General features: G+C 35.6%; 1 long non-coding RNA gene across 1 annotated transcript; it reads right to left on the bottom strand.

The window, feature by feature from the left end:
* Nucleotides 1-32,389: 32,389 nt before the first annotated feature.
* LOC113702798 (uncharacterized) lies at nt 32,390-35,433 on the bottom strand. The gene is made up of 2 exons (XR_011820078.1): nt 35,225-35,433; nt 32,390-32,848 (listed from the first exon to the last, which is right to left on the bottom strand). It is a non-coding gene; the product is annotated as an uncharacterized lncRNA (long non-coding RNA).
* Nucleotides 35,434-72,089: the final 36,656 nt, after the last annotated feature.

The raw sequence follows: 72,089 nt of genomic DNA, 5'->3' as shown, positions 1-72,089 counted from the left end.
CCTAAGGCACCCTTTTAACCTAGTCTAAGCTAGTTGCGTGGTTTAGTCAAAATTTTTTTAATCTAACCCTTAAATTTATCACATTTGGATGTTTCCTAAATGGATGCAAATCTAAATTTATAAAATATCCAAAGGGACAAAATATCCATTCAAGGGTTTAATTGATACCAATCGTATTAATTGCGAAAGTCAAAATAATTCCTTGAAGGGGTCACGAATTTGCGAATGATGAAATCAAAAGAAAAGAAAAGAAAATTAAATTATATACATAAGGTATAAGTGATCAAAGAAAAAGGAATGCAACATAATGGGTACGGAAGGCGAAAACTCGTGACATAATTTTTTTATACAAGAATTAATGGGGTATTTTGTAAGGATCGAAGACAACCAATCGAAAAGCCAATCGATAAGCAATTAAAAGATCGCAATATAACAATAAGTAAATAAAAGGGAAAGAATTGCAAACCAATTAACTACACAGCTCCTCTTGAGCTTGTAGATTAATTCAAATAAGCTTCTTCAAATTGATGAATTACAATCACTCTTGCGTACAAAGGAAGGTTCACCTCCTCCTTGCCCCGAACACCACTCGGTCAAGCCAGGACGTTTTACTATCCCTCAGGATAACCCTCACAGAGCTACACTCATGAAAGATTCACTCACAAATGAAAAGCTTACAATGAACCTCATACCACTAAGACTACAAATCTTCTTTGATGAGTATTTTTTCACTAAAATCACTCTAGATCTTTTGTATCTTCAGTGTGCAAAAGTTGTTTGAAGTATCTGACCAACCACTATTTATATAGGATCAAGAAAGTGCCTCATTAGTGCTTCCAACGGATAGAAAGTAGCTGAAGAGTCAACTAGCCGTTGGAGTGTCGGACGTCCGATAGCCCTGTTTTATGCGTCCGACAGCAGGCAGTGAGTTTAAGAGATTTTCTTCAATTCTTTCGGACGTCCGGTGCAAGCTTTTTGTGCGTCCGACAGCAAACAAAGAGATTTGAGAAATTATCTTGTTTCTATCGGACGTCCGGTAGAGACATATTCAGCGTCCGATAGTTTTGTCGACTTCGAAGGATCCTATCGGACGTCCGAAGCATACGTCCGAAGTTGTGCAATGATTATCGGACGTCCGGTACTGTCTTCTTGAGCGTCCGACAGGTTCATCATACTCTGTCTTTTTCAAATGTGCTTAATCTTTGAACCTAATTTGTTTCATTACTGAAAAAGCCTTTGAGGAGATGTTAGCAACATCCATTTGTTTTGTAATCATCAAAAGTTAGGAACCGAGGTCAACATTCTCCCCCTTTTTGATGATAACAAAACAATGGATGGAAGAAAGAAAAAAATTAAGCATATAAGCATAAGCTCCCCCTCACATAATGCATCGAAACTTATGAATTCAGAATAACTCCCCCTTACACATAGCATCCATATCTCCCCCTTTTTGTCATCATAAGATGAGAGTAAGAATCAGCAATAAAGATCCAACAACAATAATAGAGAGTCCAGTATTCCAGAGAAATGATATTAGAGTTCAACAATCACCAATATACCAACATTTCACAGAGAGTTGCTATCAAAATAAGCATCAAACAGAAAAAATAAAAGAAGTATCAAACAGAGAAATAACTATCAAAATAATTATCAAAGCAAATCATCATTAGATCAGCATCATTCATTTCTCCTTTTGGTCATTGTAAAAATTCAGTAATATCCAAAAACATCAAGAAAAACTCAGTTCAAAGCATCAGAAACTTCAAAAGAAAATTACAAACGAACATTATGAACAAGAATCTCATCAATCTTACCAATATCTCCTACTTGTTAGAGTTAGCATCATGTCTAACTATCCACATGCATCTCATACCATTTCTCATATTTTTCTTAACATAACAGTTGCTATTCATGTGACCGAATTGACAACAAAAGTTACACATAGTTGATGGATCATTCAAATGAACAGATTTAACAAAACTGACTTGACATCTCCTATGGATGGTAAAATCATTTGCATGATAATTTAACTTGTTCTGATGAGTGCTAAAGTGAGACTTTTTATCATTCCTTTGAAGGTAATTCTGTTTCTGATGTTGAAGCCACTGGCCAAGATCATTCATTCTTCTTTTCAAACAATTTTGTTCATTTTTTAGTATGTCACAAAACCTTGTTTTTCTATCAAGTTTATTTTGTAAATCAATCTCATTCTTTTTCAAGAAATCATTTTCAATTTTCAGCTTCTTGTTTTCTTGAAAAATGTGTGTATTGTCCTGAAGAAGAAAACTAATTTTGTGTTTCAATTCCTTATTTTTAACACAAAATTCTTTCAAACTATCATGCAATTTTATAATAAAAGATTCAAGATCATCATCAGTTCATCATCACTTTCAAATTGAGAGTTAGAAGATGTTACCTCATCATCTCCAATGGCCATGAAAATCAATTGAGCAGATTCTTCTTCCTCTTCAATTTCACCATCGGAGTTGCATTCATTCCATGTGAATTGGAAGTTATTGAATCTGGGTTTTCTTTCATCTTTCCTCTTCTTCATTGGGCACTCATTTGCGTAGTGTCCAGGTTGGCCGCATTCAAAGCACTTATCAGTTTGCTTTTTGTTGAACTCTAGCTTTCCTTTGTTTCTCAAGTTGTTGGACTGATTCGGGAAGGAGTTGCTAGGTCCACCTTTTCTGAATCTCCTCTTGTTGAGTATTCTTTTGAAGCCTCGTGTGATGAGTGCAATATCACTATCATCACCTTCCATGTCATCTTCACTCACGGAGGCTGTATCATCTTTATCTTGTGAAACTTTTAGAGCAATACTCTTTCTCACCTTTGTACCTTCTTCCTCCTGCACCTTGAACTTGAGTTTCAGCTCATAAGAAGTTAGAGAGTTAATAAGAGATTCAATTGGCAAGGTATTTAGATTTTTAGCTTCCTTAATAGCAGTCGCTTTACTCTCCCAATCCTTCGATAAGGCATTCAGAATTTTTCTGTTTTTCTCACCTAGACAGTATTCCTTTTCCAGCACCTCCAAATCCTTAATGAGGTCATTAAATCTACAATACATCTCATCAATGTTTTCATGAGGTTGCATCTTGAAGGATTCATACTTTGTAACCAGAATAGACTTCTTTTGTTCTCTAACATTCTCACTACCTTCATGAAATTCTCTCAATTTATCCCAAATTTCCTTGGCTGACTTGCAGCCTTTGACTCTAGCAGATTCATTTGAATCTAAGGCACAATATAACACATTCATGACTTTTCCATTTAAGGTGAGATGAGCTCTATCCACAGCAGTCGGTTCACTTCTTATTTTTGGTCTAGATGTATGAGTATTTTCATCTATAAAAGAGGCATCATATGGACCTTCACTAATAATAAGCCACAATTCAATATCAATTGATTGCAAAAAGATAATCATTCATTCTTTCCAACTCACATAATTTGACCCATTAAACATAGGTGGTCTAATGACAGAATGTCCTTCAAAAAATATGGCATAATTGGTTGTCATTTTTACTCCAAAGCCGATTGAGCTTAATCTCTAGGAGACCAAACTCTGATACCAATTGTAAGGATCGAAGACAACCAATCGAAAAGCCAATCGATAAGCAATTAGAAGATCGCAATATAACAATAAGTAAATAAAAGGGAAAGAATTGCAAACCAATTAACTACACAGCTCCTCTTGAGCTTGTAGATTAATTCAAATAAATTTCTTCAAATTGATGAATTACAATCACTCTTGCGTACAAAGGAAGGTTCACCTCCTCCTTGCCCCGAACACCACTCGGTCAAACCAGGACGTTTTACTATCCCTCAGGATAACCCTCACAGAGTTACACTCATGAAAGATTCACTCACAAATGAAAAGCTTACAATGAACCTCATACCACTAAAACTACAATCTTCTTTGATGAGTATTTTCTCACTAAAATCACTCTAGATCTTTTGTATCTTCAGTGTGCAAAAGTTGTTTGAAGTATCTGACCAACCACTATTTATATAGGATCAAGAAAGTGCCTCATTAGTGCTTCCAACGGATAGAAAGTAGCTGAAGAGTCAACTAGCCGTTGGAGTGTCGGACGTCCGATAGCCCTGTTTTATGCGTCCGACAGCAGGCAGTGAGTTTAAGAGATTTTCTTCAATTCTTTCGGACGTCCGGTGCAAGCTTTTTGTGCGTCCGACAGCAAACAAAGAGATTTGAGAAATTATCTTGTTTCTATCGGACGTCCGGTGAGACATATTCAGCGTCCGATAGTTTTGTTGACTTCGAAGGATCCTATCGGACGTCCGAAGCATACGTCCGAAGTTGTACAATGATTATCGGACGTCCGGTACTGTCTTCTTGAGTGTCCGACAGGTTCTGCATACTCTGTCTTTTTCAAATGTGCTTAATCTTTGAACCTAATTTGTTTCATTACTGAAAAAGCCTTTGAGGAGATGTTAGCAACATCCATTTGTTTTGTAATCATCAAAAGTTAGGAACCAAGGTCAACATATTTAAACTAAAGAGTTAGAATCACCCATATCCATGTTCAAAAAATAATTCTCCTAATATGAACAAGCAAATGAACTAACTTATTCCATAATTTCTTAAATGAAATACAATTCTAAATGATATGATTAATACATATAGATGATAGGGTAAAATAATATAATAGAAAATATCATGCAAATGAGAAAAATCCTAAAAAATAAAATATGCATGGATATGTAATGAATATCACACAAAAGATGAATCTAATGCATGAACAATCTACGGGTCTAACGTTGGACTAGCCCATTTCTAAAAATCCTTACTAGTATTGGACTAGCAAGTAAACGGAAGGAGAAGCCACAACTAGCGTTGGACTAGTGTGGTGACGTCATGTATTAACAATACATAGTAAAATAAATAATACATAAATTAAAACAAATAAACATATAAGAGCACGTAGCACATAACACGTGAGCATAATATCTAGATGCAAATATCCTAAAGAAGCGAGTAAACACGTAATCACACAAGCATGCAAGTACACAAACAAATAGAGACTTAACTATTACATTCGGGAGCCCTAATTACAATCTAAAGGGGTAAACAATAAAAAATAATAATCTAACTATTACAATTTGGCATTTAAATGCCTCTCAAATAATCAAAAATTAAATAAAATAAAATAAATGAAATTAAAAATGAATAATAATAATAAAAGAAAAGAATAATAATAAATAAAAAAAACCCTCAAAACATGTAATTGCATATAAAACACGTTGGAGCACATAAAAGAAATTTAAAATAACAAAAGATGCTACCTCTCTTGAAGTGGTGACTAAGTAGGGGTGAAATTGGCTCTTAATGAAGATTGTAGTCTCTTGACTAAAATTTGATGAGATTACGAGCCTTCAACCGTTTTTATTGGCCTTGCCCTATCCAAAAGAAAACCTGAGAGTGAGTGTTTTATTTGCTAAAAAATGAGAGGGAGAATCTGAGAGAGAGAGCTGAGAGATTTTTTTTCTTTTTCCCTTCTGCTTCCTTCAGAATCAGTGAGGGAGAGAGAGAGAGAGGAGTCGAGAGGAGTCCTCTGCCATTTTTTTTGCTTTGTTGCTCCTTCGAGGACCTCTGAGGCAATTATTTTTTCTTTGCCCATTGAACCTAGCCGAGAAAATTGAGAGAGTTGAGAGAGTCGAGATCGAGAGGAGCCAGGGACTTCTGGTGCAAGTTTTCCTTCTGCCCCCTTAATCTGTCCGTTGCATCTTCCTTGGTCAAAAGTGTCATCATGATGGCTAGAGACATCATGATGGCCTCTTTTTTTTATATTTTATATTATATATTTTTTTGATTTTTTGATTTTTTTAATCTAAAAAAAAAAGTAAAAACATATATTAAAATGTAAGAAAATAAATGACTCATCAAATAGAAAATAATCAAGAAAACATTAAAATTTGACAAAATTTTGGTGTCTACATCTTCAATACTTTTAAATTGTGCAAAGGGTTTCTATGTGCTTGTTAGCCTGGGATTTAAGTTGGTCTTTTAACTTATAAAGAAATAATTGCTTTTACCAGTTTTTATCTTTCCAAATACAAATTGATAATCTTTTTATTTATTTCATTGACTACCTTAATTTTTTTTTCAAATGCCTATGATGTTCGGTTCCTACACTTGTAGATCCTTTCAAAATTTGCAGATCCAAAGCTACATAAAAAGAAAGCACCTGTGATGACTATCACACTATTATAACTATTTGCTTCCACTTTAAATTATAGTAGCAGCTAGAGTATTACTTGTTTCATTTGTTTGCCTCCACTTGGAAAGATAGTCCTTTTGTCATTTGGATTCTGAAGGTCTAAAGCATCCAAGTATATTTGGCTCATATTGATGAAGAAATTCTGTACAAAAACCTAAAAATTAGAGCTTGGAGTTTAGGAACATGCAACTTGATCACAAAGATGAGAGTATTTTAATCATGATCTATTTGTACTTGGTTGCTAAATTTTAGTGTCTTGTTCTATTGCTAGATTCTAGCAATCAAACACGTTGGTAAAAATCATTAAGTTGATAGAAATCAAACAATTTTGGACATTGTTTACAAATCTCTTTCTTTTTTATGTTCCAGATTTTGGCTCTTCTTCCAATTGGATTTGCAGTTTTCTTGGTTCAATTGGCCAGCATCCCTGTTACAGGCACTGTCATCGACCCTACAAGAAGTCTTGGTGTAGCCATCATCTTTAATAGAGACCTTGGATTGAATGATCATGTATCTGAGCCTATAATGGTTGTGTCTTCTATTCATATTTTTAGCTAAATAACTATTTTCTCTCTGGTTTTCAGTGGGTCTTCTAGGTTAGACCCTTCATTGGAGCTGCTCTTGCTGCAGTGTATCATTAGATTGTGATCAAGGCCATTCCTTATAAGAGCCAGGCTTAAAAGGGATCAAATTTTTTAGCCTTTTAGTGATCCTCATCTTGTTATCTATACATTTATTAAATGGACAAAGATATCATCTATCAATTTTTCTTCTTTTGTTGTTCCCTTCTTTCTCTGTCCGGTCAAATGTTTGTATAAATAATCAATGTATGCTGTACTGAAGCATGTTCCAATTTCTAACTTTTGAATGAAGGATTCTTCTTTTGTCAATTCAATTTATATTTTCATATTGTGTATAATCATTCTGGCCAACAGGGTATTTTGTTATTTGGGCTCAGGTATATTTGCTTCGAGCTTTATTGCTTGGGCTTGGCAAAAAAAACTGTAATAATGCAAAAGACATTGAAGGGGCGTATGCTTGTGTGTCATTGTCCCTACTAATAAAGTGAGGGGATAAAAATAGTTGATAAGGTGGATAGAATTCTGTGAGTGACAAATGCCACTTTGCTACAAATCATGATTTCTGCAATGGTGAAATACTATTCTCTATCCACCAGGCCATGACTTCCTTCATTGTACTTCATTATATTCAACTTTGTGTATACATGGCATTTCACATTTTCCATTTAAATTTAAATTTAATATCTACCACCATCTTCTACTTTGAAGAATTAATCTCCTTATGCACCTTATTTCTACGATATTTGTGATGACTTGAAAATTTACCTATATTTTTCTTATACTACCCTTTTATTTTGAATAAATTACTTTATAATATCTTTACTCCTAAATTACTCCCTCCCTAGTTGTAATAAATAATAAAATCGAGAGTTTTATCTTTACTTTTTTAGTTAGAGTAAACTAGGATTTTTGCGTATTTTGGCCGTGTGATCACTTGGTGAGGTGTGTGTACTAAATTTGGTGGTTAAGAGTGAGTTTTAGATAAGAGGAAGTGTGTGATTAGAAGTGCTATTAATAAGTTAGTTAATCATAAGTTAAAACACAAGTACGAGCGAGTTAAGGAAAATAGGTTTGAACCGACGTGTACCGTTTGTTACCGATTGAGTACACCACTTGACCACTACTTTCTTACCCTAATCTTCTTGTTTTTATTTCACCTAATCCTCTCTAAATTATCTCTTAATCCAGCCATCTTTGTTGACTAAGGAAAAGGAAAGAAAAGAAAAAAAAAAAGAAAGAAAACTTGGCTTTGACAAGTGTCAAAGATCCAAGGGTTGGTTGACCAAATGAGTTTTTTTTCTTCTTATCTTTCTTCTTGGTTCATTTTTCTTCATTCCCTTCTTGTGTTAGCCAAAAATTGGGAGAGAAAAATAAGAGAGAAAACCTCTAACTCCAACCTTGAATCTTGTCTTGTTTGAGTTGAAACCACAAAACTAAACTGATTAAACTAGCACCAAGGAACTAAGGAAGCTTGTTGTGGAGTTGTTTGGAGAGAAATAGCTTGGTTCTTCACTTTCTTCATGTGTTTTGGAATGTATAAGTCTAAAACTTCCTTTTCTTTCTTATTTTAGCAAAGTATGGGATAGATGTCTTGAATTTTGAATTATGTTGGATGATACTCTAGTTTTGGTGAAAGATTAGTGAATTTCAGCTAGGGTTTGTGATTTTTCAGCTTTAAGTTATGATGTTTATCTCTAATATGTTGGTATTGAGATTTGATATGGATTTATGAAGTGATTAGTAGCATGATTGTGATTTTTAAGCTTCAAAAGATGAATTTCCAGCTTTGATGAGTAGTTTTAGGGTTGATATGCAAAATTCTAGCATTTGGTGGTGAATTTCAGTTCTACCCTGTTTTTGGACTCAACTTGGGCTACGAATTTCTCCATGTTTTAGACTGAATTAGCTTTTGGAAAAGACATGAAAGTTATAGGGATTTGAGTTAAATTTCTATTTGCAAAATTTCATATCAATCGGATCATTTTAGCTTATGATTTGGCCAGAGCACTCCTGACTGCGCAAAGACTCTAACTTTCCTGACCTATTTTTCATGTGCTTCTAACCATCCATTTTTGACCCTGAAAATGCAAGAACTGGGTGTCAATGTCTTCATGGCAAATGTAGTTCTATGTCTTAGCTTCGAAACACCATAAAATTTACCTCGATCCGATATACCTAGCTATAGTTATGACCAAAACACCGAAGAATGACAAATCTGTCGCTTATAATTTCTTCTCTAAATTGGTTTCCAACTTTGATATCCATGGTGATAAGTTATTATTTGGTTTGTTTGGTTGGTTTTGAGGCCTTGAATAGATGTATGTTGTTGGTTATCACTTGTGATTGGATTGGAGGTTTGTTGGCTTGTGAATCCAAGTTGTACATGGATGGGAAAATGGATAAATACAAAGGGCATGCTGCCCAACTTTTTGCTCGAAGGGTAAGCGAGTAAACTTGAAACTTGAGCGACGATTTGAGGTCGAAGTGAATTTGGATTGTCTATGGTAGTCAAGTTACCGTTAGTAGAGATACATAAGTTGAAATTTTTGCCGAAACTTGTACCCTTTAAAAAGTAAAAGTAATGACCCTTAAGAATATGATTTTCTCGATCTTTCATACCAAGAGAGAATTCAAAAGTTTTAATCACTTCTTCATCGAAAATAAAAGAGCGAGTATGATTTTTCTAGAATTGATAAGCCATATGACTACTACTTAAACAAGTTTCATTTACTTAATTTTCTTGAAGCGAAACTCTTATGTTTCGAACTCTAGTGGATTTTAAACTCTTAAATAATATTTTATCGCAGATTTGAACTCCAACTAAGGAGTTGTACCCGAGCATGATTTTGACAAGCACTAAGTCTTTGGTGAGTGTTCCAATTGCATGTTACCTGCTCATTGTTGCTAGAAATTTACTAAACACCTGATTTGATATTTCATAGGCGAGTGTGTACTTTATCGCACTTGACCTAACTCCACTAAACACTTGATATCTCATTCATGCTTGTACAAGCAACTTGATTGCATTGACCTGTACTTGTATTTGTACTTGTGCTTGACTTGTAAGTGCTGAGCGACAGCATGTACCACACTCAATCCGAGTGGGAGGTGCCTCTCCTTCCCGTCTCCGTACTTTTTCTCTTGATTAAGTCGATTGGTCATCGACTATGCTGACTACTTGGGAATCCAAACCCCATTGGCTAGTTAATCGAGTCGAGCCAGCAAGGGCTTGGTCGATTAGATAACGAACCATGGATCTTTTGTTTTGTCGAGTGGAGTGTTATCTCCTCGACTAATCGGTATGCTCGAGTATTACCACACGTGTTTATCTTGATGTTCGGGCCCGATAAGGGGGTTGAAGAGTGAACGGAGATTGGTGTAAAGTGGAGATCTACGGTCATGATTTGCTTCTTCAAACGTTGACGGAGTGTCAACGGATTCGGATCAAGTAATGCAGCGGGAATTTGGCTCTTGAGAGCCATCTGTATCCTTATACTTTGAAATGATTGTTACTTGTAGTGTTATTGTTTCTTTTAAAAAATTTTACAATCGCTCATTTTGAGATTTGCTACTTGAAATATTATTGCTCACTTTTATGAACTTTTATGCTCGCTACTTTGATATTGCAAGTCTGTTTGGGTCTGTATGATGTTTTGGAACCTCACTAAGGTTTAGCTCACTCTATTCCGTTAAATTTATTTTCCTTACAGGGGGTACGAGCGAGGGCGTGAGGCTGGGACAAGCTAGCATAGTCTAGTTTTTGAATTTCTGCTATTATACTCGCGCTAGTGCTCGATTAGGGGTGAATGTATCTGAAATGTTAAATATTTTGAGATATTTGGGAATGTATGAGCCTTGGAGCTTAACTTAAGCATCAATGTACATTTGAAGTTTGGAACTATAGTTGCCTTTACTTTTGAAGTTGCAAAGTGAGCGAGTCCTGGCGAGAACTGGACAGGCGGTCCGCTAAATCTTGGGGTACGCCTTAGGGGGAGTTGGGGTCGTCATAATATTCATCAAATTTGCAACCATTCTATAATTACAATTATTCCAGTCTCTAATATAATGTATGCCTTGCACACTCCATTTTCATCTTCCAACAATCAATTTAATTAAACTTATAATTTCAACTTTTTTTTACATTCAACTGGGCATGCTAAGCACTATTACCAACGCGCATCGCGCGATTTATGCCTCCTAGTTGGTAAGCAATCAAGTAGAATGCAATCAAGAAGAACTGTATCAGTCACTAAAATGCAACAATGTACAACGCTGACCTTGGAATCAAATAACCTTCCATTCATCTTAAATAGTTTCATAAGACAAAAACAAAAATATCATGACAAATTTTTGTAGCTTAAATCTTCTGTACTTTTCTTACTTTTCATTTGCAAGATCTAATTTTTAATACATTATTAATTTAAATTTTGTTGGAAAAGTTGGTAAAACTAGTTTCTTAATATGAAGTTTTGATTACTTAAAAAAGAAATCATGTTGATCAAGGATGACGCATAATTAAGATGGACAAAATAGCATTTAGTACCTTATACCACTATTTTTGACAAATTGCTTGAGTCAAATGGATATTATTAAACACTTTCGTGTTGAAAAGTTTCCTTGCCCCTAAAAGAATGGAAAATTATAGTAGACAAAATTAGTTGAAGGATACTGAAGTCATTCTAAGATAGGTAGCAAAATTTGTTTTTTCAGCTTATATTGAGTAATGGAATTTGGTTTCCTTTCAGTGAATTCTCTCTCCATTTTTCACAGTGCATATTTTGATGCATGACATGTGTTATCATTTATTAGGAAGGGAAATAATCATTTTAAATTTAACTAATTCTAACCCTTATTAATAAATGAAAATATGTATCATGCATTCGGATGTGCACTGCGGAAAATAATGAAGAGAGAATTCATTAGAGAGGAACCAAGTTCTTGAGTAATTTCCCATAAATAATAAATTGTTAAGATAAAAAATTGAGGTAACATAATTGTTATTTAGGATTACAGACGGAAAATAATTGACTTTTAAGGGAGGTGTAGTGCAATTAACTATAATAAGTAGCAGTAACTAATAAATAAAGTAGGAGAGAGAACAAGCAACCAAAATCATATCCTATTATCCTTAACTAAAAGGGGAAATTGCAGAAACCTTCCCTGAGATTTTTGACACTTGCACTCACCTCCTCTGTGGTTTGAGAAATAACACTAACTTCCCTTGAACTTATTAATTCTTTGCATGTTCAGTCTAGGCGATTAAAAATATTGTTTTAGGGAGTGAAATGAGAAATTTGTGCCAAATTTGCCATTTGTGCTACATGCCAAGTAGTATTAACAAAGGAATGACAAAGTACTACAAATCAATTAACAATTAATAAACTTTACGGGGTGTAGTTTATGGACAAATAGGCATTACCTATTCAAAGTACCAGTTCTTTATGGGCATTTTATTCTGGATTATTTATTTTATGTTAAATACATAAATCTTTGTAACTAAAATTGAAAAAATGTTACAGTAATATTTTTACGAAAGGGAAACTAGTAGGTTTTGTATTTAACAAAATTAAATATGTGAAAGTAAATACAAATTTAAATAGAGGTTTCAGATTTTGAGCCCATATGACGTTACTACAGGTAAAATACAACTATGTTTTTAAATTTAAATTGCCTGATAGAGATTTTGAGGCCATATCATGTGAATAGAGGTAAAATACAAATCTTTTTTTAAACTTAAATTGCCTGATAGAGGTATCAAATTTAAATTTGTATTTACTTTCACATATTTAATTTTTGTTAAATACAAAACCTACTAGTTTCCCTTTCGTAAAAATATTAGTGTAACACTTTTTCAATTTTAATTATAAACATTTATGTATTTAACATAAATTAAATGATTCAGAATAAAATACCCGTAAAGAACCGATACTTTGCTCATGTAATGAAGGAAAGCCATAAAGAATTAATACTTTATGGGCCATTTTTTTTAAATATTTAATTTATCTTAAATAAATAACCTATCGGTTTCCTTTTTGTAAGAATATTACTGCAACATTTTTTGAATTTTACTTACAAACATTGATGTATGTATCATATATGAAATGTTTGAGAGTAAAATGTCCATAAAGAGTTGGTATTTTGAATAGGTAATACCTATTTGCCCATAAACTGCACCCCTTAAAGTTTATTAATTGTTAATTGATTTGTAGTATTTTGTCATTTCTTTGTTAATACTACTTGGCATGTAGCACAAAGGTCAAATCTAGCACAAATTTCTCATTTCACTCCCTAAAATAATATTTTAATCGTCTGGACTGAATATGCAAAGAATCAGTAAGTTTAAGGGAGGTAAGTGCTATTTCTTAAACCATAGGGGAGGTGATTGCAAGTGTTAGAAACTTCAGAGGAGGTTTTTGCAATTTTCCCTAACTGAAACAATAACTAAATAGCCGTCCCGCCAGTTGAGTCTTCCTGGAATAGATACTGGCCATTAGATTAGTTTGGGTTGGGATGGTCAAAGATTTACGGCTACTGGAGGACTAAAAGATTAATGTCAGGACTCATTTTTAGGGGCCCACGAATATATGATATCAGCCCAATACTACCCCCAGAGGGCTACTACCAAGTGGATGTATGTCGACCCCATGGCCCACCACTAAACTGAAAGGAAACACTTGGCTGCCTTTTAAGCTCTACTAACTCTTACAATTGTCAACCTCTCTTGTTTTCTTGGATTTAATAATGTTAAGCAATATCCACACTTTTTGTATTTTTTTTATGTTCCACAATAATTCTTAAATTGGAAATAAAATATGATAAGTTTTGCAATACAGCTAAAGGCATTTAAATGGCTGCTATTTCTCAATTTTGAACTAGAAGATTCCTAATAAAAAAATTCGACAAATATGTTACCCACCAATACTGTTTTATTAGCATTTTATGTTAATAAGTATGTTTGTAGGGGTTAAAAAAAGTGGCCGTAGGGAATTTGAAAGAAATATCCATGAGCTTTTCGAGTTTTGAATCTTTTCTTGTATTTCTTGGAGCCTTGGAGCTATGTAGACTTTATGTTGTTCCCATTGGAAAAATTTCAAGTAACCACAGAAGAGTTTTCTTCTTTAGATTAGTCTTTGTTGTACTATGTATAATATATGCACTAGCATCACAAAACACATGCTATATGTGCAAAGTTTGAAGTTGAAACTAAAATTAAAAGAATAAATTTTATATACACTGACAGTATATACATTATCATAGTTGGATTTATGACATGTGCGCAAAAGTTGAATTTCAAATTCAAGTTTTGTATAATTGTTATTTATCCAATGCTGACAATATATAAACTGTCAGTGTAGAAAAGATTAATCCAAATTAAAATTAGTTGTCATGTCCATGCTTGCATTGACAGTGTAGTTGGAAAGGCAAAGCAATAACGTAGAACTCAAATTTAGAGTTCCAATAATAATCAATACATGCAGGGTGACAGATTGAAGGATGAAACAATCACTAAAATATTTATGGAATAGAAGAAAATAAATAATTCAAATATTATTGTATCTCAAAACAATAGGAAAAGGTCACACGACAATAAAATCTTACATACTCTCTTGGACTCTCTTAAGAAAACATTATCCTATTTATAACCTACCAGATCTGGTGGGGAAGAAACCACTTGCACAAGAAACTATCAAATAAAGCACAAATTCCTAAATCACACAATTACTGACACCAACAAAACTAGTAAATAAATAAATAGAAATTTCTTCGCTTGGTTTATTTTGCCAATATTGTATTTCTTAAACTAAATCTCCATTGAAACAGATCCAACTCCATGTCGGCAACAATCTCTATAGAAAATTCATTTGCCAAATAGAAGATGTGCAACTCTATCTTGTTTTCAATTATCAACTTTATCTTTACTCGTGACAGTGGGCGCACTTTGTATTTTACAAACAATTTCTCAGCAATGTTTTCTTGATCAAAGTACTCAATCATACAAATCTATTCGTAATCACCAAAGTAACAAATATAAATGTCCAAGAGTACAAAATCATAGATTGCTTTCTTGTCAAAATTATCATCACCAAATAATTCAAAATAACCACTACTACAATCATCCAAAATTTTCATATTGGCAATCAATTCTTTCGGAGCGAAATATTTTTCAACTCTAATGACATCCATATCTATCAAATCAAACCTCTTCCATCACCTTGAAGAGAGTCCGAACCAACGAATTTTTCAACAACAATTTCACCTTCTTCTTCTCTTACCAAAATCAAAATTTTCTTCTCCCTTTGTCAAATTACCGCATTGTTTTTCTTCAACAAATTCATCACTCCTAATTTCTCCAAACAAGATATGCAAATTAAAACTGCCAATTGATTCAAAATTTTCAATATCACCCATACCATCAACAAATCTATTATTTTCAAAATCCATAAACCAATGTCAACAACCAAACTTCGGTTTGAAAGCATAATTCTTCTGAATTATTTGCAAAACATAGTAAATATCATTCCAAAATTTCCAGGGTATTTTAGTACGATAAGCAAAAGTTTTGTAAATATTTTCTGCCACTGTTTTACACATCACTTAAAAGAATAATTGTGCATTCTTCTAGAAAACATGTTTTAGCAACTCATTCGCAACAACCCAACAAAGAAGATTATCTAAATTACATTATTTGAGATATTTTTTCACTTTTAAAACCCTACCAAAATATGTATGTCTATTTGTGCATATAAGAGTCAATATAGCAAATTTTCACCATCAATCAGATCTCTATAAAATTTTGTCATTATTTGACAATTCATATACCTGAATGAATTTTCCTCTCTCTTCTGTCAAGTTTTCCTGGCCTTCCTGATTGATTAACCAATCAAATCCTTTAATCTGACAACTCACAGCAATCAATAAATCTGACAGGATTCTTCTCCGATCTCTATCTTCACACTTGCAACAATCTGATGATTCAGAACCAATCTTATGGTCGAATTCTTCACCAGCCACACACTTTAGGACTAATCTTGTGGGCTAACTCAATCAACAGAATACTTTCAAACAACTTTGTGCCCTAACTTTGACAGCAGAAAGGCCCAGGACTAACCTCATAGTCTGGTTCGTGATACCAATTGTAGAATCCAAATTTAGGGTTCTAATAATAATCAATGCATGCAAGGTGACAGATTGAAGCATGAAACAATCACTAAAATATTTATGGGAGAGAAGAAAATAAAAAAACTAATATTATTATATCTCTAAATAATAGAAGAAAATCACACCACAATAAAATCTTATAGACTCTCTTGGACTCTCTTAAGAAAATATTCTAAACTAATGTCCTATTTATAACGTACCAGACTTGTTGGGAAGAAGCCACTTGCACCAAAAATTGCCAAATAAAACACAAATTTCTAAATCACACAACTACTAAAACTTTGACACTAATATTACCAGTAAATAAATAAATAGAAGCTTCTAGAATTGGCTTATTTTATCAACAAATATTATCAAGAACCTCTCCTGAGGTTTCTCATAATTTCATTTGTGATCCTCAAAATTTTGAAAATATCATTTATCTCTCTCAAGACTAATATACATATCAAATAAATAGATCTCCAAAGATTAAAAAAAGAAATAAAAGTCATTTTCTTTTCGTCCCCCTTTTCCAACTCTTTCTTGGTCTATTTATTTGGATGATTATGTGATATTTTTGTGATTATGGTAAATTTAATTTTTTGTTTTTCTTTTTTTTAATGTGATCATGGTAGATTTGGGTATGATTTTTTTGGTGATTCTGATTTGATTTTTTAAAATTTTGTTCAACTTGAAGACTTGAGGTCATGGCACAACGGACCTTCTGTTCCACTTTTCGTGCCACTCTCTATATCACTTCTTATTATATTGCTATTTCTCCTTCAGAAATATTATATTTTAATTCTTTTTATTTTCTTAAGATCCAATAACTATTAATTGACTAAAATAAATAAATACAACAGTTTCAAAAATTAATATATAATAGAAAATTAAAAAGTATTGCAGAAAATTCATAAAAAAATCTCATTTTTATGCATTTTAATTTTTTTGAGTTTGTTCAATTTTGTGTATTACTCAGTTAATAGTTATTGGATCTTAAGGAAATAAAAAGATCTAAAATATGAAGTTTATGAAGGAAAATGACAATATAATAAAAAATGTGACAGTGAGTGCCCTAGGGAATGGTTCAGAACATCTATTGCGGGGTCTTGGTTGGAAAGAGGCCGGAATAAAATAGGATTCACAAGGAGGTCATTTTGAACATATAAATTTAGATTGGTGCTAGTATATTTATTTACAAGTACGATTTCTTTTCATTTGTATTTTTAGGGGGCTCCAGCTTTATAGTTGTGATAGTAATACTAGAGATAGTTTTGTAGGTGGTAGCAATTCTTGGAATAAATAAAGTGGTGGAGAAGTATTTAATATATATTTTTTGAACAAACTAAGAAAAATGGTAGTTTTGGATTTTCATTTAAAATTCGTAATGTGTTTAAGGTTTTGTTATACAAATAGTAAAAGTAAGAGAGGTAAGTGATATTTTAAAACCTTAAGATAGATGAGTGATATTGAGAGAAACCTCAGGGCAAGTTTCTAATGTTATCCCAAAGATAAGTCCTTATCTTTTTTCTTTCTTGAAAGGTATAATTTTGTAAACCTACCCTAAGCTTACTCATAATATCACCTAGTAGGTCTGAAGTTTTCAAGATCTTACCTACTTTTCTTGCTAGTTAGAGAAGACAATATACCCCCATCAAAGTCACAAATTCATAATATTAACCCTGTAATCTTAACAATTGTTTAACCATAAAACCCCAGAAGAAAAAGGAACTTTAAAACAAAAAAAAATCTAGATAAAGAATAATCAAATTTGCTTGTCAAGAAAGTCAAATTAAATACTCTTATCATGCTAATAAAGCTATAGATTAACTTTTTCTATGTTGACTAATTCCAAAATATTTTTTGGACAATGTTTTTTAATATATGAAGTTTTCCGAGTTGTATTTAAAATTAAAATAACCTTTTCATATATGCCTTTTACATGAATCCCCGATTTGTTCAAAAGAAAATGCATACATCAGTTACTATAAAATACATTAACTAAATATGATCTCTTGACAAAATATCCAACGATTGCATATGCATTTCCCCCCTTGTTTGGGTCAAAATGACATCTGTCATGCTAGGAATTGTTACCATGTTGCTGTAACTTCACTCCTCATTGCACTTGCCCTCATATTTCTCTTTCACCTTTTAGCCCTATTTTGATTTTTATTGTTGTTATAAACTTCATAAATAGCACAACATAAGGGTAGTAATGGAAACAAAATATTTTCTCTCTTCGGATATGTATTTTTTATTGTTGGTTTTTGACAAAGGGACAGACATGCTATATAAAATATCAATTTAAGAGAGATATGCAAGATTTTAAAATTTTCAATTGTGCTAAATTATATTTTGATAAATTTCAGGGTTTGTTTCTAAAAGTATCCCTTCTTGAAACTATTGGAATTGAGCATCGACATCAACTTCTTTAATGAAAAGAAAATATGGGTGTTCATGTTGTGGTGGGCTGCAATTCAATTGTCATGTCCATGCTAGCACTATTGGATGGTAGGAAAGATAAAGGAATAATATCAAAAACCTTCCCTGAAGTGTCTCATAGTATCGCTTATAACTCTCAAAGTTTTAAAAATATCATTTACCTGCCCTGGTACTAGAAAATGACTAGATTAATCTCACTTATGACATAATATACATATCAAATGAATAGAGCTCAAAAGATTAAAAAAGAAATAAAAGTCACTTTCTTCTCTTCCCTCTTTCTCTAACTCTTTCTTAGTCTATTTTTTTGCATGATATCTTGATTATGTGATTATGGTAGATAAAGTTGTTTTTTTTTAAATGTGATTGTGGTATAACTAAGTATGATTCTATTTGTGATTTTTTTAACTTGAAGGCTTGCTTATGGTTGAGAAGATGTTGGCAAAAATAAGGTTTATAAGGAGTTGGTTTTGAGTTATGATTTTCTTCAATTCATATTTTTAGGGGCTCTAGCTTTGTAGTTGCGGTAGTTGGGTAAAAAATGATTTTGAAAGTGATAAGAATTCTTGGAGCAAACAAGTGGTGTAGGGATATTTTATATTTATTTTTTAATGAAAAAAAACAAAAAGATTAGTTTTGTATTTTAATTTTAATTTTGTGATGTGTCTATAGTTTTTTTTTTTTTTACAAAATAATAAAGTAAGAAAGATAGGTGATATTTTAAAACAACTGAGTGAAACCTCAAAGGAAGATTTTGATATTATCCTAATGAAAAGTCCTTGTCTTTTTTTCTCTTGAAATAGTTGTGATTGAGAACGGACAATAATTTCTTGAATGAAAAGAAAAAACTAGGGATGTTAATGTTGTGGTAAGCTGCAATTTAGACTCTTTAGGACCAAATCAAAATTCTCTTTTGAAAAATTTGAAATTGATATCAAATTATTGATCTCAATTTTTGACTGATGTAGTCCACCAATGATTTTGTCTTAGAGGTCTATTTGTATTTTGTAGGGCCATAGACAAGCTCACCCATCTAACAGTTCTATGTGTTTAGAAACTAAAACAAGTAGTACTCGTATAAATTTCCAAATCACGTTGAGCTAATAGTCTTATTAACTGTTAGTATGTATATCTTAAAGTCTAAGATTTTGTCAATTTACTTTAGCTGTTTATGTACAATGAATGACTCTTAATTTTATTAGTTATTGTTGGTTCAATTAAATATAGAAAGTCCCTAGAATAAGTATATACCTAGATAAATGTAATCATAAGTATTACGATCTTGAGATACATTTAACTAAAGTTTATTCTTAAAACTAAGGAGGGAGTGCCCACGCATCACGCGGGTGTTTGGTGCTCGTGGGTAAAGAGGATTTTTCGTTGAACAAATAATAGTACATTGCTTCTTGGTGGTTCCTTCATTTTGTTGTGTAGGTTTTGTACCACTGGACTTTGTAAAAGATGAGGTTTCCAAATTGGTTGGGTCAACTCTTTTCCTTGTCTTCATTTCTTTCATTGTGCCATCTATTGGTGTTCCTTGAGAGATGAGGTTTGATTTTTCTGCTACTTCAGTTGCGCTTATTGCACTTCTAGAATTCTAGGATGTTGACGTTGTTCCATAGTTGGTAGTGTACTTTGATATGACTGTATGCACAAATTTTGTTGCCTAAAATAAAAGACAAGAAAACTTGCACAAATATCAAATTTATTAAATTAAATAATAAGTAGGTTACAATCTCTGAAAATTCTTGAATTAAAGAAATTAATCCCCTGATTCTTCTCTTCGAATAGCTTCAATTGAAGGGCCGAAAAGCTTGTTCTCCAATCGAAGGGTGTTTCCTACAATTTCGGCGTAGAAAACGATTGACTTGATGATGACGTCGAACACTTGGAACTCTTAAGTCTTCAACACCAATGGCAAGAGGATTTGTTTGACTTGATTTGGACTTGGATAGAAGGAAAAGCTCTTGAGAGAATTTGACAGAGTTTCTCCGAATGTTAGGGATTTTCTTTTCGTATCTTTGCCTTGAGGAAAGACCTTTATTTATAACCAAAATATGTAGGCTAACAAAACCCTCAGAACCTTCCTGCATTTTGGATCATTTGTGCCTTAAGAAATCCATTTAACTTGGGCTTAAATAGTGAGTCAACCCAAAGGGTTCATGGTGAACTAATAAATCAATTAATTCACCCCAACTTAAATGGGCATTACAAATTTAATTTAATTTAATAGCCCATATAATATTGGCTCAATTTGACGGTCCAAAACATAATGGACTTCTGCAATTTAATTTAATTTAATCAAGATTAATTCAATTTATTTAATCTTGACTAAATAAATTAAATAAATTTTCTTTGTCTACAAATGCCCCCACTTCAAGATTCAATTGAAAACTTGCTTTTCAAGGATTGAAATTGAGACTTGAAGTATTTGATGATTTTTTTTTAATATAAAAGAAAGGCCAGGACCATTCCCTTTACATGAGGGCTTACTAAGTGATTAATTTAATGTGAGGTCTATGGTTAAGTGAAGTGCACAAGATCATTTCCTTTAGCATCACAATGAAATCTTTGCTTCTATTGCAACTTAGTTTCCAATTTGTACTTGGGAAATCTCATATGACCGTAGTGCTGACCAAATGTCTTTAATAGTCAAAACATAGCTGCCAAGTGACTCGGTGGGAACTTTCCATTTGGTGTTCATCATGGAGTTTCTACTTTAGACAACCGAAACATGGTGCCAAGATTAGGAAACATATCAAACCTTGCCGCTTAACACTGGATACAGGAAGCTTCCTAAACGGAATTGGGAACTACTCAAATCACTACCCAAAAGTCGCCTGAAGTTAGCAGCTTCCAAATTCAACCTCAAGACGTTGCCATAAACTACCGCAATCCCACAATGGACATCGATTTCCTCTTTGCAACCTGGTATCATCTCTACTTACAGGAGCAAGACCTAGCAAAGGTTGACCAGCGGAAGGCTAATCATTACAACATTCTCTTGAAGAAAACGCAACAAGCAAGCTTCACTCTAACCAGATCAACGAGATCCCTTGCTGCTTGAATTTTAAATCTTGTCAACTCATCTTTGAAATCAAAATTCACTTGAACTTCATCACAAATTTAGTGAATTTAGAGAAGTAAGCTGAAAATTTGCTTGTCGAGACCGCTGCTCACTTAATATTCTTTTGATTGTGGCTGCTGAAAATCGGATGCTACCAAACTTCAATTGTCGCCGAAATCATTCGTCTAACCTTGCACTCTAGTCATTTGTCGAATTGTCTTCGTGGTCATGTAGCTCCTGTAATTGTGTTAAAGTTCTCGCCAAACACATATTAAGTCCCCACCTATTGAATGCGTTAATTCAATGGGTTCCTTCCTATACAATGGTTATGTGATGCTTCGTGGCGACTGGAAATTCATAAAGACTAGAAAGGCTTCAGTATTCCCTTTGCATGATAAAATCAGTAAATATTGCTAGACTTGAACTCAGTGAATCCATCTTGCTAACTATTCACGTTACTCCCACCAAAGGCAAACCATAGCATTAGGGAAGATGTGTCTCAGCATGAAATTTGTTCCACAGCTTATTCCCCTTTTTCTTTTTTTTTTTTCACCAAAATTGCGTCTTATATTGGTACTTTGAAACTTGCAGCTGGAATCAATATCCCCTACATAACAGAACTTATTGGTTAAGTTTGGGGACACTGGAATTATTCGAGTAAGCCATATTGCCCTCACCCCTTTTTTTATTTTTTATTTTTATTTTTGAAATAATGACCATCACTAATTTGTTATTGATGGGAATTTTTTTTTTAAGATTTCCCCTTGTGTTGGCACCCTTTATCTGAGGCAAAATTGATGCTCCAATTGTGTCGGCGATTGTAGAATTATAACTCTTGGAATTCACGACACCAAGGTAATTTGCATACTCCATGACTTTTACTTCTTGTCAATGCCCTTTTTTTTTGCCACAAAGGGAGGATCCATCGTTACAATATACACGACGGACACTTAATTTGAAGAAGGCGCAACCGCAAACTCCCACGAGAGTCTATTATGGCTTGAGGAGTACAAAGGAGACGGCGCAACCAAAACTTGAAGAAGGCGCAACCGCAAACTCCCACGAGAGCCATATTATGGCTTGAGGAGTACACAAAGGAGGTGCGACCAATATTTGAAGAAGGTACAACCGCAAATTCCCACGAGAGCCTATTATGGCTTGAGGAGTACAAAGGAGGAGGTGCGATTACCTACTTCAATGAGAACTCACCCAAAACTCAAAAAGCCCTTTTACTACTTTCACTCTTGTTATTTTAACCAAATATTCCTTTTCTTGTTTTCGTTGCAGGTTGATCTTGATACGATGGTGATCTTCAAGTAAGTCATATCTTCAGATGAAAAGTGTCTTCTTATCGCCGATAGCCATGATGACCCTGGTGACAGAGGGACAACATTATTGGTGCATCCTCCTATACAAGGGGCTTACTCCGGTAAGTGGCCTTCTCACCAGTACCCAGAATTGAAGGACTGGTCACTTGAACTTTCTCAAGATGACGGCACGAAAGTTCACTCCTTAAGATCCCTTATTCATAGTAAGGAGCCAAGAACAACTCCCTTCCAAACCCTTTGTGACAGCCCCACCTCACCCTAAGGTGAACCAAAGGGTTCGGCGGACCGCCTGACCAGCTCTTGCCAGGACTACGGAGTCGAATCACACAAACAGAATATAGAACACGCGATAGGACCCAAAGAAAACAAACAATCAGAGACTACTAAGATGAGAACATGCTTACCAAACCATAAAATCATAATCTCAACTGAACACACTTAATAGACAAGGTTAAACACTTATACATATATTCACATCGGAGTCTTTGGCAAATTAACTAAACTAAAATACAAGCCAAAATATTCATACACTTAAAATACGATTCGGGTTTCGGTTGCAAAAGAGCTTAACAAAATATTAATTACACTAGCTCGACCCTTTCTTCCAAGATCATGGATTCAAAGTTTGCTCCTGAAAGGAAAACAAAGATAATGGAAAGGGGGTGAGCTTACGCTCAATGAGGTACCAAAATAATAGCAGTCAAATTTTGGCATTTCACGTTTAACCAATCAGGCATACATGCCAGATATAAAGTAAAGCAGTTAGACACAATGATTCAAATAGGAAGGATACAGGTGGCTCTTAGGAGCCAGATTTCCATGGCAGAACTTGATCCAAACCCGTTGACTCTCCGTCAACGTATATAGAACCAGCATGTCCGTAGACCCCACTTTACACCAAATTCCGTCCACCAAACATACCCCTTACCGGGCCCGAACACCTCAACAGAAACAGAAGTGGTAATACTCGAGTATACCAGAATCAAGAGTCTCAATACCCAAAGATTCCTAGAAACAGACTACCGTGGTTCGTTATCTAATCGACCAGGCCCTTGCCGGCCCGACTCGAGTAACTAGCTACAGGTGTTGAGCTCAGAGGTCACAGAAAGGTCGTTGGATACTAGCCTCCAAACGACGTTCGAACAGACTCAGATACAGATAACAGATTACACACAGTAAATAGGCATACAGACAAACAAGAGAACGAGTGTGATAAAATACACCCTTAACTCGCACGTACTTGTATTTTTACTTATGGTTCAATAGTTTATTATTATTACTTCTAATCACACACTTTTCCTTACCTAATACTTATTCTTATCCACCAAATTTAGTACACACAGCTCACCAAGTGATCACACGGCCAAAATACGCGAAAATCCTAATTTATGCTAACTATAAAACTAAAGGTACAACCCTTGATTCTATGATTTATTGTAACTATTGAGGGAGTAAATGAGTAGTAAAGATATTATAAAGTAATTTAATTAAAATAAAAGAGTATTTTAAGAAAATAAAAAGAATTTTGCCAGTCCTCACACCTTTCATGCCAAAAAGAAAGGTGCACCAAGTGATAACCTGGGGCGAAACGATCGGAGCGCACCTCCGTCCAAGGTTGGAAGAGGGGTAGGAGAAGTAAGAATTTTGGGGATGCTGAGAGGAGCTCTGTCAAGAGGAGCCCAAAGTGGGCAAGGACAACAAAGAACTGCCTTACAAGGAGGGCAAGCAGCAGTTCCTTGTGTAACTTGTGAATTTTGTGAAAAATCTAACCACACTGAGAGTGAGTGTTGGAGGAAGGGGCAGAAATGTTTGCGTTGCGGAAGTACCGAGCACAGGATTAGCAATTGCCCAAATTTACATAGAGAAAGGAGTGATGCTCAACGATCAGACAAGGCAAACCCTGGGCAATCAAACGTAGGAGGGAGCAGGCCGAGAGTGCCAGTCAGGATGTATGTAATAGATCAACACCAAGCCCCGGATTCATCTGAAGTTATTAAAGGTACGATCTCTATTTTTTATCGCTTGGTTAAGATCCTGATAGATCATGGTTCAACTCATTCCTTGTGACTCCTACTTTCATGTATGGAATTGATGTTAAACCTGATCAGTTACCCTATGATCTGGAAGTTAGGACCCCTACCGGTGTCAATGTTTAATTACCAACATTATTTATAAGAATTACGAGATTTGTGTTGGAGAGCTGAAATTGTTGGTAGATTTGATAAGATTAGATATCAAAGGGTGTGACGTCATACTAGGGATGGATTGGTTAGTTTGATATCATGCTTGATTAAACTGTAAGACAAAAGTGATTGAATTTGGTATGCCTGGAGAAGCCACTTTAAGGCTAGATGTGAGGGGTAGATTAATCTCGTCCGCTCTTATTTTGGGCATTCGTGTTAGGAAATTATTGAGTCAAGGAGCCCAAGGGTACCTAACTTTTCTCATCAATACCCTAGGGGATAAGATAGAGATCAAAGATGTATCAGTAGTAAGAGAATATTCACACATTTTTCCTGATGAGTTAGTATCATTTCCACCAGAGAGGGAGGTGAAATTTAAGATTGATTTGGTATTTGGAACAATGCCTATTTCAAAAACTCCCTTTAGGATGGTACTTGCCGAGTTGAAAGGATTTAAAAATGCAATTGCAAGATTTGTTAGAGCGATGATTTATTCAAGAAAGTGAATCTCCGTGAGGAGCTCTAGTGCTATTTGTTAAGAAAAAAGATTGGAGTTTGAGATTATGTATAGATTATCGGGGTTTGAATTTACTGCATATTGATGAGTTATTTGATTAGTTGCAAGGAGCCGTGGTGTTTTCTAAACTGGATGTTAGGCAAGGATACTACCAATTAAAGATCAGGAAAGAAGATGTGCCTAAAACTGCTTTTAATTAGCGATATGGGCATTTTGAGTTTGCCGTCATGCCTTTTGGACTGACGAATGCCCCAACCGCTTTCATAGATTTAATGCACCAAGTTTTTAAATCATATTTGGACCAATTTATTGTTGTGTTCATTGATTATATTCTGGTTTATTCTAAGACTCGTGAGCAACATGAACAACATTTGAGATTAGTTTTACAAACGCTAAGGAAGCATCAGTTGTATGCCAAATTCAGTAAATGTGAGTTTTGGTTGGAGAAGATATTGATTTTAGGGCATATAATCACAAAGGATGGAATCACTATAGATCCGTTTAAGGTGGAAGCTGTTGCTAAATGGAAGCAAACAGAGAACTTGACCGAAATTCGTAATTTCTTGGGTTTAACAGAATATTACCGTCGATTCATCCAGGATTTCTCTAGAATTGCAGGACCCTTAACCGAGTTAACTAAGAAGCATGGTAAGTTTGTTTGGGATGTGAAGTGTGAGGCCAGTTTTCAAGAGTTAAAGAAGTGTTTGACCACTGCGTCAGTCTTAGCTTTGCCAAAGGAGAAGGAGAGTTTCACAGTGTACACAGATGTCTCGAGAGAAGGATTAGGGTATATATTGATGCAAAATGGGAACGTGATTGCTTACGCCTCTAGAAAGTTAAAACCCCATGAGCAGAAATACCCAACCCATGACTTATAATTAGCTGCTGTAGTTTTTGTATTGAAGAAATAGTGGCATTATTTGTATGGGATAATTTTTGAGGTATATACTGACCATAAAAGTCTTAAGTATCTCTTTTCCCAGAAAGAATTGAATTTGAGACAATGTTGGTGGATAGAATTTTTGGAGGATTATGAATGTACTATTAATTATCATCTTGGAAAGGCCAATGTGGTGGCAAATACTTTAAGTCGAAAAGCTCAAGTGGCCAGTTTGATGGTTAAGGAATGGGATTTGTTGGAGAAAGTTAGTAAGTGGAACTCTCACCTTGAAAGACAGAAAATAATTTTTGAAAATATTACGGTGAGATCTACTTTACTGGATCGGATTAAAGAGGCGCAAGCGAAAGACCTATGATGCAAAAGTGGTTGGAAAAAATACAGAAAAGGGAGTTACCAGATTTTAAAATTTGACCCGATAGGATTCTAAAGTTCCGAAATCGACTAGTAATACCAAAAGATGATGAGTTAAAAAAGAAAATTTTGGAGGAAACTCATCGTTCTAAATATACCGCACATTTCAAAAGTAGTAAAATGTATCAAGAACTAAAAGGACTGTATTAGTGGGATAACATGAAAAGTGAAATCACTTAATTTGTCCAAACTTGCCTTACCTGTCAACAAGTGAAAGCCGAACACCAGAAGCCATCTGGACTACTGCAACCCTTGGAGATACCAGAGTAGAAATGGGAACATATCACTATGGATTTTGTATCAGGGTTACCACGGACACAAAAGAGGTATGATGCAATTTGGGTTATTGTAGATCATTTGACTAAGTCAACCCATTTCTTGCCAGTTAATATGAAGTAGTCCTTAGAAAAACTTGCTACATTATATTTGGATGAAATTGTGAGGTTACATGGGGTGCCAGTGGGTTTAGTTTCTGATAGGAATTCTCGATTTGTATCCCGATTCTGGCAAAAATTACAAGAAACTTTAGGGACCGAACTAAATTTTAGCACCACTTATCATCCTCAAATGGACAGACAATCTGAGAGGACCATCCAAACCCTTGAAGATATGTTATGGGCATATATCATGGACTTTGGTGGAAGTTGGGATCAGTACTTGACCTTGGTTGAGTTTGCATATAACAATAGCTATCATTCATCCATTGAAATAGCTCCGTATGAAGCTTTCTATGGAAAAAAGTGTCGATCACCGATTTATTGGGATGAAATAGGAGAAAGGAAAGTTTTAAATTCTTCAATAGTACCATGGGTTGAGAAAGCTTATTAGAAGGTGAAGTTGTTTTGTCAAAGAACTCAAATGGCCCAAAGCAGACAGAAAAGTTATGCAGATAATCGGAGGAAAGACTTCGAATTTGAAGTTGGAGATAGAGTGTTTTTTAAGATTATACTACTAAGAAGTGTCAGGCCGGAAAGGGGAAGAAGCTAAAACTGAGATATGTGGGACCCTTTTAAAATTCTCCAGCAAGTGAGAAAAGTTACATATCGAATGGAGTTATTCGTGAGTTTGTTCAGAATTCATGATGTTTTCCATGTTTCGTTTCTAAAGAAATACCATCCAAACCCAACTCATGTACTCCAGCCAGAAGATATAGAGATTGATGAGACCCTAACCTACGAGGAACGACTTGTATAACTTCTAGATCGAAAGGTGAATGAGTTAAGGAACAGGAAAATTCCTTTGATTAATGTCCTTTGAAAAAATCACGAGTTGGAAGAAACAACTTGGAAAGTAGAGGAAGAAATGCAAAAGAAATATCTTGAACTATTTGCAAGACAAGTGAGAATTTCGAGAACGAAATTCTTTTAAGGGGAAGAGGGCGTGAGGACCTAAAGATTTTGTCATGTTAGCCATTTTAAATCTATTGCATTTCATTCATTTAGTAATTATTTTTGTTATAGATTTGAAAATGAATTTTATCTTAATATTTTTCCCAATTTTTATATTTGAAAGTTAGCGAGTGGGGTAACTGTGACTTTTTAGTAGGGTATAAAAGAAAACTTGAGTGAATAAAAGAGGAAGTTTAGAGCAATAAGAGAGAATTGAGATATTTGGGTAGGAAACAACAAGAAAACGACACTTGGCATCATAGGAACGAAGTTTTTATCCTTTAAGATTTTTGATCAAGCCTTCTTGCCAATTTTCCTTTCATTTCTTGACTTAAAAATAACAAACAAACCAAGAGGAAATGAGAGAGAGAGAGAGAGGCCTGTGAGTTGAGAGGAATAAAAGGGAGAAAAGCTTCAACCAATCTAGTTTCAATCTTGTTTGGATTTTGAGGGAAAAGGAAGGAGATAACTTTGGATTTTCCATCAACCTTGGCTTAAGCTTAGAAAGGAAGAAAATTTGCGAATTGAGTTGATTTTCATCTTGGTTGGAAAGCAAAAAAGGTAAAATGCTAGATAATCCTTCTTTCTTCACTTTATGTTGAAAACAAGTTGGATTGTTGGATTAAAGACAAGATTTGTGCTGAATCTTGAAAGTTTCTTAAGTTAATAATACTTGTCCTTCATATTTGAGTTTTAGTGTATATATATATATGATTATGGTGGTTTTTTGTTGAAATTTTGGCTTTATATACATCTAATGTTATGTTGGAAATGAAAGCTTATGGATTTGCTAAGTATGATTGGTTGGATTTGGCAAATTAGTTGGAGAAATATTGGAAAAATTGGAAGAAAAATTCTGCTTGATGGCCGAACATGAGGGCTGAAATTTCAGCATTGAATTCTACATTCTCATGATGATTTTAAGCTTAATTTTGCTCAAGAAACTCTATAAGACTTTAGGCTATAAATATGTGTTGGAATTGAACTAAAATCATGAGTTTTGAGTGGTAAAAAACACTATTTCTTTCACTGTTTTCATTGCTGGAAAATTTGTTCAAAACTGACCAAAAGAGAAAGTGACCTTATATAGCTTTGTTCTTGGTCTTGTGCGATGAATTTGTCGCATTAATGCCCTAAATGTAACGGCCCCACTTCTCCCTAAGGCGAACCAAAGGGTATCCGCGGGACGCCTGCCCAACTCTCGCCAGGACTCACGCAGAACCCATTCAAGGTTAATACAACACTAAATTACAACCAGATAAAGTAATTGCAAATAGTGCGGAAATTTTCAAATTTAACAACACATAGCCATTATTCAATCCTTACAATGGGTTTCCAAAATACATCCCAAATACCAAAATTTTTTTCGTAGCCACAATACTTGGCCACTAACACTGGGGCCCTATTACAAAATATCACAAAAGGGGTTCTTCCAAGTCTCAACCCATGTCCACTCCTGTTAAGGAAAACAAATCTATAGGGTGAGCAAAACGTTCGTGAGGCCAAGAACACACATGCAAGCACGTAGTTCAAGTAACACCCCCAAATTAATCAATTTAAAACAATAACCATTCAATAAAGAGCACTTCACTGAAAAGTAACCAGAAACAATTCAAGAATATGTGAGCTCTCAGGAGCTATTTTCCACTTGCACGATCACGAATCTCCACGCGTTGACACTCCGTCAACCGGGTAGGTTTAATCCGTAGAAACATCACTTACACTTCCCCTTCTTAATCTTACATACCACACCGGGCCCGCAATACATTTATGAGGCGATACTTCAGCGAGTATGCCAAGCAAGACCTCTCAATAGGTCGAGCTTATGAAATCTCATGGTTCACTGAGGAGCTCGACCAAACCCATGCTGGCTCGAGTCCAAGGCTAGCCAATAAGAAAGTTTGGACGTCCCCCATTTTTACACTTTTGTATTGAGGAGGTTCACTCCAACGACTTATGCAATTACAGCATAAATAATCACTTAAACACTTCACATATATTCACTTAACAAGTTACTTAAACAAGTAAGCACTTCACTTCACGAACTCAAGTTCACTTCGTTTAAATGAGAACGAGTGCGATAAAGTACACACTCGACTCAAAGGTTTCAAAATCTCAATTTATATAACACTTATCACTTTGCAGATATATCACATAATACACACATTTGACACTCACTGTGAGTCAATAGCAAAAGTGTCACTTGGAGGTTCAAGCTTCCACCGTGGGATCCTCTTGAAGGTCCTCGTGTGCGCCTGAGCAAATAATAGTGAATTATCATTCACACGTCCCAATTATCAAGGAATATTGTGCACTAGTACAATCTAGGGAAATTTCATGAAAATGAACCTCAATTACTCATAAATCGAGGTTCAAGTGGAATTTCTTAAAGTACAAGAGCAATCGAGTTTTTTAAACTTGGAAATCAAGCATAAACGTTCCAGTACTATCGAAGGAATAAGGAATACTTGAAAAGCTCCATTTCCTTGAAATTCGGAAAATTTCAGTTTTGATACGATATTTTGAAAAACCCTATCTACTACAAGAAAATTACGTTTCTGTGACAGGCGAAAGTCGTCACTAAAAATTCAGAAGTCGTCACAAAAAAAGTCAGTGACGACTTTTACTGCTGTCACAGAGCTGTCACTAGTTCTATGTCACAAAAGGGGGTCCATGTGACGACTGTTGAAAGTCGTCACAAACGATTTCGCTTTTGTGATGACTCTTGTCGTCACTCATTGTTGTACATTGTGTGACGACTTTTATTGTCACTAAGCTGGCTAAATTCTTGTCATAGTCAACCCTTGGAGTTGTCACATTATGCTTCCGTTTAGTGACGACTTTTGTTGTCATTGTTTTCCATCCATAAAAAGTGACGACTTTCTGGTGTCACTAGTGAAACTTGTTGGCAGTGACAACTTTTTTATTGTCATTTATTTTTTTGTAAAAAGCAATAATCTAATGTTAATTACGCAACATAGCTGCCAACAATCACAAAACGTTCATTGAGTAGCAAGGAGAAAAAAAAGCCAACATACGAAAAGAAAGCCAACATTCATTTCCAATAGAAGATCAACCCAAATACATATATATATAAATGTTGCCTCAAATGAGTCATAAACCATGCACCATCCAAAATAAGCCATTCAGTTACAATACTAGTGATTTCCCATCCACAATAGAGAGTAGTAAAGTTCTATACAAAAATATGAGCACGTTTCCCATCTAGAACAAAACATGAGCACGATAGGCCTTGTAGTCTTCAATTCAAAAACCATCTTCACAGCAATGACTGGCTTCTTCTTCTTGGGAATCGTGTTAGAACCTACACGTTACCAAAATTGAAGCAATGAGCACTGGTGTTAAAACTGGAACTACACTTCTAGATAGGCACCATATTATAAAAACTAATGTCACTCTAATTTGAAATTATAGCAATCTAAGTAAATTGCTTAACACAAAAATAAAGTGAAATTATAGCAAATAAGACATTGAATGTATATTCTGTGAAATATAGAATAACAATACAAACACAATAAATATCTGCATGTTCACAAATATATATGCAATAACAATAACAATAACAACAATAAAATCCTAAAATCATTGAGAGCCTAGATGATCGTGAACCACACAGTATATCAAGAAAAAAAACACACACACACACACAATCACAGGTGCCTCTTTTTCCTTAGCACAAAAAAAAATTCTGATATAGAAAAATTTAGATGAGTTCGACAAAGAAAAAAGTGGAATACATCCCAACGTTCAAACACATTTGCTTTAAAAACACTAAAGTTTTGGTTGCAACATCCAGCACCTCAATGGCTGTAATTAAACATGAACATGATTTCAAGCACCTAAATCAGCCTCAAGCAACTCAATTGCATTAAACAGGAATCAGATTTGGTGGAACCAGATTTCAAGTGCCATCAAGCAACTAAATTGACATCAAGCAACCCAATTGTATTAAAAATGAATCTCTATTTTGTAGAACCAGAATTCAAGTACCTCAATTGTAATAACTATGAAGAGCAAACAATTTATTTATACCTGATACAGAAGTTGCTTATTTGCGCAAGTCATTGAAGGACTTTCCAGCAATGCATTGAAGGACTTTATAGTCCACCCGCTCATTGTTTTCAAATGGAGCAAAGTGACTACAAAGGATAGCTTTGAGTAAAAATGATTCCCTGGATACAGCTCCTTTTTTGCATCTTCTAACAATTTAAGAAAGTTATTTGTGTCACTATGATTCGCATTTAGACTATCATCCGTTGATTCTTCCCTACCAGCCCAATTGTCCCCCCATTGTGCTGTCCCAATGTCGTGCAACATGTCATTTAAATCTTCAGTATCACTATCCTCCTCTCCATCCCCATGTTTAGTACTATCCCCACAATTTTGGTGTTGAAATTGTTCCCCATGGTGTATCCATCTTGTGTAGCTTTTACGAATGCCTTGAGTCAATAAGTGATCCTCCACAACTGTTTTAGTTTGGTTACAAAAATTATTGCATTGTGTACATGGGCATGGGATTTTCTGATTTTCAACTTTTTGAGAATATGCAAACTTGAGGAAATTTTTGACTCCGAGTTCATAAGCCTTGTCCTTCCTATTGCTAATCTTCATCCAAGTTTTATCCATGTCCTAGATATAGACACATCAGCCTTTAGTACAAAATACTTTTCTAATATCAAACTAAAGAGAATAATTTGTTAACTAGCCTTTTCAAAAATTAAGGCTACAAGTCATATGAAAAGCAGCCATAAAAGTAATATGAAAATTCATATGAAAAGCCATGAAATCAGTATCATATATCAAGAAAAGTAATATGTAAAGCAGCCACGAAATGAACATGAAATTAACCATGAAAGCAGTTTCCTAAAATCCAAAAAAGCCATATGTAAAGCAGCCATGAAATTAACCATGAAATCAATAGAAATTAAAGAGGAGAGACTTCAACAAATGCACTAGCAATCACTTGGTGCAAGTTGGAACTGCAACAACTGCATAATCCCTATTCTTTTTGCTTCCTTTCTGTTTCTCTCTATTTGTCATTTTCTATTTTCAGGGACTTTGGTTAGGGAATTAAAGGCCCCATTAGAGAGGGGATTTGGTTACACTTATGAGAGAATCTAATACAGACTGGATGTATTAACCATATATATAAAATAGACCATTTTTTTTATTAGAATTTGTTCTTTTCAGTTTTTGACCATCTATAAGACTATGAAATGAAAGATAACCACCCCTGAATGTATTATATATATAAACTAGAGAACTTTTATCATACATTGTAAAAAATTTTGGATTTACCTTTAGTCTTTGCAATTTTTACGAAACAATGGCTTTCTCCAGTGGCTCCAAAAATTTTAATAACCATTTCTTTTTATTTTTTTGGTCCTATGGGGGAAAGAATAAACCATTCTTTACAGCCATATAAACCCAAAAGGTCTAAAGAAAAAGCAAAATTTCTGTTCGCTGGCATTCTAACATCTTGATAACAAAAAATTGAATAATCAAGTTAAGAGAATAGAATAGCAAAGAATTTATTCCTTTTTCTCTGTTTTGCTGTGGTATATATTAAAACTTTGCTGTTATATATTTCATATAAAATGTCATGCAGTTCTTTTTCTTACCTTTTTCAGAGCAGTTTGAAAATCATGTGCCATATTTTGAGTCTTGGTTCCAATAAAAAGAGGAAAAAATTCCTTTTTGTAGTTAAAAATAATTGAGAATTAATGACGTAGCTGCAATTTCAGCACCTGAACTTCAACATGTTATGTTATCCTTTGTTTCTACATTCATTTATTGATGATTGAATATTATCTACTGTTGCTATAAACTCACAAAAGAAAAAAAAATACAATTAATCTGCTGAGATGGAAAAGAAATTGCTCCAGTATTTAGTTTTAGGGTGAAAACGATAATTATTAAATGGATACACTTGATGGAAATTTGTTCATCTTTCATTTGAGTCAATTTTATTTTGAACTTTTCCCCTCTAAAAATATCCCTCCATGTAGTAACATCTTCTCAGGTTCTTTCTTCTTTATATTTTCTCCCTCCCAGATAAAATTAAAAGATGTTAAAGCCAGATACCTCTACGATGTTATGGAACAAAGTCAATAAAAGAAGAACCGTACACAGAAATTTCTCAAGATACAAACTGAAAATGCAACATTTCAGAAGCCCAAATTGCCTCGGATAATGGCAAGGAAATGAAGCCTTTCGGGGGCAGGACAGAAGCCATTGGATAATGAGCTAACAAAAACAGGGGAAAATTAAAATGTAGGTTCGAAAATGGCAAGGAAATGAAGAACAAAGGGGGAATACAGAAATGAAAATCTTAACTATTACAAAAGATTAACCATTGTATGACTAAACACACATTACACAACATGTTAACGGCAATTGAAACCCCAAAACAGTTTTCTGGCCAGTTCCCAAACGTGCAAAATTCTAGTAAAGTGCATGCTTGATTACCACAGAGAGAGAGAGAGAGAGAGCGAGAGAGAGAGAGAGAGAGAGAGAGAGAAAACCAGAGAGTAAATTACATGGTATGGCATAAAGTACATTTAAAACAGCCAAATAAATTAGGCAAATCAGTCAAGTTCTCTTCCCCTTAAGGAAGCAATTAAATGGCACGACAAATTGTTTAATTTCTCTTTTATCCAACCAAATTAATGCAGTCAAAAAATGTTCGCATTTCATAGCTCCTCAAAGAAAGCCGGTTCTGACCATCCTAATCACAAAAAGGTTCCATCAAAATATAAAGCAAGCAATTTTTGGTTTAATCAGTCCAAATTTCTCGAAAACAGTGAAAAAATCCACAAATGAAAAAAAAATTCTTGGATGAACCCTAACACTGTTCATACTCCAGATCGCAAGTGTTTCGGATGCGATTTGGCCAAGAGTATTACCTTCCCCACTACTAATTAACAATCTAGTTCATAAATTAGTCTTTACAATAGAAGGCTGAGCAGCTTTTGAAAGCAAAAAAAAAAAAAAAAGAACACATACCGCACAATTAGCTGAAGAGGGGGTCGGAGAAAAGTCTAAGCTGAAGTCGCGGAACGAGGAGGGAGCTTGGAAGTGTTCTGACTTCGCTTCTTCGGCGAGCTTGACCTGAAGATTGGCACTCGTCAATGGTGCTTTAGAGGAGCATTTTGCGGAAGCAGAAGGTGTTTGAGGTCCAGAGTTTTTCGGTGTTCACCATAGAAAGGAAAGACTGAGAATAAAATTTGTCTAAGTGTTGGAAGAGAGAAGCGGCGAGACTTTTGTTTGTCTGTGAACAACCAAAAACGACGTCGTTTTGTAGAGATTTCAGCCACCCGCCTCGCGCGTCTTTCAGATTTCAGACTGGCGCTCTTTTTTTTTTGGAATCTAAGCACGTCTTTGAGATTCCAGGATTCACGCCTTTAGCTTCATACATCTTTTTTCTTTTTTTTTTCCCTGGTCAAATTTTTTTTTTCAGGTTTCTTTTTTCATACTTAATCTCTTTTGTTTTCCTTAATCTCATCTATAAATATCAAATAAATTATTTGATATTGGTTTCTTTTTTGTGCATGTATATATATGTGTGCTTGTTTGTGTCTATATACATCTTTTTGGGTTTGGACAACTCAATATACAAATTATTTAAGAAATTACCTTACAATAAAACTTACACAATAAAACATGTTTCAAAAATTTAACATGCATAGAATTGCTTATATACAGTATAGCACTTCTTACTCATGCTTATCCTACTCTTTGTCTATTACTTAGTTTTTATAATAAATTAAAAGAAACATGTAATCAAATATTCTATTAAATGTGTTACAACACTCAATCTTATTGCACGACAGATATTTTACTGAATAATTTTAATTTCGTATATACCCATTCCATATGAAAATAATTATTACTTATGATGTATTACACGTTATACTAATCTTTCACAGTACTAACATTAGACTACAAATTATATTCAATTACACTTTTTCAAATTATTTCAGTTATTGATTTTTGGGGGTTGTTATAAGTAATAATAAACAATTCATGAAAAAAATTTTATGCTCAGACATGTCTATTATGTCAACTTAGCAAAAATTACAAATATCTAAAACTAGTTTGTTATTATATCATTTGCATTTTGCTAATACGTAATGAATAGGGGCTAAATTATAAAATTAGGGTGTCATATCTTCTGTGCTTTTGCTCATATAAAAGAATTGGGGGCTAAATAATAAAATTAGGGTGCCATAGTAGAATTAGTGAAATTTGATGAAAATACTATAGAATTGCTTATATACAGTATAGCACTTCTTACTCATGCTTATCCTACTCTTTGTCTATTACTTAGTTTTTATAATAAATTAAAAGAAACATGTAATCAAATATTCTGTTAAATGTGTTACAACTCTCAATCTTATAGCACGACAGATATTTTACTGAATAATTTTAATTTCTTATATACCCATTCCATATGAAAATAATTATTACTTATGATGTATTACACGTTATACTAATCATTCACAGTGCTAACATTAGACTACAAATTATATTCTATTACACTTTTTCAAATTATTTCAGTTATTGATTTTTGGGGGTTGTTATAAGTAATAATAAACAATTCATGAAAAAATTTTTATGCTCAGACATGTCTATTATGTCAACTTAGCAAAAATTACAAATATCTAAAAATAGTTTGTTATTATATCATTTGCATTTTGTTAATACATAATGAATAGGGGCTAAATTATAAAATTAGGGTGTCATATCTTCGGTGCTTTTGCTAATATAAAAGAATTGGGGGCTAAAAAATAAAATTAGGGTGTCATAGTAGAATTAGTGAAAGTTGATGAAAATACTGTAGTATACAGTGATGCAAAAAGTTGTCACAAAATTGGAACCGGGTAGACTTTTAATGACAACAAGTTATGTTGTCACTGTAGAGAGAGCGTTTATGACGACTTTACTTGAGTTGTCATAAAATCATTTCCCGCGGCATCAAATGAGATGCGCGCCAACTATTTCGTGACGAGTTGAGAATGACAACTTCCAATGTTGTCACTGATTATGCTTGTGCTGTACTCATCTGTGATGACACCTAATGTCGTCACTGAATTAGGTTATCTGTGACAAGATTTTTGTTGTCACATAAATTTTTGTCACTGAAAAATATATTTCTTGTAGTGTCACCTTCCACATGTCAAAAATTGGAAAACTTGGTACCGTTGGAAACCTCTTCCAAAGTACTAAAAGTTCCTAGTATACACTTTTCTAATATTCCAAATGGAGAACATTCAAAAATGAGCTCAAAGTCGCTGTTTTGGTTCATAAGGCAGATTTAAGTTGGTTTTTGGCCAACTTTGAAAATTTGGTAAAATTCACTTGATTGGGACTAGCCTTTGAAATTTGGAAATCTATTAGAGTTGCAATCCAAATTTACAACCAAACAAGCGGAACGAGAAACGGAGTTTTGAGCACTAAGATATGGCAACTCAAAGTTACCAAAATTCCCTTGTGAAACAAGGGTTTTCCAAACTCGAGTCATGAACTTTAGTAATTTAGTCGAGCAGCGAAATGGACTTGGATTGGTACCAAATTCGGAAATATAATACTTCTATATAAAGGGTATCCCTCTATCAAATTTTATGGAAAAATACCTTCGGGAAGGTAGTCAACCAAACAACCAAAGTTTCGAAAAATCCTAAGGCAAAACTGCCTTGAGCTTTTTGTTTTCCATTTCCAAACATTTGGCCAAGGAAAACCCTTCAAACATGGTTCATTTATGTAGGCAAAGCCTAAGGAACATTCATGGTACATTTGGTAAGTGTTTTAACTCCAAGAAATTCAATTGGCAAGTCCACACCAAGTCTAGCATCAATTCTGCCCAAAATTTAGGGTTTTCAAGAACAGGGCAGGTTTCGTATTTTGATCACAAATCACTCAATTCAACTCAGAATTGAGCATGGTTGATGGCATTGGGAAATAAATTCATAGAAGAAATCATTTTGAAATTCAGCACACAGCTAGCTCAAATTCGAGCCTCAAGGTGCAGCTTCTGAACTTCATTCCAGGAAAACAGAGAAACAGGACAGTCATCTTTAAACGGTTGGTACGGGATATTCGGGTGGAATTAGGGGGTACATTTTATACCGTTGGAAATCTGGGAATGTCTAGTTTCAAATGCCACTGACGGCACTTGATTTTGAAATCGGAGCACAGAGTTATGGACGAAACAAGAAAGCTGTCTGAGCATTACGGGGAAATTTTCCAGGTTTGCTAGCTTTGCGAGATTAAACCATTTGACCAACCAAACCTCAATATTTTTTGATGAAACTTTGTACACCATCTACACAACATATAAACATCATATACAAGCCATTAAAACCTCAAAATTCCACAAAAAGAGGCACGATCATAACAGGGGCAGAATTGGAAACTTTACATCCATGCACTCCTTGAAGTTTATACTAGCTATGCACCATTAATCTACCAATTTGAGCACTAAACCAAAATTAAATCCATCATCAAGCATCACATCAGCCATCAATCCAAGAGTGGGAGTTCATAGAGCCCACATTCAAAATTTTCCAACAATAACAAGCCACCCACATGAATATCTAAGCTCATAAGTGTAAATCAACTTCCATAGGCCAAGAATTTGAGGGTTGATCGTCACTTACTTGTGTTGGTGAACAAGGCAGAATTTTGGCCCTCTCCTAGCTCAAGAAAACCGTGGAAAGCTCCCCCTTTTTGTAGCTTAAGATGATCTCCAAGTATTAAGCTAAGTGTGTATGAAATTTGGAAGGAATTGGAGAAGATTTGTGCAAGATTTAGAGATGAAAAATGAAGAACTCCTTGGGTTATTTTTGCAGCTGATGGCCAGCCACTTTGTGAGGAAGAGAGAGAGTGTTTTGATCTAATTTGGCTTCCTAAGGAAGCTTCATTTGTGTGGCTTGAATTGGTTCAAAAGTCAACTCTTCAATAGTACGCGCACGCGCGCGTTTTGTGCTTGATTTCTCTCGAATTCGTTTCACTAGTGCACTAAACCTCCAATATACTTATATTCATATAAATATTATTCACTCTTAATTGTCCCAAAATAAGGGTCTAAACTCTCTCAATTAAATCGCGCGTGCGAAAACGCGTATTTCCAATTTAAGCGCGATAAAGTGAAACTTCCAAGAAATTCTTATAACGATAGTACTACTAACTATCACCTGAGTACTTAAACTTTAAAATACCTAATTTAGGTCCACTGCGTAAGTCTCTAATTTTTTTCCAAGCTTATTGTATCCTCGAATCGATTATTGATTCCAATCACGTATTCGCTATTTTTACTTAATGAGCTTCCAAAAATTAATTTTTGAAACAAGTCACTTTAAAAATATAATGAAACTACAATTCCATGTATTTAGGTCTAATGACGAAAATAATATTCGAAATAAATAGGCAATTAAATATTTAAAAAATGCTCAAAATAGAATTTAAAATATTAAATTTTTGTGAGTTCTCACACTAAACCCACGATTAGACTTTAACCCTAGTATGAGTAGTGAATTGGGGTAGAAAATGGAAGGTTTTAAAAGGTGAAAACCTCATTCTTACATGTTTCAAGTTTCAAGTAATAAATTTTCAGCCTAGGAGAAAATTGATTTGGGTAATTTTAAACTCCATTTGGTGGATGGAAATGAGAAAATGTTTACACTACTATTTGCTTAAATCTTTGACCTAACTATAGGTGGATGTTTCTCCTTGAATTGATTTAGAAATAATGTGATTTGGGGTGAGATTTCTTAGTTGGAACTTGGGTGCAGTTTCATTTAAATATTGTAGCTTGGAGTAGTTGATCTTAATGCACTCCATATACTTGATTCTAGGGTTTGGAAGTGAAGCCGAAGTTGCTCCTGAGGTGAACACATAAGATTTGTTATCCTGGTGAGTGTTCTAAGTGCATGTGAAGTGACTACGTGCAATGTTATTTTTCTTGAATGACATGCTTGCTTGATTGAGATACTTGCCTTTGACTTGATAATATCAGGATGAGGATGTACTTTATCATACTCGATCCTTCATGGCTAGATTCTTGATATTTGTACTAAATGAACTGCTTTACTTGTGTTTGACTTGATGGTCATTTGGGTGGTTATCTCATCAACTTCATTGCATGCTTGGAGCCCTAAACCCTATTAGCTAGTTGGTCGAATCGAACTGACAAGGGTTTGGTCGATGAGATCAGTGAACCATGGATCTAGTTAAGTGGATTTGGACTTGAACATGCACTTGAGCTCTTGAACTTGAACCGGTACACTCGAGTATTACCCTTCTTGATTTTGACATGCGGGCCCGGTTAGGGGTTGAAAGGTGGTTGGAGAATGACGTGAATTGGTGAAATACTTGATAGTATTTTGGTATAATGTTGACGGAGTGTCAACGAAATCTTGGTTCTTGATCAAATTATGTGAACAAGCTTCTGAGAGCCCTGTATCCTTTCAAGTGAATATGTGAATTACTAATTGAAGTGTACTGGCTTTATATTGTGGTGTATTGTGTTTTTGTGACTTGAGTATGATATCCTTGCTTGCATGACTTTCTTGGAACCTCATGGGGCGAAAGCTCACCCTTCTAGTTTTATTTTCCTTACAGGGGGGCGAGCACTTGGGCAAGTAACTAGGATAGGTCTAGTTTTGTCAGAATCTTTTGTTTTGACACAGTTGTACCAACTTTTAGTTTTTTTTTGGTAAGTTGGGAACTCGACTGTTGTAAATGGATCTAGTAATATATTTTAAGGATTGTATTAATTACAAGCTTATGTTTTTGGCCAATGTTCGTTTTGTATTATCAATAGAAATGTGACTCTTGTTTTAATAGGTTTGTTAATAAGTTAGTGCTTAAATCCTGACGAGAGTTGGGCAGGCAGCCTGTTAAACTCTTGAGCAAATTATCTGGATGGTCACCAAACTTTTGGAATCATCGAGTTTTGACCATTGAACTATTAAAGTCTGATTTTTGGCCACTAAACTATCTAAAGTTTAGATTTCAGATCATTCCGTTAGATTTCATCGTTAAATATGATAGATTTGATTGTTCGCACGATTCGCGAGACAAAAGAAAATGACACAGTTAAGGATTAAATCTGACGGAATGGGCCAAAATTTAAATTTTAGATAGTTCAGTGGCCAAAATCAGACTTTTAATAGTTTAGTGACCAAAATTCGAGGATTCCAAAAGTTCAATGGCCATCTAGATAATTTGCTCTAAAGCCTTTGGTTCGCCTTAGAGGGTGGTGGGGTCGTCACACAACACGTACTACTGTTATGATGTTCTTCATCGTTCACTTCTAAAGGTTGCTGTAATAACAACCCGTTAGCTTCATCCTCACAGATTTGTTGTTTTCTTCTCTTATAAGCCTCTCGGCGCTTTTGTCACTGTAGCGCTTTTTCTTCTTCAGTCAACGATGCATATTTGGCCCTTGTTTTTTCATTTCGCCGATGCTTTTGTTCTTCCAACTTGTTATCTTTACTTAGTATAGTCATTTTAGACTACGATAATTATACATCCTGAGAGTTTTCGTGGGGTTGAAACATCTTCTATAATAAAGGTCTTAATAATAACACTGGAAATGAACTATATCATATATTATTTAGGAATTTGTTATCCTAGATAACAATCAAGGCACAAAGCCCACACAGATAAATATGGTTTCTGAATATTCAAGCATGACAATCAACAGATATGTATCAAGTTCAATAGTATATCAGAGGTGCATACTAAATCATCAAGTGCGCACACATTGCTGAGGGCGTGATGTTTTCTCCTCGTTGTTTCACATCTTTGTGATTCATTTTCTGATTCAATTGTATAAATCTGGTAAAAAGGATAATATTCACGAAGCTAAGAATATGATGCTCAGTGGCAGTTTAGTTGTTGTGAAGCTGAGAATATGATGTCTTCGTTGTGTTTTAGATCTTAATATTATCTTTAATCACCTTGCATTTAATAGATTGTAGATAATTTCATTAACTTTATACCTATAAGCATTGTGATTTGTTTCTTGAATAAATTGTATAAACCAGGTAAAAAGGTTCATGTTACTTAAATAGAGGCCAAGAAAAGGCAACTTTCAGGCCAATAAACAAGGACAGAGCAATGGCAGTCAAGACACTAACCGTGGCTACAAATAATTGGTTGTCAACAGGGGCTGCATCAAGGGTAGTGAAGAGCAAAATTAGATGCTTTACTACTACAGTTGTTGTAACGACCCCACCTCCCCCTAAGGCGTACCTTAGGTTTTGGCGGACCGCCTGCCCAACTCTCGCCAGAACTCGTTCACTCTTAACAAATAAAATAAGATATAACCTCAAGAAGAAGTGAAATAATAGTTTTCAAACTTGGAACGTGTACTTACATTCATATCTTTCCTAAACATTCAGACAATCCCAAATATAACAAAAGTTGTGAATTCTAGATACATTCAACCCTAACCGAGTACTAGCGCGAGTACAATCGCAAAATTTTCAAAAACTAGACTATGCTAGCCTATACTAGTCTCACGCCTCGCTCGTACCCCCTATAAGGAAAACAAATGGTGTGGAATGAGCCAAAAGCCCAGTGAGGTTCCCAAACAAGTAATTAGATATAGAAATCAAGGAAATGTTACATTTAATAATTTACACATTTTGCACTGTAATATCCAGTCATTCAAGAAATAAATACTCAATCATTGGAAGGATACGTACTCACTTGGAGCCATTCATTCAAGTCATTCATTCATTCATTCGCCAATCATTTTCCTTATCCCTCCGACATTAGAAAACATTTGCAAGTGAAAACTCCTCCAGTGTTCTTGACATTCATTCATTCATTTCATTTCCCGCCACTAGCCAATTCACTGGCCAATTTCCACCAATCTTCGTGGTCATACTCGAGTATACCAAACATTATCCCAGGGTCACCAGTCGCCCGGCCGAATCTGCTTCTGGCTCGAGTCGACTGGCAACAAAGGGCAAGGGCTCAGTTCAGCCAAAAGGCTTACATTCATGCATAAGTAGCATTTAATCATTTAATCATTGAAAATTTCATGTTCATTTAGGTCGAGTGCGATAAAGTACATACTCGCCTAGCAAAAATTCATTTTAGCAATCAGTGAAAATATTTAACATTTAATCAAACATTCATAACAATCTACATAGTCATTTGAAGCATAAGCTACAAGAACACTCACCAAAGATCTAGTACTTTTAAAAAATCACGTTCAGGCCCAACTCCTTGGTTGGAGTCCAAATTTGCGATAAAATATCATTTACGAATGTAAAACTCTCTAAAGTTCGAAACATAGGAGTTTCGCTTCAAGAAAATCAAATAAATGAAACTTGTTTAAGTGGTGGTCATTTGGCTTATCAAACCCTAGAAAACTCATGCTCGCTCTTTTAGTTTCGATAGAGAAGTAATTTATATTCTTGAAGTAACACTTAGTATAAAAACTCGAGAAAATCATCTTTTTAAGTGTCGCTACTTTTACTTGTTAAAAGGTACGAGTTTTGGCAAAATTTTCAACTTATGTATCTCTTACTAAAGAAAAATCAAATACCATAAACAAGCGAAATTCGCTTCAACCTCGAGTCGTCGCTCGAGTCTCAAGTTCACTTGTCTAACCCTAGAGCGAAAATTTGGGCAGCATGCCCTTTGTATTTAGCTATTTTCCAGCCATTTATGGCTTTATTTTTTTTCCTCAACTCAGCCTAATTCAATACATAAATAAGCTTAACATAATATCTCTTCAACTCGGCTCAATGTCATCCAAAAATAAGTCAATTCGAGCAATGCAACCATCCAAATCAAAGCTAGAAGCTAGAAACTAGTTTTAAAGACAAATAGCTAAGCAGCAGGTTTGACATCTCTCGGCGTTTTAATCACAACTGAAACTACGCTTATTGGATTAGGGTAAATTTTATAGCGTTTCGAAGTTGAGACAGAGACCTACATTTCCTATGAAGACATTGACACCCAGTTCGTGCATTTTCAAGGTCAAAATATGAAATTTTAGAGAAAATAGAAAGCTGCCTGTGAAATAGGGTTTTTAGCAGTCAGGGATATTTTAGTCATTTCATGTGATAGAGTGCTCCGATCTAGCTGAAAGTTTACAGGCAGATTGCTAACTCCATTCCTTACAACTTTAATGTTTTGAGCAAAGCCTGATTCGGCCTTTATCATGCACAAATGTACAGTGCAGAAACAAGACAGAATCCATTACAATTGCTGGAAATTCACTTCTACTCTACAACTTCACGATATCTTCCATAAAACTTCCATATTCAAGTCATCTATCTAATAAAATGCAACATAAGAACGGGAAGAAGAGTTTTTTAGCTTAATACCTGAAGACCCCAAGAGAAGTTGCAAGACAAGAACTTTCTTCCTCAAGTGACTCCACCAAAAGCTTCCCTCCAAGCCTAGCTTAAGATTAATCGGTGTAGATTTGGGTTGGTGTTTGAATCCCTCATGGATTGAGCATGAAATCAAGGCTAGGAAAATGGAAGTTTTTTTCTCTTTTCTTGTCTCTTAAATTCAGCCAAAATGAGGGAAAAATGATAGAATTTTGGTGAAATATTCAAGATAAATACTAGGGAGGTCTTTGGTCAAAGGTGGTGTTGTTTGCCAACACTTGGCATCCCCCAAATTTTTCTTTCTTTTCCTTTTCTTTAGTCAATAATGGTGGTTGACTTAAGGGTTAATTTAGGGAGGATTAGATGAAATAAAAATAAGGAGATTAGGGTAAGAATGTATTGGTCAAGTGGGGTACTCAATCGGAAGCAAACGGTACACGTCGATTCAAGTCTATTTTTCTTAACTCTCTTGTACTTGTATTTTTATACTTATGGTTCACTAGCTTATTATTATCACTTCTAATCATACACATTTTCTTATTTAAAATTCACTCTTAACCATCACACTTAATACACACACATCACCAAATGATCAGACGGCCAAAATACGTGAAAACCCTGATTTATGCTAACTATAAAACTAAAGATACAACCCTTGATTCTATGATTTATTGTAACTATTGAGGGAGTAAATGAGTAGTAAAGATGTTATAAAGTAATCTAATCAAAATAAGGGGGAATTTTAAGAAAATATGAGCGAATTTTTCAGTCGTCACAGTTGTGACAGTAGAGTGATGTTGAATAAATTGGAGATTGCGAGAATGAGAGGAAACTGAGGTAAGAATTGAGATTTCTGAGTTAATTAGATAATTTATCAAGTGTTATATACATAAAGTCTTCATAAGATGGGAATAACTATATTTTGTCTTTTATCTTTGCTCCACATCTTTGTGATTCATTTTCTAATTCAATTGTATAAATCTAGTAAAGAGGATAATATTAGTGAAGATGAGGATCTGATACGCGATGGCAATTCAGTTGTTGAGACCTTTAGCATCTTGTGATGTCTTCTTTGTGTTTTGTATCTCAGTGTTATCTTTAATCATTAGGCATTTAAAAGATTGCAGTTAATTTCATTAACTTTATATCGGTTATATTTGTGATTCATTTTCTGATTGGATTCTATAAACCTGGTAACAAGAATAATACTACTGAAGCAGAGGCCAAGAAAAGGGAATCTTGAGGCCAAGATATAATGACAGACCAATGGCAGCCAAGACACTAACAGTGGCTGCAAATGATTGGGTGTCACAGGAGGTGTATCAGGGCAGTAAGCCAAAGGTATTAGTAGTAGCTTTGATGACCTTGCATTTGACAGATTAGTGCATGCAAGTCCAATATTGCTTTTCTCATTACAGATTAAATTTGAGAAGATATTAGCTAGTGTAGTAGAGGTTCTGATACTTGATGGCAGTTCAGTTGTTGTTAACTTTTATTGCAATTTCGGAATTGTAATTCAGCATAAAATTTTGTTCTTATACAATATAAAATAAAGCACTCATTTATCAGTGAGTGAAGTAAACACTTCACACTCAAATCAGCAATAGACAATATAATCAATCAATTCACAAAGCTTTGCAATCAAACTCTGTCAAAATGAAGTTCATACATAATGCAGAAAGGCAGAGCACCACAGAAAGCTAACCTTACTCCAGAATCCCCACCGAGAGCTCTTTCTTGTTGTTGCTCCAAATCTATAACATTATAAGCAAACCAGTCAAATTACAAGGGGCAATCGAATTTGTACAAAAATCTCTATCTTGCAGCTGAACTATACGGTAAGAGTCTCTAATTGCAGGAACAAAGCACACACCGACAAAACTAAGGGAGGAACTGAAAAAATTGGGGGGGGGGAGACAAATCTAACCTCAAGCTAAACCACTAGGAGTAGCTACGACAGAAGAACATTCTGAGATGCTTAGTATAAAGTCAGGAAGAAATATCCCAATCCCAGAATGCGAAAAAGGAGAGACTGATGATCAGCCGTTTAGGCATTAACATACAAATGTTTTGGCTATTTAATTAAGGCATAATAAATGAAAAACACATAGGTAATTTCAAAGCTGAGCTTGGATGAAAGGTGAAACAATGAGACAAATCATTTTAGACAAAGGCAAAATGATGAAAGAGTCTCTAATTGCAAGAACAAAGCACACACCAACAAAATTAAGGGAGGAATTGAAAAAATTGGGGGGGGAGACAAATCTAATCTCAAGCTAAACCACCAGGAGTAGCTACGACTGAAGAACATTCTGAGATGCTTAGTATAAAGTCAGGAAGTGTTAGGATCGAAAACAACCTAAGAGGGGGGTAAATTAGCTAGTTTACAAACTGGCCAAGTTATGAGTCACTTTTTGAGTACTTGCCCTCTTTTTCTAAAAGACCACACAATGGAGCAATTGATGAGAAAGCACAAGTGCTTGTGAGTAGAAGGGATGAGCAATTTATATATTAAGACAGTAAGTAAAAGAGATAGAGTATCAAACCAAATACCAAACTCCTCTTGAATTTGAATATCATTTTATAGAGCAAGCTTCTTCAAGTTGATCAATTTACAACCAATCTTTTGTGTACAAAGGAAGGATCACTTCCTCCTTGCCCCAAGCCACACTTGGTCAAGTAAGGAAGTTTTACTATCACTCGGATAACCCTCACAAAGCTACACTATTGAAGTAATTGAATCACACTAGAAAATCTTATCGAAAATTACACAACTAAGAGTACAAATCTTCTTTGAAGAGTATTTTCACACTAAAATCACTCTAGATCTGATGTATTCTCAATGTGCAAAGTTTTTTTGAAGTGGTTGACTTTGTTCTATTTATATGGGACCAAAAAATTCCTCAATTAATGCTTCCAACGGATAGAAGGCAGCTGAAGAATCAACTAGCCGTTGGTAGTGTCGGACGTCCGGTAGACCAACTTCTTACGTAGGCAGTGAGCTCAAGAAATTTTCTTGAATTATTTCGGACGTCCGGTACCTTCAATGTATTCGTCCGAAGGTAGGAGGTGAAACTGAGAATTCTTCTTTAATTCTTTTTGGACGTCTGGTGCCTCCAAGGCTTTGCGTCCGAAGTGTCGCAACGCTTGTCGGACGTCCGGTGCTCTGATGATGTGCGTCCGATCGAGGTCAGTGAACTTAGAGGAAATGACTCAATATCTTCGGACGTTCGAGGGCGAAGTTCTTTATGCGTCCGAAGTTGCACAAAGGTTGTCGGATGTCCGATCCAGTTTTCTTGTGTGTCCGACAGCAGCTTCAGCATCCTTTGTGCTTAATCTTTGAACCTGTTTTGCTCCATTTTTGAAAGGGTCTATTGAGAGAACATTAGTGACATCCATTTGTTTTGTAATCATCAAAAGCAACAGACTGAGATAAACAAGAAGAAATATCCCAATCCCAGAATGCGAAAAAGGAGGGACTGATGATTAGCCGTTTAGGCATTAACATACAAACGTTTTGGCTATTTAATTGGAGCATAATAAATGAAAAACAAATGGGTAATTTCAGAGCTGAGCTCAGATGAAAGGGGAAATGATGAGACAAATCATTTTAGACAAAGGCAAAAAGGAAAAACTTAATCCTTGAAACTAAAAGGGGATAAATTGACCTATGTTTATGGTTGTTAATGTGACGCCCCGAAAAAAAAAATGAGTTTGAGAACCCGGAAATTTTCTAATTTTCTAGGGTTTATTTTTTTTAATCGCCCGCCTTTTCTACATTTTCTTGATTAGAAAAATTCCCCAGATAAAGTTTATGAGCAAAGATAGTTTTAAAATGATTTTTCTAGTATCGGTTAGTTTTTGAGAAATTAAGAGCGTATTTTGAACGTGGGACCCGCAAGTGCGGTAAATGCATTATATTTTTGACAACTTGTTGAAATTTTGTATTAAGTGATATTATTTTACAAAGTGTTAAGATATTTGTATTGGAGAGACAAAAGGATGGAGTTGCATTAAAAAGGGTTAAAAAGGGTGACAAGTGTCACCTTCCTATTCAACCTTGACTTTGACCATTATTTCTTACCTTTACTAATACTCAATTTTGACCCAAAAAGCACTTAAATTTCTGCAAGCTTGGCCGAACCTCTTGGAGCAAAAATACAAGAAGAAAGCCTTCAACTCCAACTCCATTTCTTGCTCAATCTTGTGAATCAACCGTTAAACTTTCAAATTCCTCCACAAAAGTCACTTGTTTAGGAAGATTGAAGGTAGTGGTGGAGTGATTAGAGAAGGCAAAGGACTAAGCCATCAACTTTCTTGATATTTCAAGGTTCATGTCTAGCAATCTTTTCTTTGTTCTTGATTATGCTAAATTAGTGACTTGTGATGGCTAAAGAGATGGTTTGATGGATTATTTCTTGATTTTTGGTTGAATTGGTGAAGTTTTATAATTATTGGGGATTTTTCTGTTTTCATATGGATATGATTATGTGGTCATGTATGATGATTGGAAATGATGCTTAAGGACTCTATGAGGTGGAAAAAGTGGACAATTGCAATCAATTTCTGTTTTGGAAGAAATTTCAGAAAATTAGGTTTTGTGAAGGAACATTCTGCCTGAATTTTTAGTTCCTAGTTAGAGGCCGAATTGGCCTTGGCTTAAAACATGAAAGTTGTAGGAAATGATATTTTAGAGGTGCTTGAAAAATTTCAGGTCAATCGGAGTAGTGTAGCTTGTGAAAAGACGGAATTACTATTGCTGTTCTGGTTTTACCCGAATGTAAGAATTGCGCCTGTAATTGGTTGTTTTGGCTGGAATTACTTCCGAATTGGTTGTTGAGGTCTTCTGATGGAATGTATCCCTGTTTCTTAGCTTTCAGTTGGTTTTGGAATTTCTGGATTTGGACTTGGATAACCTGATTTATGATGTTTCCGCTAGAATGCATTCTGTGAATCTGTTTTTGCGGTTCTGGTGTAGTAGATCGCATTTTTGACCTGGTTACACTCGAAAATGGGTTGAGTGACCTTCTACAATATTATAGCCCTATCTCTTAGCTTCGAAACGGTGGGTCTTCCACCTTCATCCGACAATCGTAGTGACTTTGGTGCCATTACCGTAAAAAGATGTCAAAAGCTGTTTTTCTAGTTTTGAGCTTAACTTTCATTTCCGGACTTTTCCCTAGTTTGACTTGTACTAGTCTACTTGGAGCTTGCTGAATGGCTATTGGATGAACTTGTTGTTGTGTGTACCTTTGGGTTTGAATGAGAAAAATAATGAAGCCATGGTGGCTGGAAAAGTTAGTAAATTCAAGGGAAGTGCTGTCCGAACTTTGAAGGGACCTGTTTGCATAGGGTTTGTGATCTAAGACTTGGATTTGAGCAAGACAATGATATATGATGGATGATTTCTGAGCCATGGAAGTGAGTGACTTCAAACTATTTCTAAAGTTAATTATGAACCGTTTCCTGCATTATTTACTTTTGAACTGTTTCCAAAGTTACTTTTGAACTGTTTTCTTGTCTTATTTACTTTTGACCTGTTTCCAAAGTTACTTTTGAACTGTTTTCTTGCATATCATGCGTGCTTGTATGTGAGTGATCAGGATTTCTGTGTAACTCAATACAAAAATGAGTTTACTATGAATGGGCACTTAGGCGAGGGTGTACTTTATCGCACTTGACCTAAACCCCATTAGTTGTTATTAATACCTGTGAAATATGATTTTTATGATTTGTTATAGAGCATTCATGGCTTGTGAATATTTGCAGAGCATTTATTGCTTGATGAACCAGAGCATTTATTGCTTGAGAGCATTTATTGCTTGAACCAGAGCATTTATTGCTTGAGAGCATTTATTGCTTGAACCAGAGCATTTATTGCTTGAAAAATATTTTAGAGCATTTATTGCTCGTGACTTGGGCAAGAGAAGTGAGCTGTGTAGCTCAGGATCTGAAGGGTCAACCTGTGATCAAACTCGACAAAAGAGTTGGCATGGGAGCCACCCGTATCCTTTTCATGAATGTTACTATCGCTTTCCATTGTAAATGTTTCTTGAATTATTGATACTCCATATTTAATGTCTTGTAAATGTTGAAATTGTTTCTGGACTTATCATTTGATTTATGACATCATTGATTTATGACATCATTGAAATGAACTATTGTTAAACCGATTTGATTTCTGATTTTACTGGTTACTCGCTGAGCTTCTAGCTCACCCCAAAACTATTTTATTCCCCTCCACAGGGCTCAAGGCGAAGGAAGGACTTGTTGTGATTATTCACGTGAATGGACGGCCTATATTGTGTACAATTTGGATTTGGAATCATTTTATGTATACTTGGGGATTGTTTCCGCTGCATTTGTGATATGTAATTATTGGAGAATTTGATGTATATTGGAGATTTATATTGTAATATTTGAGGTTTATATTGTAATTTAATTGAGGACTGTAGTGAACGACTGAGTCCCGGCGAGAGCTGGGCAGGCGACCCGCCGAACCCTCTGGTTCGCCTTAGGGGGAGGTGGGGCTGTCACAGTTAAATTCAGATATAAATGATAGAGAAATAGGTTCCGACCAAAGCTTGCTTTAACATTGATGAGAGTTTAGAAACCATTCACACGTTTCAGACAAAGCAACATTCTCAAACAATTATCTGCGTCTCCAAAGCCACATGTTGTTTGCTAAGGGACATTCCAGTAATTACACTAACAGACAAGCATATATGGATTGTATGAAATGCAAAAAGCAGTTGCACACTAATTGCACATTCCACAAATACCCAGATGTCTCATCAATCAGAACTTTAAATGTATTAAAATAGGGCCATTTCGATAAACATACCCAAACACATGCTTCCTTCATTTGTACCCAAAGCTTTTAAAATAATACACAACATTTCACATTTCCAAAAAGTCCCCACCCATGCGGTTGAAATTCAACCCTCTCTTTGACCAAAACTCAATCTTATAGAGTATAAGGAATCTCAAGTCATAGTATTAATAGATGGGACATTATTAACTAGCACATATTATGTTTGCTCCTTTTGAAGGAAATAATAGATCTCATTTACTATGATATTGTAACATCAAAGCTAGTTATGTGGATGCTTGATAAGATGATCAAGTTCATTTGATTGATCTACATAGAGAATATCATATGGATAACTATTTGAGTGTCCATAATGTATTCTCTAATATCATGTGTATAAGTGCTCATACTATTTAAGATTATCTTGATATCTTAAGTGTGGATTGTTATATTTTAATTCTCTTGATAGTTACATCATAATTGGGTAACGATATTGTTAGAGATCAGGCATAGCATTAAGCGTTGAAGGATAGTGAATAATCTATAAAAATTCATCACCTGTAATAGTGGATGAGTTATCTCATTAATGGCCGCTTGTTGAAATATAATCAAGAAATCTTAACAAAGTAGAAAGACATTGGATAGTTGTATCTAAGTATCCATTCAACAGGAGTTATATTTTGATAACAAGGAAAACATTAATCATTAGAATTGGCACTACAAGGAAGACATTAATCATTAGAATTGGCATTACAAGGAAAACATTAATCATTAGAATTGACATTTACTCCATACTCTAGATTAATATGAGACAAGAATGGTGAAAGATAATAATTATATAGTACATGTGCATGGAAGGTGTAGTCATCTATTTGACTCTTCTCGATTCTTGGATGGTCATGATGCTTCGCTAGAAACCAATTTTGATCTATAAGTATAAGTTATTTGATTATGTTTAATAAATGATAAATTAAAGTGGTTTATCTAGATATTATTATTAAGAGCTCTAACTTTTACTTATTGCCAACATAGTAGAGAATCTAGTAGGTCATACACATTAAGAGTTGCTTATGCAAGATTAAAAGATATTCCTGTTAAGGACTTGAATGATAAGTTTGTAAAACTTATGATTTAATTTGTGAGATAAATTAAAATTGAGGAGCTTTTGTGCAAATAAGATAAGTCTTCTAAAACAAGAGTTGTATAAGAAGATAGAATCCTATTGAAAACTAATCAATTGTTTCCTATTAGAACTAGATTCTTTGATTTTCCACATATGCTCTTATTGCTTGAGCTAGCAAGATATAATTGCACATAAAGTTATGTGAGATTTTAGAGAAAATCTAGAAAGAGAAAGAGACAAATTTGGTCAATCACAAGAGAGAAAAATTCTTCTCTCTTCTCACTATTGTGATCGAAATTCCTAGTTCTAGGAACTAGGGCTCTTCCTCCTTCTTCACTATTCTTGCATGGGAGCTCATATGAATCACCGTTAGAGGCTGAACACTTTAATAGTTTTTGTAGATTGCACCATCTATGGCTTCATCAATCAAGAAGATTTTGCATCAAATAAAGGTAATCTTCTTAACTAACCCCTTAATTGCATGAAATCTAATCAAAGCAATCAACTTGAAGGAATAAAAAATTTTAAAATTTTGGCATATGCATATATGATTCTTTATATTGGTATCAGAGCCAATTTTGATTAATCCATTTGATAAATTTATTTAATAGTTATGGATGGTGATGAGTTCACAATTATGTGCTACTTTTAAAGTTGGTTTAAGCTTTTATTTGAACAAAGTTATTTGAACATAATTGTTCATGACTAATCTGAAATTTTTAATCAAAGACCAAAGTAAGTCATTTTTCTAGTGATGAGATCATAGCAGAACATGTAAGAAGAAAAATGGTGAAAATATAGATGTTCTTAACAAGCTTGGACTGATCACATAGTGGTCACATGATGTGCATGTTGACCAGATTGTGAAACATTCTAGACTCCAGGCTAATCACTATATGATCAAGTTTTGTTCTCAATTGGTTTTAGAAACAACTAACGAATGAGGATTCCTAATTATTGTGATGGATCAGTAAAGGAAACTGATGGTCATAACTACAAATTGAGCCTATATCGTTGCATACTAGTAGTAATTTATTTATTGTTTTTGCGGCTTCCTTTGCTGTATTTTATTAGCTACTGCCTTTGTGTCTCCTTTTCAATGTTACCATGATAAGGTGACATTGGTGAAGAACTTTGATGTTCTGTTTGGCAATGGCAATTAAGATTGCTGGAATTTCACAAAATTTGCTTAATAGTAGTGGTTTTCTTTGTAAAACTTCTTGCGGTAGTTTGGTTGAAAAGTTTTCCATCATGCTTCATTTCTTGCTCATAAGGTGATTAAAGATAATCAAGCGTTTTTGGTTGTCAATTGCGTCTAGAAATTTTCTGGAATAAGGAAATTAAGAAACAAGTTAGTTTTCAATAACAAATAGGATTTGGTCAATGATTTCCATTTGTATATGGGTTTCTAAACTAACATGAAAATTTCCTATTGCTTTAATATGCTTAGAATTAAGGTATTTTCTAAAAATTTTAGAAATCCTAATTAGACAAGAAATTGTTGAATATTGTTGGAAACTTACTCAACTTTGGCGAGACTAAAAACTAACATTAAGAAAGTTTAATCGACATTAGAAACATCCTATTTTAATGAGATTAAATTTGGAAAGTGTTTAAATGCTTTTAGAAACTTTCTAAGTTGATAATATTGAATTTAGAAGTGATTTAAAGTTAGTGTTTGAGATTCTAAAAGGGTTTAAAGGAAAATCCCAAACCTAAGTGAATTAGGAAATTGTACTTGAATTAGAAAATCCTAATTATGACTTGGGCTCATAATTGGATTTGTAAAATTTTTATTCATGGTTTTTAAAATATTGAAAATTGTTTCTAATAAGATTAGAAAGAAATTCTCTGTAAGTTTTAAAATCCAAAAATTTTGGTTCGATAACGGATGGGCCTGGTCATTGTGCTGGACTTATATTGAAGTATTTCACTCTGGCTAATACATAAAGATTGGTGCCGGACAATAGGTCAGTCACTGCATTGGAATTTATCAGAAGTTCTGATTTTTATCCTATGAAAGGATTAAGAGCTTTAGAATTTGCAAATAAATTTCCAGAAAACTTACTCAACTTTGGCGAGACTAAAAACTAACATTAAGAAAGTTTAATCGACATTAGAAACATCCTATTTTAATGAGATTAAATTTGGAAAGTGTTTAAATGCTTTTAGTAACTTTCTAATTTGATAATATTGAATTTAGAAGTGATTTAAAGTTAGTGTTTGAGATTCTAAAAGGGTTTAAAGGAAAAATTCCAAACCTAAGTGAATTAGGAAATTCTACTTGAATTAGAAAATCCTAATTATGACTTGGGCTCATAATTGGATTTGTAAAATTTTTATTCATGGTTTTTAAAATATTGAAAATTGTTTCTAATAAGATTAGAAAGAAATTCTCTGTAAGTTTTAAAATCCAAAAATTTTGGTCTGATAACGGATAGGCCTGGTCATTGTGCTGGACTTATATTGAAGTAGTTCACTCTGGATAATACATAAAGATTGGTGCCGGACAATAGGTCAGTCACTGCATTGGAATTTATCTGAAGTTCTGATTTTTATCCTATGAAAGGATTCATGGACGGATCCTATCGAATTCGCGGATGGATTTGGACCAGACTTTTTCCTTTTTCTTATTTTTAAACTTCTTGAATTGAAACTTTGAACGATTTAATGTTTGAGCACATAATGATTCATGAATAGAATTAAGTACTTTATTATACTTTTATTTAATGTTGTATTATGTGAATGCATGATAGATGGTTATGGACTTAAGATTAATGTGATTGTGTATGGTTAAATAAATGAATGTTTGGTTTTATATTAGTATTTTTGAAATAGGCCCTGAGAGTCCTGCCTTCTCTAAAGCTTCTCGATCTAATATTTCTTCTCATCTCACTCTTCTTGAATGGAACTTAAGATTTATCTATAAATCTTATAACTAGTACTAGGTTAAGGATAGGGAGAGGATGAGAAGCAAATGTTTAGAGTCGAATTACATATGTAATGTACAGGGAAGATGGAGATTGCATCAATATGACTACTATGGCAGAAATCTTTAAGGAGTTGGAGATTATAATGCATCATCCAAAGGTGTGCAAATGCAAGGAGTTGTTTACACCCTTGGATTGGGAAACCACGTTGAGAATTGTTCTCAAGGTTAAGCTATGTTCTAGAAACTTCCAACTATGGAAGATATAATAGAACTTATAGTCAATGCTTATGGTAAGTATAAAGGAGAAGATGATAACGTGTCATAGTGTTTTCCAAGATCTCCTAGACTACAAAGACTTCATATTTTTATACCGTGATTAGAAATATCAAACTGTTATACATACAATCAAGTTATAAGATATGTGAGATGCCTTATTCCATCATGAGACAAAATGAATCCAAATAATTGTTGATTTATTGACGTTGATTAGCTATATTGAAAAATTAGTTAAATGAAGTTTTGTCAAGGTCAAAGGTTGACAAAATGGTTAACTAGTCAAATGTTGACAAAGCGAATTATCAAGAGTTGATAAATTAAAAACTTTTAAAACAAGCATTTTGTCACAAATTTTCTTTGCATGGATTTTTTTTATTATATCAGTATTTTTTTTAGGAAAAGGACCTAGCAGTCCCTTTATTTTTTAGGGGAAAAGATGGAGGGGGTATAGACCTTACCTCCAAGAAATACAGCAGAGCCAATTCACCTGCATGAAAAAATGAAGAGTACTACTCCCAATACATTAATTGCCCTTACATTTTCTAATTGAAGGGAGACCAGTTTTGTCCTATATAAACACCTCTTGGGCTTTTATAGGGAGATCCAGAAGCTGATAATAGGTTCTGTCACAACCTTTGTCACAACCAACATTTGATAAGCAATCCACAACTTGATTACCTTCCCGAAAGCAATGAGATATTCCAACAAAATTTGATGAAAACCTAAGGAGATGCTGAACTTCTGTGTAAATACTCCAAGGGCATCGAGATGCTTGCTTCAAAATTTGAACCAACACTAAAGAGTTTGATTCAATATGCAATCGCGCATATCCACGTGAAATGCACAACGTAACCCCAAAAAGAAGAGCTATCACCTCAGCTTGAATACCGGTTCCACTCCCAAAAAACGAGGAGAAAGCAAGCAGGAAATTTCCTTCACCATCACGCAAGACTCCACCACCCCCTGCCCTCCCTGGATTGCCACTTTAGCAGCCATCTGTATTGAGTTTAAACACTCCCACAGAAGGATGAAACTACTTCACCAACCTAAACGAAACCTGATTGTGAAAAGAGATGAGCGAGGCATAAAATTCCAACCATGACATAAAGACAAAAGGATGCCCAAGAAATTGTAGATTGAAAAGATTCTTCACATTATCAAAAACAAATCCACAAATAGTAGCAGGAGCAAAAACTTTTCCTTCAAATCGAGCTACGTTCCTAGCCTTCCAAATGTTCCAACAAATCAAAGAAAGAATAATCAGGTGAACAATCTCAAGAAATACATTCTTACATGCACCAAACCACCAACCAGCCATACATACCCGAACCGAAACTCCCAAATTCAAAACTGCTGTAGCAGAACCAAAGAAATTCCATATCAAGACAGCTACATCACCACAATAGAAAATATGGTCCAAAGTCTCAACATTCGCCTGGACACAACAAAAACACTTCGAAGGACCGGAAATACCAAAGTTGCATATTGTAGAGTCCAAAGGCAAACGATTCCGCACTAAACGAAGAAGGAAAAAGGATATTTCAAGAGGATTCTAGGATGCCAAACCTTGGAAAAAATAAAAAACTTTTGCATATGAGTTCATATCAAATCAAAATCCGTGCGCAACGTGAAAACTCCAGACTACGAGAGGGACGAGATCATCAAATCGTCCACGCCATCCTCAATTTGAGGGAGAGAGAACTGTCTAATCTCATTTATTATAACTGTAGGTACCCACAATGCCAACAACTGAAAATTCCACCTGCCATTTATTAAAAAATCAGAGACCCTATGATCCAAAACATTGCCTAGCCGTAGAGACAAAGGACCAGATCCCAACCAATTATCAAACCAGAAATTAGAGCTCCCAAAGCGGACAATAAAAGTTATATGTTGCTCAGCCAAATCCCGAACTTGTAGCATCCTACGCCACACGTAAATGAAGCCCCCACTGAGCCAACAACCATACCTGGATGAGTATTAGAACAATACATAACCATCATGAAATTAGCCCAGAGAGACGAATTCTGTTGAAACCTTCACCATAACTTGATAGAGAAAGCATTAAAATCATCTGCCATGGATCGAAGACCAACCCCATCCTCCTCTTTAGCTGCACAAAGATTCTTCCAATGAATGCAATGGTGTTTGAAACCACCGTCATCTATACCCTAAAGAAAATTAGCAAACAACCTCTCAATAGTAACAAAAATAGACTTTGGGGGCGAAACAGCTGCCAACAAGTGAAGACGAATAGAGGACAACATGTGTTTTATAAGAACAATCTTATCTCTTGACGGCAACAAATGATTTTTCTAGGAACCAATCCTAGAAACCACCGAATTACTTAAATCCTGAAAAAGGCCTTCTTCCGTTGCCCCACGAATAATGGACAACCAAGATAGCGAACAGGAAACTCCTTCTCAGGGAACCCCGTGATGCGTTGAATTAAAGCCCTCCTACTTCAAGACATTTTCGAGTGAACCATAAAGCCACTCTTTAAAACAGCTATCCTTTGGCCTGAAATGCTTTTATACCTTGCCAATGTTTCCATTAAAAGCTTCAAAGATGCTGTCGAAGCACTAGAAAAAAATAAGAATATGATTCGCAAAATCTAGATGATTAATGGAAGGCCAATCCCTAGGAACCTGGAACCCATTAAACCCAGGATTCATTAGAAGCTGATTCAACAGTCATGTTAGAACCTCTGCACCTACAATGAACAAAGAAGGGGATAAAGGATCCCCCTGATGAAGCCCCCGTGAAGTAGGAAAGAAACCACATGGCATCCCATTTATGAGAACAGAAACCACAGATTAGAGATCATATGCCAAACCATATCCATCCACCTCTCTCCAAACCCAAACGCACGCAGTACATTAATCAAGAAAACCCACGACACCTTATCATAAGATTTAGTTGTGTCCAATTTTAAGGCAATATTTTCCCCCTATTCTTCCTTCCAATACCCATAATAATTTCCTCCGCAAGTAAGAAGTTATCCGATATCAGCCGACCACAACCAAAATCACATTGGTTAGGGGAGACAATTCTAGGCAGCAATAGAGACAACCTCTGTGAGGACCCGAATTTTACTTACTTTTAATTCTATTTGACTTGCCTATTTAATTATTTATTCATCCGTTTTCTCTAAATAATTTATTTCAACCATTTTAAATCCATTTAAATGGAGCAATGTCTCACTTATATTTTAAAACATCCCGTTAGCAAATTTAAATTTTCTGTGGCTCGTCTAGTAAGGAATAGCGAATACACGTTTTTCGAGGCAAGTTCGATTCGAGAGTGCAATAATCTTGGAGAATTAAGAATGATCAATAGTAGACTAAGAAAAGTTAATTGAGGGATTAGATGTGAGTGAGTTAAAATTAAACTTTTACCACGCGCGCGTCGATAGTTTCTTGAAAGTTGTGCCGGTACGACTAATTGGAGATTTGAAAATTTAATACTAGACTCATAAGTGTGAGTAATTATAGTGTTAGAGGAATTGCCTTGGAGGGTTGGTATATAAGTGTACCAAACAAGAGAGAAAAGTGGTAGTACAAAATCCTATTTTGTACTATTGAGGGTTGACTTTTGTGCATACTTTATGGCTACCTTTTTCATTCTTTCCCTCCAAGAAACCAAACCACAAAACCCTCACTCTCTCTCTCCTCACTCTCGGCCAACCCAAAGGAAAAGGAAAGGGAAGAGAAAGGCTTCAACTTCTTGCTCCAAGTTTGCTTGATTCACTCAATCCAACTCACAATCCCTTGGGTTCTTGCTCCAACTAGAAGAAAGGTGAAAGCTTGAGGTATTGCTTGGTGATGTTGGTGGAAAAATCTGGTTTTCATCTAGGGTTTAAAGGTTAATCACTTCATCTCCTTAACCTTTCAAATTTTGCAAAGATTGATGGGTTAGTTTTCATGGGTTTGAAACCCTAATGAAGTTTATAGGCTAGTGGACTTGAGGAAACATTTATCTTGCTTTAAATCCTAAGCTAGATGTCTTGAGGAGGTCTTTAGGTAGCTGAATTGAGGCTATATTGCTTGATTATTGTTGTTTATATGATGAATGAGATGATTATGGTTAGAAAATGGAGAGAAAGTTGAAAAAATTGTGAAAGGAAAGCTGGCCGAAATTCTGTCCATGTTGTCCTGCTTTAATTCGAAATTTTGTTGCTTATTTGGCTGTTAAATTGATGGATATATGTTGCACTATATGTCTAGAAAGTGTCTTTCAAAGATCATGTCGATTGGTTGTATGAAACTTGAGTTTTGGAAAAGTTGAAATCTGGAAATTCGCTAGCAGGGTAACCGGACAGTGGTTCTTTGTCTGAACATAACTCTTTGTACAAAATTCAAAATTGAGTGCCTTGTGGCATTCAAAACTAGTCATTCATAGCTTTCAAACGGTATAAGAATCCCCTGCTACTTCATTTTGAGCAAACCGTGGTGAGTCGGCAAAATGGACCGTCCTGCTTTGCCTGTCTGTCCGAGAGCAACTGGGAAGCTGCAAGTTGTGGCTCGATTTTGTCTTACTTGTGAAAAATTTTTGAAAATGATGCCTTCTGATGAATTGTAGAATTTTGAATCTAGTTTCTAATGCCATAAACCATTCTAAATTTGGAGTTGTGTAGAATTAGATATGGTTTGATTTCGAAACTGCAACAAAGCTGGAAACTGGAAAATTTTCCCTTCCCTGCTGGCCGAATGGTCAATTCTGTTTTGAGGTGTTTTATTTCAAAAATTTTAGTGTCATTTACCCATAAATTTCTCATTAAATGTTTTGGAACCTTGGTTTAAAAAATGGAGCGAATTGGGGCTGATTTCGTTGGACAAAACTTTTGAAAAAGAAAGAAAGATAGGGTTGACAGATTAGCTTTGAAGAATTTCACAAACTTTGGTCATTTTGTTGACTGCTTTCCCGTGCAAGTTTTACCTAAATTTTGATAGAGAGGTAGTCTGCATATGGAAGTTTAAGTGTACCAAATTTGGCGTAATTTCAATATCATTTTGAGGCCCAAATAATGCCCCAAAGATTGCTCTTCAAATCTGGAAATCCACTGATCAGGTTGCAAAAATCAACAGACTTCAAATTGTTATATCTTTTTGCTCAAAACTCCAAATTTAGTTCTGCTTGTTGTGTTTGAAACTTGATGTGGAACTCTTGTTGTCATAAATTTTAGAGGCTGATTCACTTTCTGTAAATTTATCCGAATTTTCAAACATTGCTGAAAAGCTAAGACTGGTTCTGTCCTGTCTTCATGAACTGTAACTTTGAGCTAAAATTCGAACGCTTTCTAGTTGGAATCTTTGAAAAGTGTCTTCTGTGAAGTTGAATCTAGTTTCCAACAGTATAAATTTTTCCATTTTTGGACTTACGAAACTCGAGATACGATTTTTCCAAGTAGTGTCACACTAACTTGGAAATTTTCTATTTTCAAACAAATATTCTGTGACAACCCCACCTTCCCCTAAGGCGAACCAAAGGGGTTAGCGGACTGCCTGCCCAGATCTCGCTAGGACTAACGATGTAGTAAACACGATCTAAAACGTTCCGGGAAAATAAAAGCGCGCTCAAGCAAGTCAAAATCACAAAATAAAAGAAACGAAAATCGGAACCGACATGAACAGTGCTGGACACGTCAGAATCCAGCCGGAATCTGGCCGGATTACCGGTCGGATTCCTGGCCGGATACTGGCCAGAGAGCAAATGGTCGGATCCATTTTTCCCCAGGGCAATCCGGCCAATTTCTGGCCAGATTCAACCCTGTCCTTTCCCGCCAAAAATTTTCTTTCGCCGTTTGAAAACCGAATCTGTCCGAAATCCAACCAATCATCAACCAAGCATATATACCTTGAAATTAAATATTTACAAGCCAAAATAGCATACAACAGTTATCCAACAAGTTTATACATGTACGGTTTGCAAATTACAACTCAAACGAAAAGGTTGGATCAAAATGCACTTAGGGTTTCAATCATTGAGGAGCTATACAAAAATGTATTTAAAACTAGCACAACTCGGCAACCAACTATCATAGCCTTTTCAAAAGTGTTCAAACTCCTGTAGGGAAAACAAAAGGAATAGGGTGAGCTTACGCCCAGTGAGATACTTTCACTCAAGCAAGGAAGTTCAATTATACATGGTGTCGATCAATCCCAAATCACTCAATAAGGAAGCTAAATAAAGTCACATATCAATAACAACGGTAAAAGGATACGGACGGCTCTCAAGAGCCCCTTTCCTTGCTCGCCATACTTGATCGTATCTCATTGACCCTCCGTCAATGTACAAAGTGTAACCAAACGTAGACTCCACTTTACTTCCATTCCTTCCACCCAACATACCCCTACCGGGCCCGAACTCCAAACAGTTGAGAATTGATAATACTCGAGTATACCGGAATCAAGAGTCTCATACCACAAGATTCCATATAACAGTCCCCATGGCTCGTCAATCTCCACGACCAAGCCCTTGCCGGCTCGATTCAATTGACCACCAATGGGATTGAGCTCAGTGATAACAGTAATGGCCGTTGGATACTCGTCCAAACGACACCAATTCCAATATATTCATGTACCATTCAAGTAACACAGTAAACAGTCATATATAGGACAAAAAAGGGTGAGAGTGATCAAGTACACCCTCGCTTTAATCAATTTCAATGGTGCAAATAAGCATTCAAGGCATCAAGTTCAAGTGTAACAAAGCCACATAGTAACAAGCAAGTGAGTAGTACACTCACCAAGCTAGCAAATGAAATTTCATAAACTTCCGCCCAAAGACCGTTTTGAATCACCGTCACGCCCTAAAACATTCAAACAAGCACAATGAGACTCGATTACGAGTCATACATTCAAGCTACACATCATTAATGTAAAACCGTAAGAACTTGCAAGTAATGTAAAAACACTTGGTGCCAAAGGTCGAGACAACCCTAGGGTTACCATTTAACCTACTAAAGCACCCCAAGTCCAATAAACACAAGAGCCCTCAATTTGGACAGCATTTCCCCTTAAAATTCCAAGTTTCCAACCTACAACTTTCGCCCATGCTTTCCAAACACAATCACCATTACCATTACAAGTCATAAACCCTTCAATACACCTTATTAGAGTCCCAAAGGTCTATAATCAAAGCCAATTCAAGTGCTATATAGAAACCCTAGAAAAGCCCCAATTACAAACCCTAATGCCGAAATTTTCCTTTCAAAGCGGAAATTTTTCGCAAATAGCCACAATTTACGCACTATAGCTTCATTCTACACCATTCCCAACCATCATCCAAGGTCAACTAATATTAAACATATAAAAACAGAAAAATCATGAATAAATAGAAAAATTCACCAATCTCAACCAAAAGTCATGAAATATCACTTAAAACTAGCTCTTTAACTCACACAAACCACTAATTGAACATCATTAAGAAGAAAAGAGAGGTTCCTTAGCTACTCACCTTACCAACTCAAGAAAGGAGACAACTTAGCACCTTGGTCTTCCAAACCACTTCACTAACAACCTCACAATCACTAAACTAAGGGTTTTTATGGAGAACTTGGAAATTTAAACGATTGGTTTGCTAGATTGAGCAAGATTGGAGCAAGAAATTTGAGAGCTTTTTCTTTCTTTTCCTCTTGAAGATGGCCGGCCAAGAAGCTTGCAAATGGAGATGATTTTTGGGTCAATTTTGGATTAATTGGTAAAGTGGTGAATAGTGGTCAAAATCAAGATCAACTCACAAGGTGACACATGTCACCCTCATTAATGCAAAGCTATCCTTTTGTCTCTCCAACTCTCATCCATTTGGTAACCTCTAATTATCTCTTAACACCTGATAAAATAATCCCGATATCCAAAACTTAACCTAACTGGCCGAATTTTACCTGACTTTCCGCACTAGCGGGTTCCATATCCGGTATACGCTCTTAATTTCTCAAAAACAAACCGATACTAGAAAAATAATTGAAAAACTATATTTACTCATAAAAATTATCTAGAAAATTTTTCTAATAAAGAAAATGTAGAAAAGCCTACAATTAAATAGAATAAAACCTAGAAAATTGGAAAATTTATGGGTTCTCACACTCTCTCCCCTTTAAAAGAATTTCGCCCTCGAAATTTCTCACCTTGACTCACGAAAAGTTCAGGGTATTTCTTTTGCATTTTTTCTTCCACCTCCCAGGTAGCTTCCTCTATGTGAGGACCCGTAATTTATCTTTATTTTATTTTATTTTCTCGTGTGCATTTTCCCTCAATATACTCAATTTTTTTTAATTTTTCAAGAGATTTTATAAGTGAGGAGAGTTTGTAAAACGTTTTCCTAGTTTAAGTTAGATCGTGACAAGTTTGAAGTGAAGTGTAGACGTGGGACCCGCTAGTACGGTAAGTACGATATATTTTTGACCACTAGTTGGAATTTTGTATTAATTGATATTAATTTTCCAAGGTGTTAGGAGATAATTAGAGATTATTTAGATGTATTAACCATGGAGGGACAAAGGGATAGGTTTGAACTTAAAAGGGTGTTAAGTGTTGCAATATGGTTGGATGTTGGACTTTGACCATTTTACTTTACCATTACCAAATATCAAAATTGACTCAAAAATCATCTTCATTTGGTCCTTCTTGGCCGTGAGTCTTGAGAGGAAAAGAAAGCAAAACCTTCAACTTATTTCTTCCAAATCTTGCTCAAATCTTGTGATCCAACCGCTAGAATTTCAAATTTCTCCATAAAAACCCTTTGTTAAGTAAGATTAGGGAAGGTGGTGGAGTGATTTTGGAAGAGGAGGTGCTAAGTTGCTTCTTTTCTTGAGTTTACAAGGTGAGTTGCCAAGAACTTCTTCCTTTAGTCTTGATAATGTTAAATTAGTGGCTTTAGTGGTTGAACATGTTGATTTATGGTGTGTTTATGGTTGGAAGTGAAGTTTTGATGGATTTTGATTTATTATTGCTATTTTTCTGTTTTATATGATAATCATGGTTTAGTCATGGATTGAGGGCTTGTTATAGTGTAAAATGGAGATAGTATATGTTGGATATGATTGGTTGCGGAAAATTTCTGGTTGGTGCTGAAATTCCAGTTTAGGGATTGTAATTAACCCTGTTCTGCCTGGTACTGTTTGACCTAGATAGAGGCCGAATTGGCCTTAGCATAAAACATAAAAGTTGTAGAGAATGATGTCTTATAATTACCTGCAAAATTTCAACTCAATCGCAGTACTGTATCCTGTGAAATGATCAAAATACCCTTGACTGCCACAACCCCTGATTCGCTGACAGTTTTCTATTTTCGTAGAGATTCTGATTTTTTTACCATGAAAATGCATTATTTGGTTTTGGAGGTCTTCATAAGGAATGTAGGTCTCTGTCTTAGCTTCGAAATGCCATAAGATTTGTCTTAATTCGGTAAGCGCAGCTTAAGTTACGATCAAAACATCGAGAGACGTCAAACCTGCTGTTAGGCCTATTGTCTTTCAAATTGGTTTTCGGTTGCATTATTAAACTTGTGTTGTAATTGACTATATATGACGGGTATTGTGACCCTAATTAGATGTTTTTAATAGCTTGTGAATTATATTTGAGGTTGTGGTTGATTTGGGTTGAATTTGGTGATGAATTGTAGGGTGAAAAGTAAGAAAAGCAAGGGGGAATGCTGTTAAAATTTTCACAGGAACCCCGGAGCAGTTCTGGGAAATCTGCAATATCTGGATGTCAAAATATCGGAATTGAGTTCCGTTTGTTGTGTTTTAAACTAGATTAATAGGGCTATGAACCGTGTAAATTTCAGTCTCTGGTTTGGTCTGTGGGATTTATGGTGATTTTTCAAAATTAACCGAATTACCAATTTCGGACTTAAGAATCCTATGGTATGATTTTTCAATCAGGGGTGTGCAAAACTGGAAAAATTCTGTTTTCTTGGAATTATTCTCACTTTCAATTTCACCTTGAGATATGAACTAGTACATCATTGTAAGTATGATTTTGAGAGGAGTGAGGGGTTTTGGGGTCATGTATGTCTTTGGGACCAACCGTTTTCTTTTATTCTTAAGCCGTCTTTTATTTTTTCGTACTAGTATATAACTTGGAGAGGTACCTGACTAGTAATCGAACCTCCTTTGTGCATCCTATTTACTCGGTTTTGGATGAGAAAATTTCAACTGCTTTACCTTTGTTATTCTTAGGGTTTCACGGTGATTAGGCCACTTTGGGTGGAAATTTTTAGAAGTACCTGTACTTGAACTGGTGAGTGTACCACTTCCCTAATTTGTTGCTTATTTGAGCCATCTGTGATTTCTGTATACTCTGTATGAAACGAGGGTGTACTTTATCTCTCTCATTTCTCTCACCTGGTTACTTTGTTTCCTGCATACTGTATAAGTTTGTATTCGTTCTCTGTATCTGTTATCTGTATCTGTTCTTTGCATAAGTCTGTGACCTCTGAGCTCAAATCCTGTGGCTAGTTACTCGAGTCGAGCCGGCAAGGGTCATGTCGATTAGAAAACGAACCACGGTAGTCTGTTTCTGGGAATCTTTGGATATTGAGACTCTTGATTCCGGTATACTCGAGCATTACCACTTCTGTTTCTGTTGAGGCGTTCGGGCCCGGTAAGGGGTATGTTTGGTGGACGGAAGTTGGTGTAAAGTGAGGTCTACGGACATGGTTGTTCTTTATACGTTGACGGAGAGTCAATGAGTTGGGATCAAGTACTGCTGCCGGAAATCTGACTTCTGAGAGCCACCTGTATCCTTTCTATTTTAGACCAATGTGTCTAACTGTTTTACTTTATACCTGGCATATATTTTTGATTAGTTAAGCATGAATTGCCATGCTTTTAACTGCTTACATGTTTGGTACCTCATTGAGCGTAAACTCACCCCGTTCTATTATCATTGTTTTCCTTACAGGGTTCCATGTTTTGAAATCTAGGTTTTGAAGGATGAGTTGAGCTAGTATAGTTATTTTTTTTGTATAGCTCCTCTGTGGTTGCAACCTGATAGTATTATGATCCAATGTTACTTTTGATTTGTAAAACCTTCCAAATATGTATATATATATATAAGGTGTGACAGCCCCACCTTCCCCTAAGGCGAACCAAAGAGGTTAGCGGACTGCCTGCCCAGCTCTCGCCAGGACTAACGGTGCAGTATAAAGCGATCTATCACGTTTGAAACTTATAACGCGCGCAACAAGGCAAAAGGGCAAAATATCCCAAAATAAAAGAAACGAACTCCAGAGTCGGCCATGAATAGTAACCGACCCGTCCGAAACCCAACCAAGCATCGAAAACATATACAACATAACATTAGCCATTTACAAGCCACAACGGCAAGCCAAAACCATTCACTAAGGAAGTACACATTCGATTTGCCTATCAAAAGGAAATGAATCCCGTGATACATTAGGGTTTCACTTCAAGAGCTATACAAAAGACATTTACAAGCTCAGTATGGCAATTGACTATCCAGTCCATTTTCAAAAGCAATTATATTCCTGTAAGGAAAACAAATAACACGGAATGAGCCAAAGCCCAGTGGTATACCACCCAATAAGCAATCAAAGTCATATAAGAATGAACCTTCATTTAAAGTGCGCAAATAAGCAATGAAGCAAAACGGTAAAAGGATACGGTCGGCTCTCAAGAGCCCAATTCCACGCTTGCCATCTTGATCCAATCTCATTGACACTCCGTCAATGTTAAGAGTACCAAACCGTAGACTTCACTATACTCCCATTCCTTCCACCCAACATACCCCAACCGGGCCCGCACTCCAATTCAGTAGTTTTTGGTAATACTCGAGTTTACCGGAACCAAGGGTCTCATTACCACAAGGTTCCCCAGTACAGTCCCCGTGGCATGATAATTTTCACGACCAAACCCTCGCCGGCTCGATCCAATTAACTACCATACGGGGTTGAGCTCATAAATGCAGTAAGGCCGTTGGACATCGTCCAAACGACATCAATTCAGTTTCCATGAAATGGAATTCACCAACCAATATATCAAGTTCAGTAATGCAATAAAACGGTAGCCAATCAATGACAATATCAAAAGAGGTGAGGGCGGTCAAGTACACCCTCACCTTAATCAATTCCAATATGCAAGTAAGCCATCAAGGCATCACATAACATTTAACAAAGCCACATAGTAACAATTTAGTGAGTGGTATACTCACCAAGCAAGTAAGTGGTTTTTCATGTACCACGATCACCAAGCCGTTGAGCACTACCTTCAAGCCCTAGAACATGTAACACATACAATGAGACTCGAGAACGAGTCACCGAACAATGCTAAACACAACCCCAATAGGGTTTCATATGCATAAATGAACACGATAGCAAACCAGAAATTAAAATTAGCAATAGTCTTGGCCCCGATTAGGAAAAACTGTTTTACACTTATTATGCGGTAATGGTACAACTCTCACTACAAATATCGGTTGGGGGTGTAAGACCCACCGATTCGACGCTATGAAACAGGGCTACAACAATGTAGAAGGGCACTCAATCCAGTTCCTAGCTTAACTAGGTCAAAATTGCAAAATACTAAACCAGAATTACCAAAACAGGTTTGCAAATCACCAAAAACTGTAATCAGTCTATCTCTGTCCATACAAGTCCAAATGCCGAAATTCCAAAGGCATACGTTAGCTAAGACATTCAGCTACATTTCATCAGAAGACACCAACTCCAAAATTCAAACCAATTCCAGTCAAAATAGCCAATTACTATCGCAGTTTTCGCATTCTGTCCAAAGCAGAACAGCTACAGTAATTTCGTCATATCTCACTCCACACTAATCCAAATAACCTGAAATTTTGCAGGCACATCAAACTCACCAATACCTACAACTTTCATGTTTTGAGTAAAGTCAAATTCGGCCTCTAACCCAGTGATCAAAAACCGGACAGAATTGGGGAATTAAGAACCCTAACTTTTCAATTTCACACCAAATCCAAAATTAGTTGCATTTTCCTATCCAATACACCTCATAGAGTCATTATCAACCATTACAATTCATCATACAAGGCCACAACATATAATTCATATTAAACCAGAAAAATTCCCAATAAAATAAAAACTTCACCAAAACAAGCCAAACCAAGAGATAAACCACATTTTCAACCACTTAAGCCACTTCTAAGCATCATGTAACCATTATTGAAGGTAGTAGGGTGTTCAAGCAACACTTACCAAGAGATCAAGAGAGAGAGGGATGTAGGACACCTTTGCTCTTCAAACAAAGTTCACCAAACAACTTGCTAGCACTAGAAGGAAGAAATTTATGGAGTAAAAACTAAGTTAAGCAAGTGGTTTAGTTGATTTGAGCTTGGAGTTGGCTAGAATATTGAAGAGTTTTGTCTTTCTTCTTGCTTAGGGAGGGCCGGCCATGGAGGAAGAAAATGAGAGAATTTTTGGTGAATTTTTTTGAAGATATTTACTTATTTGGGTCAAAAGTCAAAAAATGTCAAAAGGTGAATAGTAACTCTTAAAGTAAGACTAATGACATGGTGACAAGTGGCACTACATTAAATGCAATCTTATCATTTTTATTCTCTCTCACATCAATCACTTCACACACACTACTTATCTCTTAACACCCGATAAATTTTAAACAGTATCCGAAATTTAACCTTATTGGCCGAATTTTTCCGAACTTTTCGCACTAGTGGGTCCCACGTCCACTATTTACTCTTAATTTTCTAAAAATTCTCCAATGCTAGAAAAATCATCTTAAAACTATAATTGCTCATAAAATCCACTAAGAAAATATTTCTAAGCCAGAAAATGCAGAAAACATGCAATTAAGGGGAAATAAACCCTAGGATAATAATTAGGGTTTTACGGGTTCTCACACTCTCCCCCCCTTAAAAGAATTTCGTCCTCGAAATTTCTCACCTTAATTCTCGAAAAGGTTTGGGTATTTCTTTCGCATTTCCCCTTCCATTTCCCAGGTAGCTTCCTCAACTCCGTGGTTTCTCCATAGCACCTTCACTAGAGGAATCCGCTTGTTTCGGAGCTCTTTGACTTTTCGATCGAGTACTTGGACTGGTTTCTCTTCATAGGCCAGTGATTCATCTACTTCGATATCCTCCGGTTGTAAAACATGAGATGGGTCAGGATGGTACTTCTTTAGCATCGAGACGTGGAATACATCATGGATTCGAGAAAGACTGGACGGTAGCTCCAATCGATACGCGACCACTCCAACCCTCTGAAGGATCTTGTAGGGTCCGACGTACCGTGGTTGAAGCTTCTTTCCTTTGCCCGATGTAAGACTTCGTAAGGGTGTGATCTTGAGAAATACGTAGTCTCCAACTTCGAACTCCAAGTCTTTTCTTCGGTTATCCGCGTAGCTCTTTTGGCGACTTTGGGCAGTTTGAAGCCGTTGTCGTATCAACTTGACCTTCTCGTGAGCCTCTTCCATCCACGGAATAGTTGTCGGGTCCAGTGCTTTCTTTTCGCCAACTTCATCCCAGTAAATCGGTGAGCGGCATTTGCGTCCGTAGAGAGCTTCGTACGGAGCCATTTGAATCGACGAATGGAAGCTATTGTTATATGCAAATTCGACTAAGGTCATGTGCTGACCCCAGTTGCCTCCAAAGTCCAGAATGCACGTTCGTAGCATGTCTTCGAGAGTTTGAATCGTCCGTTCTGACTGGCCATCCGTCTGAGGGTGATAGGTTGTGCTCAAGTTGAGTTTCGTCCCCAGGGTTTCTTGAAACTTCTGCCAAAACCGAGACACAAACCGTGGATCCCGATCAGAGACAATGCTCACAGGTACACCGTGTAGTCTTACAACCTCATCCATGTACAATCGGGTCAATTTGTCCATTGAGTACTTCATGTTCACCGGCAAGAAATGGGCCGACTTGGTTAATCGATCAACGATCACCCAAACGGCATCGTGTCCTCTTTGCGTCCTCGGTAAACCGGAAACGAAGTCCATGGTGATGTTTTCCCACTTCCACTCGGGTATCTCCAAGGGTTGTAACAGACCCGATGGTTTTTGATGCTCTGCTTTCACTTGCTGGCAAATGAGACATTTTTGTACATATTGCGCGATTTCCTTCTTCATATTGTCCCACCAATAGGTTCCTTTCAGGTCTTGATACATCTTGCTGCTACCCGGATGGATTGTGTACTTAGATCTATGAGCTTCCTCCAGAATTTCTGTTTTCAATGCCTCATCCTTTGGTACCACTATTCGGTTCCGATATTTTACAATGCCCTCAGGACTCAAATTGAAGTCCGTTGTTTCTCCCTTATCCACTTTCTCTTTCCATCTTTGTACCATCAAATCTTCTTTTTGTGCCTCTTTAATACGTTCCAGTAGAGTGGAGGTAACCCTAACATTGCCAAATATCACCTTATGGCTCCCTAGACAGGGTTTCCACTCGCACACTGATTCTAGCAAACCCCACTCCTTAATCATTAGCCCTGCTACTTGCACCTTACGACTCAAGGCATCTGCTACCACATTTGCCTTTCCCGGATGGTAATTGATCGTACAGTCGTAATCTTCCAAGAATTCCATCCATCGCCGTTGTCTCATATTCAGTTCCTTCTGGGAGAAGAGGTACCTAAGACTCTTGTGATCCGAAAACACTTCAAAGGTCACCCCATACAGGTAGTGCCTCCACTTTTTCAGAGCAAACACCACTGCAGCTAGTTCCAGATCATGAGTCGGGTAGTTCTGCTCGTGAAGCTTCAATTTTCTAGAGGCGAAAGCAATCACATTCCGATTCTGCATCAAAACGCACCCCAATCCTTCTCGCGATGCATCCGCATATACTACAAACCCGTCCACTCCCTTTGGCAAGATCAGTACTGGAGCCATGGTCAGTCTTTTCTTTAGTTCCTGAAAACTTGTTTCGCATCGGCCGTTCCAGATAAATTGGCCATGCTTCTTTGTCAAGTCAGTTAAAGGTCCTGCCAGTTTGGAAAAATCTTTAATAAACCGTCGGTAGTACCCAGCTAGCCCTAAAAAGCTGCGAATCTCCGTGGGAGTTTCTGGCCTTTTCCAATTTGTCACGGCCTCAACCTTCGCTGGATCCACCGAAATACCTTCGTGGGAGATCACGTGCCCTAGAAACGCTACTCTCTCCAACCAGAACTCGCATTTACTAAACTTGGCATACAGCTGATGTTCCCTCAATGTCTGCAACACCATTCTCAAATGCTTCTCATGCTCCTCGCGTGACTTGGAGTAGACTAAAATGTCGTCAATAAACACCACGACAAATCGGTCCAGGTAGGGTTTAAAAACCCTATGCATTAAGTCCATGAAGGCGGCGGGAGCATTAGTCAATCCAAAGGGCATAACGGCAAACTCATAATGCCCGTATCTCGAGTTGAAAGCAGTC

Source organism: Coffea arabica, chromosome 8e (assembly GCF_036785885.1).
Source record: "Coffea arabica cultivar ET-39 chromosome 8e, Coffea Arabica ET-39 HiFi, whole genome shotgun sequence".
In the NCBI taxonomy this organism is placed as follows: Eukaryota; Viridiplantae; Streptophyta; class Magnoliopsida; order Gentianales; family Rubiaceae; genus Coffea; species Coffea arabica.
This window is presented reverse-complemented; position numbering and strand designations above follow the sequence as displayed.